Raw genomic sequence first — 72,089 nt, forward strand, 5'->3', positions numbered from 1 at the left:
TTGAAAAATTAGAACAATATCTTTTAAAGATTTCTTTTAAAATGAGCTTGTATGGTAGTGAGTTTTTAAGTCCAGTTTTCTTAACAGTGGCCTGATCTAAATCACACTTTAAATTTATCCAAAAGTTTGCTGGAAGGGAGAAAAAGAAGAAAGCACATGAAGAAAGTGTATTGGTCAGCATAGGCAACACCTAAAAATCTGGGGAGAATGGCCATGACCAGCTAGCATTTAAATTTTGACTAAAACATTTTTGTTTTACAGTAAATTGGATGATTATGTGTCTCTTACGGTGTGCTCCTTTTTACCTAAAGCAAAAATACCTACAAGCTGTGGCCAAGCCTCTTTATGAGGTACTGATAACTTCACTAAAAAAAAGTACCTGAAATCTCCTGACTGTCTATTCTAGTGGATATTCACTGCAATTTTGTAATTTTTGGCAATTTAGGGAAGGTAAAATTGCCACTCTGTTGAGGTAAATGTGAGCCCTGACTTTTATTTCAGTAGGGCCAGTGTTTCTGAGAGAGTGCATTACCTGTGGAGCTCCCTCCTTATGGATGGAGGGTAGCCCACATGCTTACCTGAACCTGTTACATGCTTATCAGAATGTGTTGAGGTTTTTCTGTCACTAAATATGAAGCATATCCATCCTGCTTTTCAGTGGAGACTTAAAAAAAAATACTGAAAAAGGCTGAAAAGCCAAAGGGAGAGAATTGCCATGATTAGACGTGCACCTTGGAGAAGCTCGAGTGCCAACCCACCTAAGTATTTATTCTGGCTCAAGCTGAGGGGGTGCCAGGCACCCTCTTTAGGGCAATTTGTATGCTGTAAGCAAACCCTGTGCTTACAGAGCTTGGTTAGACAGGAGCTCTTTAAAGCTATTACTAGGCAGAAAAATTTACTTTGTCTTCAATGACAAGAAATAAGTTTTTAACACAGGACAACGCGTACTTATACAATGAAAGGGCAATGGATGCACCAAGGCATTTTGGTTTTACGGGGAGGTGAATTAGCTGAGGTCAAATCATCAGGGTCTAGAATAGTGCTGAACTTGCCTAGCTGCTAGCAAAACCTGCAAACACCTGTGATCGCTTGCATTTTACAGCAAGATAACCATCCCAAGTTTATCTCCATTCAAATAAAGAAAGCAAACACCCTCTCCCCACCCAACACTTTTGCAGTAGAGAAGACAGTGCCCTCAGTCCCGAGAGACCTGTTAGTCGTCTGGCCTCAATAAAGAAATTCCCTTTATATTCCCTGTAATTGAATCTTGCCTCTGGGACAGGAAAAGTGAGGGAAGAAAGACTACATGTGATTGGAAAAAGAGAGGGGAAGTGCAAAGGGAGGGAAGAGAGGAGAGATACAGTAAACCTGATTAATACAAAATCACCCTGGAAAGCCCTGAAGTATTCTGATTTCTACTTTGTCTTATTTATATATCTTAACACTGATTTCTGTTTGTTCTTTAGCTCTAGAAAATGATAATTGCTCCATACTTTGCAAATACTAATGGCTTTAATAGATTAAATCTGTAGTAATGTCTACGCAACCTAATAAAGCTAGGTAGTTTGTAATGCAGTGCATTAGGATTTCTATTCTTGCTGTGTTGGCAAGAGGGAATACGACAACAAGGGAAACAGTTCTAAAAGCATGCAAACAAAACCCAGGAAAGACTGGTGAGTCTTCTGACTCAGAATAAAATGAGTTTATAATGAAACAGTCTTCACAAAAGGGAGCCTTTGATTCTTCACTGAACGTTATTTTCTAGAGGTATTTGACAGTATTGCTCCTATCTTGGAATCTAGACAACAAAGAGAAATGATTTTCATTTCTTTTCCCCTAAAACATTCCCTTGATGTTTGAGTTCAGTTTTGGTAATACTCTAATAGGTTGCACTTATATACAGCTTTCCATTTGAAAATCTGGAGTATCATATGTACACTGAACTAAACCTCACACACCCTCTTGGTGTTGGGCAATAGCAATATCTTTGAATCACAGGAGTGGAAACTGAGGCAGAGAATGTGATTTCCTTAGTATCCCCCAATACACCTGAAGCAGAGTTGAGAGGACAGTCCAACAGATTTTATCTTGGCTTCTTTTCCTCCATGTGTAAGGTGAAGATGGATAACAGATTGACTTACTGGGATATCCTCTGTCTGAGCAGGTTTTCTTTTTTCCCAGAGGAAGAGCCTAGGATTGCAGAAACATGTCAGTGAAAAGTAGCAAAAAAAAAAAAAACCAAAACCAGATTAAAGTTGTCCATGGGTTGGCACTGTGTGCCAATAAGGACAGAAAACGGCACAGAGATTAGGATTTTCAGAGAGGTATGGGTGGATATTTCTATAGGAGTTTAGGGAGGTACCTGAGCTGGACATTTAGTCTGAACCAGCATGATGGCTTTTGTTGTCTATGGACACTACTGTACCTTGCTGTTCTTCCTATGCCTGCAAAGGGGGAGGACTTACCCTTGCCTCAGCTGCTCCTGTGCAAACCATGCGGAACAAAACAGAAAAAAAATGCCAGTTTGGGAGCAGATGTGGCTAAACAAGGGCACTTGGTCCTGTCAACAGGTTCCCACAGAGGAGATGACTTCTGGCAGAGAGTGTGGTTAGCTGGAAATAATAATGTTTTAACATGCTTTGTGTTTGTATATGTAGAGCTTGCAGATGAAGAATAATGTGGATTATTTCTCCAGAAGTCTTGTGTGTTATGTCTGAATGAATTGTTTCATTTTATGTCTGTCTACTGGGCTTTTTTAGTTTTATAAAATTAGGATTTTGACTTTTCCTTTGCAGAATTCTGAGGAAGAGGTACTAATCAGCTTGTAGGTATACTTGCTGCCTACCACAAGTTTGCATGCTTGAAGCTGCTTTCGCTTCTAATGAAAGTCATTGTGATTGGTCTATGAAGCTGGTTTCCAAAAACTCTGGCACTGAACTGGGGACAGAAACAAAAACTTCTGAAATCTTCAATTATGTATGTTATACAGTGCATTTGAAGAAGCTTTCTAAATTGTTGCTTCCTTGCCTGTAAATCTCCCAATCAAATCCCCTTTATATGCCCACTGCTAGGCACCAAATAAATATTGTGTGTAACTATTATGCTCCTTGCTTTCTCTGCTGTATACCTATAAATGCCTACCAACTGTCTTTCTGAAAGGACAAGAGATCATTTTGTATAAAGTTCAATACAGGCAGGAAAGGAGGGGTGGTCTCTCTCATGTGGTCTCTCTCACAGTTTCCTTTTGTATCATCTAACATAGTTATCTTAGCAGGAGGAATAATTCTGGTCTTTTGTGTGTGGATAAACATGATAGGATTGAAATATGAGTCTGTATCCACAATACCCTGAATATATTGTCCTAGAATATTGCATCAGTTTTAATAACATATAGGACTGGATGGACAAATGCCTATCTGATCTTCTTCCGTAGGCTTTACTCATAATGAAACCTAAAGCAGGGGTTCCCTTTCCTCGATCTTTGAGGGGCTGCTTCCCTGTTTTTACTCACTGAGGCTCTGCTGCAGCAAAAGTGGATGCCAGCACTTCATCTTACTCCTGAGTTGAAAGACCAGTGAGAAGATTTAGCAATAAGCTGTTTAAGTTGTGTTAGATCTCACTAGGAGTTTTTTCCCCTATTGTGGAAGCCATAAACTTGTATAGGAACAGATCAGTTCCAGCAAGGAACAGTTATATGTGGGAAGCCAGAGCAAGGGCTTGTCTGTTGGTAGGTGTGGCTGCCAGAGATTAATCTACTGATTACTGTTTCCATTTTAATCTTTCAAAATAATGTTGGTGAAAAAAAGGAAGCTTTAGCGCGTTATAGGAAACACAGAAGTGCTAGTTTTAATGGTTGCTCTTTGGCTGTCTACTAGGTGGTCTCTGTTCATCTGTTTTCATGGCGCCTGCTGAGGAACAATGGTGTGGTTGCTTCCTAGGACCACCAGGGGGTTATTGAGCTGGAGCTAACTAGTGATGTCAGTGGAGGTGTAAAATACTGACATTCATTCAGTGAAAAATGTCTCTTCAAATACACAGTTCCTGTGTGTATACCTGTGCTTCAGCTGACATCTGGAAGTACTCTAATGCTCTTCCACTTGCTATGCTTAGATTCTTAAAAGCTTTGAACTCAATAAAATTTCCTTCAGCAGATTCCACTGTCTCTCTCCTACATCTTGTACAGTTTGATTCTCCTATTAATGAGAAAGAAGTCATTTAGCATTGTTAATTTCTTCGTCTTGTGACTCCTCAATTGATTGACTAATGAGAACCCATTGTGCTCTCTACAGTTATTCTGGGTAATAATAGTCCTAATGGTTATTTGTAAAATATTTTTTTTTAATAAATCTTCACCTCCACCCACAGTTTTTAATGCTTGGATGACATGGGAAGAAATGAGTCACCATTGTCATGCTAATGCAATTTCTAATAACTTAACAAGGGCTTATGAACTTGTTAAGCTTTAATTACATTGTGGCAGGACATACATACATATCCTATAACTGTATTTAAAAGTTCTCTACTTACTCTCCTGCTTTTACCCTTGATGAAGTCGTTCTGGCAGCTCAGCTGTTATGGGCCCAATATAAAAGAGGAAAGTGCACGTGGCTAGATATACTTTGTTTTTAAGTCATGGATACAATATAGGTGGATATTCATGCGATGATTTTAGCCTGGTTGCATAATTTCAGATGGTGAGTATGGCAGACCCAAAGCCTGAGAGAGGACTGCATGACTATGGGCCTGGAATAGGGTCATGTAAGTACCACAAGAGTGCCCCAAGGAGCAGGACTAAGTAGAAGAAGGTGGGTGGGTGTGGGACTACAGCCTGTTTCCTCCTCTCATTCAGAACACTTCAGTGTTCAGAAGTATTCATAAATTTTTTAAGGAAATTCTAGGTAATGTACTAACCTTTGTCTGGTTGTAGATGGGAAACTATGACTAAGAGTGAGGTCAATACTACATGGGTCTGACCAAAAATCCTATCTTAGCCTTCAGATTCATCAGAAACACTGATCTGAGATTACATACCATCTGGCCTGGGTTCTTGGAAAGCTTTGCAAGTGTGGTCCATTCAATAATAAAACTTGAAATAGCTGTGTTTCTCCTGCTTTAGGATTTTGCTTTGGTGGTTTCATGGTGTGGTCATGTCATTTGTTCTCATTTTTATCCTGCCAGACAAGTCTAAAGTGTAAAGAAGATGAATGGCATTTGGGCCCCTCTGTTTAACTTTGTTTGGTCTTTCCCTTGCAGTAAGCAAGCCAGAAAAGTCCTGGCATAGTTTCTCTCCCTCCTTCCTTCTTTTGGCAGCAGTACCCGGTGGGAAGCAGTACATCAGGTTTGCTTTCCCTTTCCAATCATGCCTTACAGCTCAATGTCTGAATGTTGTGATTCAATTTGTTCTACCTCTGCCTTTCTCCTTTTTTACACCATCCCTCAGCAAAAACTACCAACAGCTGCCTTTATTATGCCAGACCTCTGAAGAGTAGGATGCTAGTACTCAGCCAAGACAGAAGTCACTCATAAACAAGCAGATATTGCCTTTACGTTATATCCCTTTGCCGTTAGATTTCTATTGTCCAACACTATCATTAAGATCCTAAGTGTACTACTAATACGATGCAGGATTCTGCTCTGGCAACAGTCCTCTAGAGTAAGCTGCTTGAGGATGACTTATGAAGTAGTGCAAAATTAGTAAAACAAAAGACTGCATTATGTTTAGAGCTGAAATGAAACCTGCACTTTCCCATCCTTTGGGATATTTGGGAGAGGAAAAAAACTGTTCTGGATTGAAGCAGAATTTCTGAAATATTTGTGGAAAGAAAAACCTGCAAAAACAGGTCTGAAAACTTGGAAAAAGAATTTTAGCATAGCATCAAAATCTAAGGCTGGGGTTTGGTTCAGCCAAGGTCTTTGGGCTGCCAGCTTTATCATGGGAAGGACAGGAGTCCAAAGCTCCTGGGACCCCCATCTCCCCACTAAGGATGACTCGTTTAGCCTGGGATCTCAGGGCTCTGCCTCAGGGAGCCTGGAAGATATCTTGCCTTGCTTGCATTTGGCCAAATGGTCCACAGGGATCCTGTGTTGGTAATTCGGCACTAAATGTGCCAAGTTCCTAGTCTTCCATCAGTAGGTGTCTGAAATTGCTGCATTCCTACAGTTGCTTTGATTTACAGGGAATTGCTGGTTTTCAGCAACAACAAAATATTTCATTGAAATAGTCTTCCACTCATAATTGTGATGTCCCAAACCACAGAAATGGAAGCCACGTATCTAAACTGTTATATTTCAGTAACAAGGGGAACTTCTGCTGATTGCTTCATTGTTTCTATCTTTTTTCTTTTTACCACTGTAACAAACAAAGTCTATTCAAAGATATCTTTTGCAGTTCCTTCTGAAAGAAGTGGTAATTACTGAAAGCTAATTCTCTGCTATTTACAAATCTTTAACACCATACAGATCTATAATACCTCAACCTCTCTCTTGGCTCAGGGAAAAAATGAATCCTATTCAATGATTGGCCTTCCTAGGAACACAAGGTTCTCCAGAAAGACGTCAGATCTATTGGTTCCCAGCTGTTGCTAGGTAAAAACCATTATCAGAGCACACAAGGGAAAAGTAGTTGCACTAGTTCCTTAGCTCATTGAACATATTTCTTAGAAAAATCCCTAAATAATATGAACCAACCTGGACATAGTGTGTGATTCAGTCTCTGGGCTTTTGAGGGGAGAGGGTGGTAGCTCAAAATTTATAGGACTTGAGGAGGTGAGCAGTAGAAGTCAAGTAGTTTAAAAAAAACCCACACACTTCAGAGTTTAGACTTAATTTGCTGTCTGCCTGTTCTTGGAAGGGGAGTAGATGGTACAGGGTCAGAAGGTCTCTCCCTTGGTAGGCAAGTTGCTTGTTTTCTCACTTGGTGTACAAATGGAGACAGCATGTGCTCAGTCTGCATAACGGATTAATTCCATTAATCATTTTAATTGTCCATTAATAGAGTAGCTGATAGTTGGCTAGCAAGACCTCATGCTGCAGTAAGTTTTTTTTCGGGGTTGGGGCAGAAGTGGCATGTGATGGTAACAATATCCTTGAATGTATCTGGATGAAATAGCGGGACCTTAGTCTAGTCATTTAAACATTTCATTTAAATGACATGTGTTGCTTGGCATCACTGAACTGGGCTGTGACTTTACAACTTCTCCTAACAGTAGACTAAGGTGAGACTTCTCAGCCTTGACATCATGTCCCTTGCTCTGATAGTACCATGCTGCAAAGGAGCGCAGTGAGAAGATCTTGTTTTACTATTCTGGCCCAGTTGAGCTGGGTGCTGGTAAAACGCAGAAAGAGACAACAATAAGCCAAGGCTCGCTCCACCTGTAAAAGGAGAGAATGGTTTATCCTTCACATAGAAACGCAGATTTCGTGTGTGGGCAGCCTTTGGAATAAAGAGACTTCTTGTCCCACCTTTCTCACCAAAAGAGGTCCTAATGGGTATGCCCAAGTCTGTCTCAGCAGCTTCAAAGAAATCTTGAAATCCTCTGAAGATAGTAGATAATTATATTCTATTATCATGGTCTATACCTATTTCCTGCTTGCTGCAAAACAGCTGAAAGGAAAAACATTTCTCTACCCTTTTTAAAGAAAACTAATACAGTTAATGATGTTTCTGAGACTAAAATAAGAAATAGTCATTTGAGAAATGTTTGTAATTAACTCTCACTTATTCTCCTCTTACTAACATTCCCCCACAACACACACACCTACACATGTAGCCTTCCCTCCCCAGCTTATACTAAATTCTGTCTTCTGGTGAAATGCAATATAAAGTAGGATACAGAGCAAAAATCTAGTAAGACTGTACTTGGTAATCCAATTCTAGGTTGTTTGTTTCTTATCCTTTATTGCTCCATTTTGTCCTTATTGAAACTCCAATATGTGTTGCCTGTATTACTTTATATTCCCCAAGTTTGCTCTCTAATGGCTGGGTATGCCCAGCAGTTACTGTCTCTCAGTTCTGTTCCTTTCCTTCAGAACAGAAAGTTCAGGTTTCTGGTAGACTGTGAAAGTTGCACCATTTATAGCCCTCCAACTTCTTGATTGCTGTAATCACCTATTGGATGACTTTGCAATACCAGGCCTTAGATGAAAGTATCCCATGAGGACCAGGCAGAGCTGATTTTTTTTAGATTCAAGGTAGATAAAATCCTCTTGTTATTGCCCCTTATAGGAGAATTAATGTGGAGGGTTGTTTCCTATTGGATAGTGACTCCTTAGAATGAATTCTCTGTCATTTTGTGTAACTTTACATTTTGTGCTTTTTTTTTGTCTAAAAGACCATTCAGGTGGTGATCTAAGATATACAGTATTATTCAGCTTCAAAGGTACAGCATATGATGTTGGGAATTCAGATATGAGATTGCTGGCACACTGACAATAAGGCTTTGTAGATAAGTTTAGGGAGAAAATCTATTTTTAATTAAAAGCAATTATGATGAAATCGGAGTTTTTGATCACTAATTGTCCACAAAATGACTGGATATTTTGAAAATCTGGGTTTTGAACAAAAGCTCTGTCCAGTGGCATTCAATAGGCATGTCTCCATGAATTACTTTGAGTTAAGATTATGTTCCAGTCTCTGAATTTACACTCTGTGAAATCAGTAAATGTTGTGAAAAAGAAGCAGAGGATAAATGTTGAGGGTGTGCCTTTATTGCAAAGTTGAGGTAATATATCTTTACATTAAGTCAATACAGCTCAAGAGATTGAAGATGCACTGAAATTACACTCAGGTGGCTGCATCTGTGTCAGTGCTGTGCTCGCTCATGTACGTATGAGGCAGACTTCTGGGGCTCTTACTATCACTGCTGTTAATGAGGTGAGCTCTTCTGTGATTGTGTCTCTGGTCCTGCTGGAGGTTTAGGGGAGGAATCGGAGCTGGTGGCTTTGCAGCGGTGCTTGTTTCCTTCCACTCTGAAGTGTCATTATGCAAGTGGGTCATTTGTACTGTTTGAGCTGGTCTGTGTAAGTTAAAAGTGCTACAACACACAAGCTGAGGAACGTTTTTTATTTAATAGCAGCTGAGTCCTCATGGGCAAGTTGCTCAGCAGAGTTTGCTTAGAAAGACACTGACAGAGGCTGCCTTCATGCTGGGCAGGAGCATCAGCAGAGATACCTCAAACTCCTCTTCAAAAACAAGGTTCAGCTTGACTCAGACTTGTGTTTGGATGAGCAAGCACACTCCCTCATTGTGGCTTTATGATGTCTTTTTTTTTAGAAAAAAACCCACTTTATTCAGACCTGTGAGTTTTGATGTTGCTGTCTCAGGAGAAATTTTGTTGTCATTGCCTGTAACTAATTACCGTTCCCCTGCAGTCACTGGCATTCACGAATTTTTCTTAAATTTTGGGCATGTATCTCACATCACAGTAACCAAAGCCTCTCGGGTTGCCAACCTCAGCTGTGCCCTCAGAATACATGCTGAGCTGAGAAGACATTACTTTTTTTCAGGTTTTTTTTTTCCTCTGTGCTTCCTGGTTTGATGTGTATTCATTTCATGTTTTCACCTCTTCTCCCTGAGAGCTAGAAACCTACTAGAAAAGAAACAATCGCAGGGAAGATGCTTGTGTGAGTCCTCAGCTGCAGCTATGATTAGAGCACTAGATTAATGGTATAACACTAAGAACTGGCCATGCCAGGGAAGTACAGCCGCATCCATTCAAAAGGCCTAGTTGGGGGATTAGAAGGAAGTGCTGCAGTGAGAAGGAGCAGAGCTGGGATGTGGGCATTAAGCAGAGACCTCGGTTGTGCTGTTGCTGGCAGGGCAGCCCCCAGACATGTGACAACCTTCTCTTGCAGTGGGAGCTCTGCAGGCTATTGAGGTGGCTATTCAGGCTGGAATGAGTATTTCTTATCTCCTCAGATACAAAATAGGCAGATTGCTGCACACTGCAGGGTGCTGACCTATACAGCTAACTGCTATGCCCGTGCCTTGCTCCAGGTTCATTTATTTATGTTGTTGTTACCAATATATTAATGTTATTTATTAAAGAAAATAAAAGCAGCAAAAATCACCTGGGTCGCCAAGTCTAGTCTCTCCCAACTGCAGGTAGCCAGAGAAGAGGAGTTGGTCTGGAGGGCATCTGCTTCTCTGTCTTCACACCCTGTCACAAGCAGGGTGGCTTTCGGTAATAAGGGTCAAAATTAATTTCTGTCCAGTGTACAACTGTTCGTAAGGATTTCTCAACCAAGATAGTCTATTCATTTACATGTTAATAGGTTTCCTGTTTTGTTTTGAAATGTAGAGAGGATCTTGCTTCTTTATCCTTTATTTCCCTTTCTCCTCTTATTTTCAATCTTGCTTTAGCAGTTCAATCCAGTTTTGCAGATAAGAAACACTCTCACTTTGGCCAGGGTGAAAGTCGCTTCTAGATGTTCTTTTCAGAGGAGCATGTGCTGGATGTGAGTGGTTCAAGCAGGGGCAACACAGCTCTCTCCACCTCTTTGGACTTGCTCCATCCGGGACACCAGTTTTTGTTTTGCTTTGAGTTCTAGCCCTGAGAAAAAAAGACCTGTTTTACTGAGGAGGGCTCTTACAAAGACAGAAAATGCACCTTTAAGGCCTCCAGAAGTGGCCACTGGGGACTGGCTGCTGGAGAGGGCATATCCAAGATAACAGCATAGTTTCTGTGGGAGCCTGACTCCACTTAGGAAAGGACAGCGCTTTCCCCACGACGTCGAGCCGGTACCAGAAATAGAAGCAGGCTGCGCGTGGTTTTAATAACTTCATAACAATGGCATGAGTAACCCTGTGAGTATGCTGTAATGGTGACAAGAAGCTGGAGATAGCGGTGTACATGGTTTTCTCATTACGTATTCTGGATACAGAAGGTAACAGAGCATGAGTCCAAAACTATATGATTTAAATAAGACCCACATCACTCTGACATCTCTCTTGGGAATATGCATTAGAATTAATAGAGAGGAAATTGGAAAGGTCCTGCTAATGTTATTAGTTACAGTTTTATTTATTGCAGTGATCCAGAGGTCTCAATTTATCTTGGCCTAAACTATGACCACACTTGCACGCACTAAAAAAAGTTCCTGTCACCACAGCCTCAGATTATGGCATGACCCAATGATAGCTCTATTTTGAATTTCGGGACAACTGCAGTCCTCCTCTTCAAACAGTTAAATGCTTTGGGGCATTGTAATGCTCTTCAGGTGATGGTCTATATGCCTGTTAGTGTCCAGGTCAGAGGAACCTCTTGGACCCTTCAGGTATTCACGGCACAGAAGAAACACTGAGCCTTGGAAATAACGGGAGAAAAGCACAGAGGAAAACTTCGGGCACAGCTACCTTCTGTAACCCTGAAAAGGCCACAAGAGAGAGCATTTTTCAGATTGTGTGGTGATAGGAAGATGCAAATGAAGAAGTGATCTCCTGTTGTATGACACCTGGCAAACAGGACTTGGTGTTCCTTGTCAGAGAGCAGGGTTTCTATAGCAGAAACGAGGCTCCTCTGCCAAATGCTTCTTCTTGATAGAACAATTTGCAAGATCCCAAATTTTTGGGAACTATTGAGTTCAGAGAGAGTAGCAGCACAGCTGAAAGTGTTATGTAAACAGCATATGTTAGATGTCTGATGTGCGGAGCTGGTTTGCTCCACTCTGAGCACCAAAAGCTGTGTAGAACATAGGAGCCCAATCTCCCATTCTAACAGTGTGAAAGAGCACTAAAAAGAAGAAAGGTGAACCTCTATTTAATTTTAGAGTAAGATTATAGTTTTTTCTTATATTCTGTTGGATATTTGCATAAGAGAAACCAGTACATGAGCTGGATATCAATTAAAAGGCCCAGTCAGAACATAGGCTCAATATTAGGCTTGTATTCCTCTAAAATGGCTTTTGCCATTTAAAGTGTAGTCATCAGTTCTAAGCCAGCTGTCTAGGCATCCTCTATAGCTAAAAGAGTGGTATCATCTGAGGGCAACTCAGCCCTTTTTAGAAGGACTTCTGAAATAGGCAGGATGATTTGTCATCCAAAGGTGACTTGCTCTTTCTTTGTCACAGAGAAAGCTTGCGATGACTTGTTTATTCTTACATGCTTACCCTTTACATAGCCGGAGTTAGCTAAAAGGAATCTTGTCTTAAAGTGTCCAAGAAGTCTGTATTTAGGAGGGTGTCTGGGCCGGAATGATCAGAGATCACTGCTGGCCATGTTGCTGCTTGTTGAGCTGCTATTTGAAAGCCCAACCTTGCCAGGCCTGCTGCAGCTTGGGCAGAGTCCTTCATTTTCATGGCATCCAACAACAGATTCCTGCAACAGCACTAAAAAGCCCTCCTCACTGTTATTTTTCTCAGTCTTGACTTGCATGTTCCCAATCGATTGCAGTTTCTGCTTTGTCTCCGGATTCATATTCAAGTGCTATTTTATTTGCTGGTTTTCCTATGAACTGTGCTGCTGGTGCTCTGAGAACTGAGTGCTGCCTTGGTGGTGGCATTACTGCAGGGCATTTGTGCTGTGCCTACAATGACAGGGCCTGACATTCAAAGCTTGGCATCATCCAGTTGCTTGAGGGGGTTCAAGAGTGAATTCTTGCCTGCAAGCTGCAGCCTTGATGCCACATATTTTAAGGAAGCCTATATCTCGGAGCTGAGATCTCCCCTTCTTCCAGCTCATTAGGTGGTAGGATCTGCTACAGTGGTTCGACTTTTACAATGCCACAGGCAAGAGTTGCTGCTGCTTTTTGCATTTTTACCTAGATCATTGGCATTCTGCCTCTCTGCTTTTGAGACTTGGATTAGGTATCAGATTCAAGAGGAGGCTGTAAGGCACAGAACATGCTGACACATTCTAAATCAACCCTGATTAGAGATGAAAAATTAATTTCTCTTATATATAATATATATTTATGAAAGCATTGTCCCTCTGCAAACACTAGCATTTTTACCAACTCATAATAATTCAGTCAAAACGAATCATTCTTCGTGTTTCTGTGTGTATTGCTAAATCTGCCTGCATTTTCTGGATTTCTGAATGTTTATTTTCTGTGGTTAGTATTTTTGGGTTTTTGGTTTTGTTTTTCTTTTCTGACTTAATATGATTGATCTTAGAGCCTTGTTTCCGATACCTAGCACTTGCATTGCAGAGAGAGACAGAAATAGAACGTCAGATCCCAGCTTGGTCGGGAAGGAATTTGTTCCCTTGCAGTGATGAAGAGGGTGACAGCTACTCAAGTGGTGGTGAGGGAGCGAGCAGACGTGTGAAGGAAAACCCAAGCTGGCTGTCATTGCAAAGACATTGTGATGGTAGAAACCCTATGCACCAGAGCAGTATAAAGGACTAGAAAATGGGGCAAAAAATCACTCATTCTCTCCACCCAAGTAAAAATCCTGTATAAGCATGTAAATCAGAACAAAACACAGTCTGATCTCAGCCTCCTTGCAACTGGGGGTCTCCACAGTAAGATAGCTTGCTGCCTTGCTTCTTCCCTTTGCTGCTTCCCCCTCCTTCTTTGCTCTCCTAGGAGAGGAAAAAAGATTTGCTTCCTTTCAAGTTTCCCACACTCCCACTGACCAGTTAAATCTTCAATAATTCCCTATCTCTGCTTGCCTAATTGCCGCCTCTAATAACCTGTAGAGTTATAGATTTCCTCTAGTTTTTTACTTCTTAAACCCAATATAATTTTAGACTGTAAAGAATAGTTTTATACAATTTTTCAGAAATTTCTATTAAGCAATTGTACTCTTGATTGCTTCACTACCTACTTTCTCATGGTCATTCTCTATCACCCTATTTGGTATGTGCTCAAAGACAAAACGAGCTATTTCTGAATATCTCCCTGTCCTTTTGTATTAGTGTTTTGAATACGTTGTTACATTTTGAGTCTGCAAATGGCCTCACAGCTTATGGATGTCTCTCAATATCCACAACTAAAATGAAATTTTTTCTCATGTCTTTGAGCTGCAGAAGTGCTGAATGAGTTCAGGATTTTTGTTTGTGTAAGGTGATCTGAGATGGGATCTGTCTTAAGACTGCTTCTGTAGGGCTTCAATTAAACCATGCACAGCTCCACTCACCACTCAGTGTCCCCTGTGTTATTCCTGCCCAGCCCTAGATGGCACAAGGCAAAAAGGTGAAACTCAGCCCTAGGGGAAGAAATGCCCAGAATGCTTCATGTTGCTCTTGCTCCAGTAGCACGAGAAGTGGCTGGGGACTTCCTCATGTTGGGGGCCTCAGATAGGAGCATCCTACAGTGGGAGTGAGTGGCAAATGGATTTGTTGGAAAGTAACTCACTACCACCCCTGGAGCTCTGCTGCTGGCACTGGCCACAGCAGTACTTCAGGACTGTACCGTCCCTGTCATTGGTGCTGTTTGGCAGGATTAGGCAGTAGGGCTCCACAGGGACTCAAGAAAAAGTCGTGAGCTCCTCTAGCTGTTGCTGCATATTATCAATGGGGCCTTTGGGGCTGGTGTCTTCCACAACCTCCCATCCTCCTGCTAGTAGCTCAGTAATCTAGAGCCCTGTTCATACCATGCTGTCAGGACCATGCTTTTCAGCAGGCCTTCCTCCATGTTGTGTGACAATGTATGGAAACAGTTAAAAAGGGCACAGGTTAAAACGCAACTAAATAGTAAATACAAAGGGAATTTGGAGATACCTGCAAAAGGTGTCAGAGATGAATGAGATCAAGTTCTCAAATCATACCAGCACCTTCAGGTGCCCAACCACAGGCTGCTGACACTGGAACAGAGTTTACTTGGGCTACTTGTATTACAGTAATACCCGGAGGTCCCAGTCAGGAACTAGTGCACCACCGTGCAAGCCAGCATCAGCACTCCCAGATCACCCACCCACCCCACCCCCACACATGAAAGAATAGGTCCTGCCCTGGTTTAATCCATGTAAAAGAACTTTTTCTAAGAATTTTCCCTACTGTAACTACCTAGGGCTAACTAAAGTATTCGTACAGCTCGCTCTGAAATAGTTTGAGCTCCTTGCAGGCCAGGTCCCAGCGGAGGCACCGTTGTTTGTGCCTATCAAATGTCAACAGACAGATTTCCTGAAGGGACAAAATGACTGCTCTCAAAGGGCTGCCCTTCCTAAATTTGCTCAGGCTTGTGTCATGAAAGAAACTTGGGCACAGTGTCCTGTTTCAGCATTTGTCAGTTGGGGAAGCTGAACTGTTGGTAAAGCATGCAAGCAAGCAATTGCACAAAATCAAGATAATCCAATATTTGCTGAGTGGTGCTTGCGCAGCTTTTGTTGGGTGGTGTGTGTGTAAAAGGCTTGCAGCCCCAGCGAGGTTTCAGAGTAGTCCGGTGCTATCAGGGAGGCCACTGGTATCTTGCCTGAGAAGCAAAATTTCTGTGTTGTGTTTATCTTCTCCTTGTTGATAAGCAAATGTAGATATTCAAAACTCTCCTGTATCCTTGTGGTTTTCTCATGGCTGTAGTCTCATGTACAGAGCAAAAGGTCCAACAGACTATTTGTCCCACTCTCAGATAACCAGCAAGGGCTGGGTGTACACAAGGAGGTGGGGTTAGGGTCAGCTTGAACTGAAATTTGCACTTGTTAAGTCCCTGAATTAGGACAAGCCAAAACCACTTCAAGTTTTCAAGTTTTCTCAGCTATAAAACAGGGAGAAGATGGATCTGTCCTTATAAAACTTGGTGCTAAGTACTGTTAGAAAGTATCTTGTCATGACAGTATTTTTTCACTCTTGGCACTAAATGATTTTTTTTCTTATTTCCATTTCTTAAAGCAATTTCATGCCTTGATAAAATATAGTCATTTTTCTATGTTGTATGTAGTAGAGTAGCCACTCCTGAGCAGACCAAATATATTTTGCTCCTTCCCTGTCTTCACTGCAATAGAAAATAGCAAAAGTAATTAGTCCACAGTATGGATGAATTGATTAGATTTTCAGCTTGGGGAACATATACTTTTTAAAATTAAAGCCTCTGAGGCAATATCTCCCTCCCTAGTACAGAAGTTGACTGGAACTCACAACAGCACTATATTTCTGATTTGGTTTTTTTTTTTTTGTCTTTAATTTACCATGCAATTTAACTGAGGCATTTAAAATTCCAGGCCTTGATTTATCATGTGCTGTGTTCCACCTGGGCAAAATAGAGCTGTGCAGAGCAGGGTTCAGCATACAGTATGTAGCAACTCTTCTTGACGGGGTGGGTTCTGGGTTGGGCTGGGGGGCAGGAGAGAAGCTAGTCATTAGGATCCCCATAGTGCTGACTCCACAGTTCCTGCTGTCTGTCTGCAGTGGTTGCTGAAACAGCTGGATGTTGCAGAGCCATGCGAAGAGCCACGGGCAGCCTTTCTGAGGGAGACCGAGGCCAGTGCCTCCCTGTTCCTGCTCTGGGGTGAGCATAAGAGGGAACAAACCTCCCAAATTATGGGCTCTGCAGCTTACGCGATGCCTCAGTACTTAAAGATCTTTGGATAAAAGGTGCAATTAAGTCCTGGCATTATTCTGTAACTTAAAAATGGTTGAAACTCTGCTTAAACCCAAATTTAATTAACTTTGTTTTAAACAAAGATTATTATAAAACCTTTATCTGGCTAAAGCTTTATCTGCCAAGTTTCACTGTGGGCTATGCATTTGCATGGCAGAGTTTTACACACTCCTGAAATTTGTGGTTTGCAATGAAAAAACTGGCAGACTTGGTTATACAAGCATTAACAGACACTCAGGATAATTGAAAATACAGCCCCTTGCCAAAAATTGAGTCGTAAGAGTTTAATAGATTTTTTTTTGCTTCAGGTCCTTTCACTTCAGCAACATAGATTGCTCCTGAATTTATACCTGGGCCACACATGACTATGACTTCCCTCTCCTGTATTTTCTACCCATGAGCTTGGGGTGAGAAGGCAGCCCTCCAGTTTAAGAATTGCTGTACTTCTGCCCAACTTCCCTGCACACCCACGTGTATGCGATCAATGGCCAGGGACATTTTAGAACATCCCATTTCTCAGGTCAGGCAGTATGATGCCCTTTAAAAATCTCTGTGTCAGGGAAGAAAGGTGAAGGGGAGGCAGGAGGGATACTCATGTTTCACAAAGTCCACAAACTGCAGCCAGACTCAAAAGCGCTTAAGCACAGGCTGACTGCAAAAGGAATTCAATATTCCATTCTCCAGAGTGAATGACGCTGATCAAAGAAGCTGCATCTGAAAAGACAAACTCTCTCTCCTGTCCCCTTCACTTCCAGACTTGAAGGAAAATGTATGAAAGATCAGCATGCTATAGGAGCTGCCAACCCCCATTTCCGTGGGGAAAATCCTTTTTATTTCTGCCAACCTTCCTTTCTTATATCAAAATAGTAGTATTTATTTTGAAAAAGGAGAACGCTTAACTTCACTTGTACTGCAAAACTGGCTTCAAAAAGGGTAGGACAAATTCAGGGTAGAAAAATCCGTCAGGAACTGCTAAGCAGCTCTAAACAGAGCTGCAAGTGCAATCTCCAGATAGACACCGGGAGGATATAGCACAGAAGTGCAACTATGTGCCTGCCCCTGTGCTTCCAACTATGAAGTGATACCTACACTTGTCCCCAGGCAGCTGCCGCTGCTGTTGTCAGAGACCAGCGAGGCAGACCTTTGGTTTGACAGAGGACAGACATCATGTTGCCTTACCCTGGTAAACAGGGAACAAGTTGTTCCCTGTTGCAAGGAAGGGACAGGTCCACCATGTCACGGCCCTGCCCATGTCATCTGTCCCCCTGAGGACTCATCCTGCCCACTTAGCTTTTAGGAGCTGATAAAGCTGTTAGTGCTGAGCACCTTACCTAGGAGCATCCTGCTCTCCCTGCAGAGCAGCTGCTGCCCAGGGATGCCGCTCATGGCCATGGCCACCTCTGTGGCTGCTCGAGGTGGATGTTTTCAAACTCCTTGCTCCTGCACAGGAGCACAGAATATTGGAAACAATTCCGTGCAGGGAACCAGATGTAATCCTCCAGGCCTCAGAAGGACCCTTAGAAAGGTTTAAATTCAGAACACCAATGCTGAAAATATTAAAGCGTAAAACTGCATCAGATCAAATAGCCATAATTATAGCAAGCATATGAGACAAAACCTATTGTCATTTATCTCTCTGGGGACACCACACTTTTTGTTTGAGCCCTATTATTGGTGAAGTATGAGTCCTAAAATTATAATAATTAAAATGATGATTATAAAGTGTCAGGGATTGTATTTTTTTTATAGCTGGGAACAGTCTGTTCATTACTGAAGCAAAGATTTGGCTTTAAATTCACATCAGTTTAAAAGACAGTGAGAGGGAAACGTGCTGATGTGAATGCAGAAAGCATGCCCGAGTGCTGAAGCTCCTTCTTGTGCTGCAGACTGGATCCCCTTTCTCTGTCACACATGGAGAAGAAAGGAGCTGTGGTGAAGGACAGTCCTGGACAATGGGCTGGAAATGTGTCACTGCTTGACCTCTGGGAGCCTTCTGGTGTCTTGTGCTGCTTTGTAAACACCAACAGGATAGCTGCTGCAACCCACTGCTGGAGTGTGGGAGCTGGCAATACATTATTCTCATTTTCTGGAAAGAGAAGCTGAGGATGAAAAATCAAAGAAAACCACTAGAGGCATCAGCAGCTGGAGCACAGGAGCCCTTTAATGTCGAATACACCTTCAGTTCACCCCTTTATGTTTTGTGTCTTACGCTGGAGCAGCTTCTTGTAGTGAAGTCCCAGCTCCATCTCAGGGCAGAAGGTGGGTTGACCCTGGCCAGGGCAGAAGCTTCTACCAAGCATGGTTGCATACCTCAAGGAGTTGCCTTTGAGCTTTGTAGGTTGCTAGAACTAGCCTGGGTAGCTCAAATGAGAGAATGTCTTGAATGCCTGAGATTCAAAATACTTTCCATTTTCAGATTGGCTTAACTTTGGGGATAAAATGGCCCCAAAATGTCAGCTATGCCTGTTCCGTGTCAGAAATAAATGAAAGCTGAGATGAGTGTTAGCTTCAGGCACCCATCCAAAGCTGTGGGAGAGAGGAGGAAATCTATACCATAGATTTCAAAGAGCCCATATGTCTGATCTAGGACTTGTTGTCTGTCCTTTTTGCTGGATCAGGCCCACCTCTGTGAAGAAGAGGCTGGGTAGCAGCTGGAGGATGGAGGGGAAGAGGAGGAGAAAGGAAAGGGAATCAGAGAAACATTGATAAATTCTATTTAATGAACAACACAATGCATGTAGCAGCACAATGGCCTTTTCTGCAGGCAGATTATCCCAGCCAGAGTCTTTGCTATATTAAAAAGAGGGGAAAAAATAAAGCACCAAAGAAAAGGAAAGGCGGGCTGTACAGCAGCAATCAATGCTGCCCTTTGTGCTGCCTGACATTTGAGGGACTTGTTATCAACAATTGCTGGCTGCTTTATCTAAATGTATCTCCCCAGCTGCCAGGCACAGCGCCGATAGGCAGTGGGACGTGCCGATGGCCCCAGCTGATACCGCGACCGCCCAACTCTCGGGTCTGCCTTGCTGTCAGGGTCCCAACGGCTTCTGTCACTCCACTGCTGGCACACCTCTGCCCACCCTCTAAAGCAGGGAGAGAGGACATTTCCCCCCCCCACTCCTCCCCTTCCCTGTCAGCCACTTCTCTCTCTTTTTAAAGGAGAAGGAAGGAAATAAAGATCAAAAAGGGCCAAATTAAAAAGAGACAAAAAAGTGAAGAAACTTGGGATGAGGGAGGGATGAGTTGAGCGAAAGGAAAATTTACTTACTTTATTTTTTCTTTGTCCTGCAACAGCCCTGTCATCTGTTGCTCTGGCAGAAATTGCCTTATGTGCGCTTCTCTTTCCTGCTTTACTGCAAAACAATGATAAGAATAATCTACTGCTTGGCTGCTTGGTTGTCTCTTAGTGTGGAAGATGTCTCCCTCTAATATTTCCTCTTTGTTTATGCAACATATATACTTGTGTCTATGTAATGCAGGGAGCTGTATGCACAAGCTTGCATGCAATTACTATTAATTTTCATGAGTAGAAGATGATGAATGGGCATAAAATAAAGGTTAGTTTGTAGCATCTTCTAAATCCTGGAGGGGGGTGTGTGTGCATTTAAAAAAAATAAAAATAGTCTGTTGCAGTCCAGTTCCAGCCAGAAAGTAGCTGCTCTTAGATGTGCAAGCTGCCTAAAGGCAGTTTAATTCTTGCTAAAAAGTAGCCAGTTATTGACAGATTTTAAAATAAAAAAGCTCTGGATTGGTGTGGCCTCTTATTTCAAGAGACAGCTTAAATTATTACCTTTGCTGCTAAAAAGGTTTTGAGGTCTGCTTGGAAATGTCAGCTCATAGGCTTGCATGTATATTTACTCTTGCTTGGTGCTCATGAAGTCATTAAAAATGCAATATGGCACAGCTAAAATATACCCCTAAAAATGAACATTTTCTGCTGTCTGTGACTTCTTCTGAAGAAGCATTTGGAAAAAAACCAGTAGTACATAAGCACAGTAAGACAGAGGCCACTGTATTAACTGATCTGCTTTTAATGATTCTTTGCTAAAATCTGAAAGTAATGAGAGCTTTCAAAAAATAGATATTTTCAGGAGCATAGAATAAGTCCTTATCTGACTGATGTTCAGCTGTCTTATGTTAATTTGTATATTTGGCATACATCTATCAGTTACAGATCCGATTTTGAAGTGTGTGCAAATTGCTACCTTGACCACGGCTGAAAACCTTACATGGATGTGGTGAAAATTAATCTCAGTTGTGTATTTTGAGGAAATTCAAGCCTATCTGAAGCACCACTTTTTTTTTTTTTTGATCATCACTGTCTCAGGGAAAGACTTCTGGCACCATTGTCCTTGCATTTCTTATGCAGTGAATTACACCTACTTACATCAAAAGACCCAACAAGAAGAAAAGCAAACTTGCATGAGGAGTGTTGCAGGCTGTAAAATCCATCTGGAGAGCCAGAACCAAAGCCCAGGTACCAATATATACCTGTTTAACAAAAGAACAGCAAGATATTAATAAAAAACAAGATTTGCCTTTCAAAAACGAGACAACATGTTAGTGCATCAAGTGTCGAAAGCGAGAACAGATGCTGGCGAAGGGTCTTTGATAAAGCTCTGTCTGAGAAAGCAGCACGTTAAGGGTCCAGCCCTGACCTGTGAACTGGATACTCTCACTCCCCTTTGCAGCTCCTGGTTTTGGCTGGGTCGCGGCATTCTTTGTGGAGCCAGTGCTGCTCTTCTGCGTGAGAAATGGGAATAATTTCACTATGCAGTGTGCAGTGATGTTAAACAGAAGCTGTTCTGCCTAGCTTTGTAAGTCATCCAAGGTATTTCAGAATCGCCTTGAATTAATAAATGCTGGCCAGTGGGGATTCCCTTTGCCTTGCTGCCTGGCCACTCTGAACAAGGGGAGCATCCTGCAACCCCAGCTACTCCTCAGCTCTTTGCAGGCGCAGGCAGCACAGCTCACGGAGCACGAGCTCAGACGTCCACATAGTATAACCTTCCCGAGTATTTCTCTTTCTGTGGCTTTAGGAAGGCAATTCCTCCCAAGAGCATGTTTATATCAATCTAAAATTCATTTCGTCTGAAATATTTATGATTTTTTTAGGGGGAGGCAGGAGGTCTGGGTGTTGAGTGTGGTCAGATCAAATTAGCTTCAACTGGCAAGGTTGACAAAAGTAGTAATCTCTCTGTCCCTCCTCCTGTACCTAAATGAGCATTTATTCCAAGCCCTTTCTTAATGCTGTAACATAATTCATTAGGACAGCCTTAATGAGCTGGTAATTAGTCTGGTGGGAGGGGGTGAGGAAGGGAAATGGAAACGCTAGACAGAGAGAAAGTTGAGCAGGCTGGGGCACCTTAAAAAGCCCTGAGAGAGCCTTTTGTCAACAAAATAGATCGGGTTTGCAGGCAGTAAAACTTTCAAATGACCTTCGTGTCAAAATATTAGGCTGCTATTTTTCGCTAGATGGTGGTTTCATAAACATAAAAAGCGTACATATCATTCAGAGTGCTGTAAAATTTGTCTCAAAGATGCAGTGTTTTCTTCCCTCCCCCCTTTTTTTTCTTTTTTGTTGCAAGACAAATATCACCTCTACACGGTATGAGTGGGGGATGGGGTAAGGGGAATGGCATCTAACACTGCAAACCTCTGCTTAGTCTGAAAGTAATGTTAATAGCAGCTCGTCTTTGTTCCGATGGTTTTGAGTGCTTGCTCTTTCCTTTTTTATTTTTCTGGAGGAAAGAAAAAAAAAGTAAAATACATACACCAGTATACAGATATTGGAGAGATGGTGACATTTTCACTTGTAAAATTCAGGAAAATGACTTAGATGTTCATAAATTATGGCAAAAGCTAGATGCTAATATTGCTCTGTGATTTAGAAGACAGATGTGGTATAATAACTATATCAAAAACAACAGCTCATTTCTGGAGAAGTGAAGCATCAAAACAGTTGGCTATTTAAGTGCTTTTCCTTCTGTGAAATCTTTATTTCCAAGGTTAAATTTTGACATGGGGTTGGAGGGTAAAGGGACGACTGTTTTCCACAAGGCAAGGAAGCAATTACTCAAAGCATCCACTCGTTTTGCATTGCGCTTGTCATTAGGCTCCTTCCCTTTCTGTCTTTATCTGACAAGCCCCAGAGTGGTGGGACTTGTTTAATTTGAGTAAGTAGCAGAAGGATGATGAGGCATCGTTTGAGTTGAACCATAGGAACCGGCAAGCAGCAATAATGGGGCTAAGTAGCCAACCTAGTAAAAGCAAAAACTAAGGAGATAGCAGAAAGACAGAAAACTTGACTTATGGCTCTGTTGTGCAGTTAACTATTTATTTCTTTGCCATCACATCACATCATGCAGAAGTGCAAACCTGTGCCCTCTCTGCCTCCTGTCTCTCACCTGTATTTCCCCTTTGAACACTTGAACCATTTATCGCTTGTGAACAGCCATCGCAGGTGAGGCACTGGCAGCCAGGTCACTGCCAGGAGGCCAAGTCTTCTCCCGGCCATGGAAATGACTGGTGATCACAAAACTTGGGAAGGGAAAAGCCAGGGCTGGGCTTAACAGACATCTGGCCCAGGTGTCTGGCAACTTTCTGACTTGGTGTAATTGCTCTGTATAGAAAAAATAGGCATCGTATGAAATATTTCTGATGTGGCTGGAAGTATCAGGACCTGACCCCATCTGAAGAATTTCCTACCCCTTTGGTGTGCCAAACAGGTTTGCCTATGACCAGTTTGTGGCTGAGGCTGGAGACTGGCTGGGTCTGAGCCTGTGTGCGAAGGCCACATGGGGCTGGCTGCCTCGGGATCTGTGGTTTGATGGGCTTTCCCTTTGAGATCTGAAGGCCATCTTTCCCACATAAAACATTAAATTAAAGGAGAAATTTAGACAAGGATGAGATGATGTCTGACTTCTCCTCATGGACCCAAGCAGAACAAGAAATTTTACTTGCACTTGTGAAAAGTTTAAGCCTGGGCTTTAACATTGCTCTTATTACCCATCATACGGAAAAGAAAACAACTTAGACTTTTTTATTTTCTACTACTAGAATTAATCTCAAGTACTTTGCCAGTGTTGTAGTTGTGATGTGTCAGAAGAGCTGAATATGGATCACAATGGCCTCTGGAGAACAAGTTGTTGAGTTAATAAATGTGTGTGTGTGTGTGTGTGTGTGTGTGTGTTTGTTTATTTTTTAAACTAACAGGAAAGATATACTGTATCTTGCAGCACCTGTAGCATACAGATCCATTCAGAAAGGCTCCAGGTATGATCAGTTTTGCATGGGGCAAAACATTGGTGTTGCCCACCAGTGACATTGAATGTTGCTGGCTGACTACATCAAAGCTACTGATGAAACTGTATTTCTTCCCACCCTCTTGTTTTTTCTTCCTTCCTTTTTTCTTCCTTTTTTTTTTTTCCAGCCACTTGCTGGAAGAAGCAACAATTTCTTTCACCCTAACATATTATTTCAGAATGCTTCAGGCACACAGTGAAGTAGTAAAGTGCCAAAGCTCAGTAAAGAAACTGAATCTGTTCATAAGGTGCAATGCAATGTTTCTGATACATAACACACCTATGATATGGCCCCCCCCTCAAAGCGTCTTCCAAAATCTGCTTTTCAGAGCACAGTTGAGACTTGGAAGGTTGTATTGCATAAATAGCTGGTGAGGCTGCAAACTCTGTCTATCTCTCCTTATTAAAAGTTTTTTTCTTTCTTTCTTTTTTCAATTTTCTTTCTTTAAATATTTATTCTTATCTACCAAACCTTGATTTAGGCTGAAGTTTTCTCTGTTGTGTGTCTGCTGTAAAGTGAAGTTCATCATTCTCAGGAAAAGCAAATTTTAACAGGGTTAAGGGAAAAGTACATGCTAAATTCTGGTGACGTGACTTTTCAAAATTCTACCATCACCAGTTGGGACTGAAAGATGGTATTTTGAGTGGGGGCTCACATTTTTTTAAAGGGATATCTTCTCCATCTCTCTCTCTCTGATGATTTGAGAAATTTAGCCCAATTCTTAAGTGTTTTTAAATCTGCAGCATATATAAGCTCAGTAAATATTTCTTAGATGACAGAAAAATGTCCTAAGTAGAGGAGGAATAAAGCTGGAGGGGGTAGGGAGGCTGAGAGGGGAGCTCAGATAAAGGAGCTGAAATGCTTCTGGGAAGGAGGCTGGGGCAGCATGTGCAGGACTGAGCAGGTTTTGAGGAATACACAGGGGGGTGGAGCTTGGGACCTGACTTGCCAGGCAGGAATTAATGGCTTGTGCTTAAGTGACTGAGGAACGGAGGAAGGAAGCACTTTGGTGAAGTGAGGGGGACTGTGAGGGAGAGGCTGGACAGATTAGAGCAGAGATGAGCAAGAAGGTCACGTGTTGCGTCAGTAAATACAGTTATGTGTGTCCATCACAGCAAATGTCTCCCTCCCTGCTCCAGAGTACCTGGAATAGCATCTCAGGTCCTTGAGTTTCAGGATTTGTCTGCTACCAGCAAATAGTTACTGCATCGATTGGCAAAGCCTTCTACCCCCTCTGAAAAATCAAATCGAGTCCCAAATTAGTGGTTCCTTTTGGCTTAATATCTCCGTGACTTGCCTGTATGTACCGTGGAAGTAAATTAACTGTGAATTAGTGCCAGAGCCATAAGGAACTCACTCAGAAGTTAATAGTTCTGTCTTCATAGCATGGACTGAATAATGTGCAGCAGAGTAAGAGCTAGGCGAGTACATAGAAGAATACAAACAAAATATTGAAGAAATGTGGTCTGTGCTGAGCAAGTGTTCCCAAGGCAAAATATACAATTATGTAATTAAGAGTGGTATCCTAATGCGGAGGCAGTGAGTAAAAGCTCTGCAGGCATCCTTCCTTCCAGCGTGTCCTAGCTCTGCTTTGCCACCTGAATAATGGTCTTTAACTTACACATTTCGTGAGATATATTTATCATTGCACTTTTCACCTACCTCCTGCGCAGTATTGAGTGTCAGCAATTCACTGTTCACCATCCTTCAGTAGCAATGTTATTTTTCTTGCTCTGTAAATGCCAAAGCTGAAGTTGCCCACATAACCGCAACTCTGGTCCCCTGTGTAAACACATTACAAGACAGTCTTTAATTACATGAGCTTATATTTTCTTTTTTTTCCCCTACTGCATGTTGCTCAGAGACATCTGGCCATATCATTCAAAGTGTGGCCCAGGCCTTATTTACCTCACACCATCCAAACAGTGTACTGAATACAAAATTATTGATTTGCTCTTGGGTGTTTCAGCCGTGTTCTCAGCAGAGCATTTGAGTACTTTATAGACATCCGTGGATTTGAATTCACAGCACCCCTGTGAGACAAGAGGGTGGCAGTATTCCCATTTTACAGATGGGGAGCTGAGTCACAGGGACATTAAGGTCAAAGGACCCACTGATTTTGGGGCCCCAGTTTGATGTTTCTGAGTACTTAGTGTTTTTATAGCTCAATATATGTTCAAAGCACAGCTCCCAGAGACTTCAATTACAGCTTCCAGCACTCAGCACTTTGCAAATCAGCCCCCAGGGTTTCAAGTCAGGCATCCAGAAAATGAGGAACACACAGTTAGTGACCACCTGTGGTTTATAACTTGGCCAAATGTGTGTGGATTTTCATGATAATAGCAAAAGGCACCTCTTTTATTCCTGGGTGATGCTTTTCTCTCTCCATCAAGCCAACGGATCTCTGCAGTAAAACACAGTGCTGCTAAGGTCTCTCAGTGGAGCAGTCCCACACCTAGTGGAGGAGGGGTGCTTAGAGGAGGGGACCATCGTCATTACTAGCAAAACAATACTGTTTTCTTTTATGTCATTTGTGACAACAGCTGAAATTACCTTTGTAAAAATTTTAACATGGCTTTTCAGTTTCTAAGATGCAGCAACTCACCTCCAAAGTCTTAAGCCTTAACAGCAAAATTGGGTGAAGTTATGTGAGACTAAAAGCATGATCTTAGACTGGGACATAGTGGGGACCCCACTGCAGGGGCTGCTGCCTGCTCTACTTCTAATGTTCTCTAGCAGTATACTGAAGCTGAAGGGGTGATAAACTGATGCCAATACTCTGCTTCTGCATGGTATTGGTGTGGGAAAAGGAGTACCTTTTAGCTGTGTTCAGCCTGGGATGAATTTTTATGGCAGTAATGAATCCCCTGGAGGTGGTATTTTTAACGGACACCTCCCTGGCAGACGACAATTATAGCTATGCAAGTGGCTTTCATAAAAAGCATTTAAAATTTGAGCAACATGGAGCTGGAATGCCCAGACATAGGTCACTACCTTTGATAGTATTAACAATAGAAAGATAGTGGTGAGCATGGTAGGGAGGATGCATTATATAAATGAAGTAATAAATATGATTTGTTTTCTTGAAATACAGACAAGTATAACTGAATTGATCTCATGATTTTATCTACATTCCACACCTTGTTCTCTGTGCTGACAGGTGCTTGTTGCTGAATAAAGTGAAACATAGCTCATGAAATGAGCTGGAGTTCGCTTCAATTTCACAAGGAGAGAAATACTTGAAATACCAGCCCGTACAATTGTGTAAACCAGGGTGAGCTCCAGTGTGGGGAGAACAGGAGGTGTGATGCACTGAAAGATGCAGGTGGTTTAGACTGAGAGAGGAAAACTACATTGAGAATTGATCCCTGGGAGCTGATGACATCTGGTGAGGTCCTGGGAAAATTCAGACATTATTTCAAAAGAAGTTAGTAGAGCCAAAAGACACAAGGCACTGGGAACGGACCACTAAGAAGTGAAAAGAATCCAACCTCCTTAGACGAGCAGCATGCGAAGAAATGGCTGCTCCTAATTTGCTGCTTTTCTTGTTTACTGTGAGTTCACGGTGCTGATGATGAGTCTGTTCCTTAGCAGCAGCAGATTTTGCTTATTAGTTTTTCCACTGTTCCACAAGAAAACTGAGAGGGATTGCCGGTGGACAGAGCCAGATCGCAAGGCAGCAGCAGCTCCTCCTGCATTGACAATAATTAAAGTCCTGCTTGTGTGTTCACACTTGCTGTTAACCGTTGCAGGCTTTTCAAAGTGCAATGGACTGTCCAGCATCATATCTTATTATCACAAAAACTTGGTTATGAGAAGGAAACCTTAGACCTCAGAGAAAGCAGTGGATAGTTTTCTTCCTACTCTTTCTAAATAATTGCCCTTGTTGTCTCTAGATTGGAAGATATGTTCTGAAGAACATTTGGGACTGTTCCTTGAAATTATGGGAAAAAAGAGATAAAAAGATACCCACAAGGAATGGAAACAGGAAGAAAGCATCTTCCTTATCTAAAAGTCCAGCTGGATCCCCCTCACCTTTTGTGAGCAGCTACCTTATGTCAATGAAATTATTTGCACCAGGTAGGTGTGCAGGATTTGTTCCCTGGCAACATTCAGAGGGCTCGGAGGAAAAGCAGCCAATACCCAAAGGAAATGAAAATAAACACAAAAGAAACTTCCCAGCTTCTTTTATCAGCAGTCCTTTACAGGTCACCTTTAAAAGGCTTACATTTATGGCATCAGTATTTGAACCTTCTCTCTGTACGATCTGTGTGTGTAAGCTGAAGCAAGATTATGAGTGCCTGAAAAATGTAGAGGCTAATTATGGCAGCGTGAAAGTAAAATAATGAGAGCTTGAGAATGTGACTGATAAGCAGTTAGATAATAGACTAACAAGCAGGATGTCTATAGTCCATCAAAGGGCTAATGAAGGTCTCTATGTCCTCTGCTATTGCCTGAGGAGGATGTACAGATGGAAAATATCCCAGAAATGGCATTTAAGGATATACACCATGTACTGACTGCATGGTGATACAATGATTGGATTCAGTGAGTGTTTAACCTATGGATAAAGTAATTACTCAATTAAAAAGTGCGCACTAGATGCTGATAACCAAGTGGGACATGCTTGAAACAAATGTTTACAAAGGAGGTGGTGCTTGGTTTCTTTGCACTGAAGCTACTGTGTGCAGTCCAGCCACCTGCCTGCCAAGCTGGGCTTGCAGCCCATGGTGGTACATCGGTTTCAGTGCCCCAGCAGGGTGGCATGGCAAGATTGAGGGGGGCTGGTGACTTGGGGGTGGCCGGCTTGGGAACAGGTGATGGAGATGCTGGTCTTAAAGGGGGCATCTGTCTCAGGTGTGTCCCCTCGTGTCACAGTAATGCAAGAGGACCTTTACTGATAACAGCTCTGTGAACTTTGATGTCTGCTGTATTTTCAACATCTGTTGGCTGAATGACTTTTCCTAGTAAACATGCAAATTCTGACTCTTTGGGGTGAGCTGTTCCAGAGAGAGAAACTAGGGAGTTGAGCACTTTGGCAGGCTCAGAAAATGGCAAGAAAACAAAAGAACAAAAAAGCAAACCAATGACCAGAAAAGATTAATAAAAAAAGACATTTTGGCCATGTGGTCATAAATAGTACTGTTCAATAGCACAAGAAATCATGCAGACTGTGCAGGGAGACATAAAACCGCTGAATTATGTATTAATATGTCATATAAAAGGAAAAAGTACTAAAGAAATACTGTAGGAAAAATAAATAAAACCACCATTAAAAGTGAACATGTCCCGTTTGCTCAGTTATGCCAAACATAAAACAACAAAAAACACCATTTGGAAGTTAACAACACTTTTAATTTTACTACTGACTTTTCCATTATAAGCCATAGAAAGGTGTGGTTAGACCATAGGCTCAGGAATTGATTTTATGTCTGCAGTCATCTAAATCAGTGGGCTTTTAAAATATAGGAAAATATCTAGATCTGTATCTCTCTATATAGATGTATAAAGGAAGAGAGGAAGAAAGAAGTTGGAAAGCTAGGGATGTGTGAGGGGACTGATGTTAAATTGGAACTGATACCCTTTCCAAAGGGCTGTTTGGGTGAAAGGAGCTGGAGCTGACATCTGCTGGTGGTAGACATAAGGCCGGTGCCTTCCAGCTGTCGGGTCTGTGGAGGTGGGGTGCATGCACTCGTGGAAAAGTAATGTCCTGCTTGCAGCAGCCCAGGCTGTCCTGTACAGAGGAGGCACCATTCAACAGCACCCATGGGGGATGGCTCAGCCCCGCTCAGGTTGCAGTTTTGATTTCGTTCCGTCCCTCAGATGTCCCCGGCTTTAATGTGAGATGACAGGTGCCACGGCTGGCCGGCTTTGCAGAGCTAGCTCTAGAAGACTGGCAGGATGCGGGAAAGGGGCTGCCCACGTTTGCATAGCTGGAGCCAGGACCATCAGTTCGCCCACTGAGCTGCCCGGTACATCACTGAGTGGGTTCTGGCTGCCCCCTTTCATGCAGGGGGGCGGAGGGAGGGTGTGAAAGGTATCCATCAAGATCCAGGTGCTGCTTTGGGACTGCCAGCCATTGTGAGTCTTCCCCTTGCTGTGAAAGGCAGGGCAGCAGACCATAGCGCAGTGTTGCCTGGTCACAGCCAGCTGACAAGCCCCTGCTCAGCTGTGAGTACCAGGGTCTCCTCTCACAAACGAACATCTGGAGGTATTAAAATGGGGGGGGGGAAAGAAGGCGGGAAAGAGTTTGCTAGCAGAAAGTGCAAATGACACGGAAACCACTGTGCTGCTGCTTCATTAAATACATTGGCTTGCTAGAGCTGCATTGCAGATATCTTTTCAGTGTATTTTGAGCAGCAAAATTCCCTTCGGTCAACTCTGCTGTGATTTGCCTGCTTTTCTTAGTCTCCCAGGGTGAAGCCGGTAACATCTTTGTTGGGACGGGAGAGGCTGGGAGCTGTGGTGGTGACAGCTGGGGCTGGGCCAGGTGCTCCAGCACCTGCGCTGGGGCTGCTCCCATCTGCCACCGCTTGTTGCTGTTTCCCAGCTGCGCCCTGGTGGGCCTGTGCTGTCTACACTGGTTAGAAGCTATAGACCAACACCAAACAGGCTGTGAGACCTACCAAAGCCTGTCTTCCCTCGTGGCGATAAATGGGGATGCCTGTAAAATGCACAGCAGTGGATGTATCACCTCTGCAGAGGGAAAAAGGGCCTGGCTTGGCTTTGGCATATGAATTCACAGAGCCGGCTCTTCAGGGTCCTTTTTGGCAGAGCCCATCTCAAGCACTGAGAAAACACTGCCTTTTGATACAGTTTTGCTTTAATTTTAGAAGCCTGGGACAGTGTTACAGAACATGAGAGTGGAACATGAGAAAGAATAGGAGGGAAGTATGTAAATAGTCACAATTAATCTGAAGGTCTAATGGCCTGTCTTGCTTCCCACTGTAATTTACCATATGCTCTAGTATTTGTGTGAGACTCCCCAGCTCACGTGTTGTTAGTTTATTTAAGTGTGTACAGACCTTTGGCAAATGTGTATTTTTATTATGTAGAAGCTAACATTTAGCTTTCTTGTTGTGGGTATGTTGTAGCATATGTTAGTGTTTATGTTGCAGAGAAAATTAATCTCTCGACTAGAAAATATCTTCTTCTAATATTCTAGCGATTTGTTATTTTGACCTTTTTTGTAATGAAGTTTTGTCAACAGCAAAGGCAAAGCTGAATGGGATGGGCCAGGTAAAGGCTAGTCATTCATGTGTGAAACCCATGGTATATTATTTCTTCTGGGTCCTTGAGGGGATAATCACATCCAGGTATGATTCAGAGGTCAACGTGAATTGGAGGGAAATGATTTCTCAGAAGTGGCTATGAAATGGGAACTGTTTTTTTATTCTTTTCTTTTTTCCCCCCACTTTAGTTGGAAATACCTATGTATAGCATGGATGTTACACGTTACACCTTTTTTCTTAGTTTTCTGTGTGCATGTGTTACCCTTTGTAACTTTTTTAGAAGACAATTTTATTTTTAACTTTGTCATAGCAAAATCATCAATGTTTTCAGTGGGAAATATGTTTACATCATTGATATCTGTTTTCTCTAGGGCCAGCATAAAGGAGCCCACAATATGTTGTTACTGAACCAAGGCCAAGAGATAACATGCTGCGATTTTCCACAATTAATGAAAAAAACCCAACCTTAGTTCTAGCAGCAGTTTCAAGTGTTTCAATATGTGGGGTCTAGTTTTATTCCAAAAGCCTGTGTGGGAAATGTCAAAACTTCTCTAAGTTCCAGGGTACCTGGGCTGAGCATAAAGCCCAAGGCAGCCCTAATGTTTGGCACCACAACCAAACCAAGAAGGAAGTCCCTGCAGTGGGCTCCTTTTGCACCCTCAGACTGAAGTCCGTCATCTGTGGTCCCCAGGCTGGAGTAGCAGGCATAGCTCTGAGGCTGCTCCCGGTCTGGAAAAGCTATCTGCATGTTAAAGGAAGAATGGGAGTGGTCTGGCTTTTTCTTTGCTTCCCATTAATTTAATTTTACATCATTCCCATGTGCTCTGGGCCTGACCCTTGGTTTGTTTTTGGAAATATCTGCCTTCTGTATTCACAGAAAAGTCTAATTTGATTATTTGCAGTCCTATGACTTTGTATGCTGTGTTCAGGTCAGATTCAGTAATTATTGTCTATAAGTTAATAGCTGTGGGATTTTATGACCTCATGTTATGTCTCAGGCAATGCATTTGAATTTGGAATGAACAGTGACAAAGGGTGCTTTTGCCTGTGTGAATATTGGGTCCTGCACTTGCAGCACATGAGCTTTGCTGCTTGTGAGTTCCATGCAAACCAGACCGGGAAAATGCAGTGAAATCTCTTCAGCTGAGAAATAAAGTCTCCTTGCACTCCATGTGACAGGCTGCATGGGGGATTTTCCCTTTATTTTATGCAACCTTGCTTTGACTACAACACACACACATCTAAAACTATGCTCTCTGTGTTGACAATAATGGGACATATTATGACTGAAGTCCAAAATAATTACTACTACGAGGATTAGAAAAGAAATTATCGTTAAAATATGCTTTTAACCTTGATGTGACAGTATTTACAGAACTGATGTTTCCTGAATCTCTTCAAGCAGTATGTTCCAGGGCTGCTGGACATAATACAAAAAGAGTCTGACACTTAATGATTTATACAACTATGGTGTTTCTGTATAAGCTGCAGACCAATATCTACTGAGCACAGAACGTGACCTGGGCAACAGGGAACCAAAACCTCATTTAGTCATATGGAAGCTTAAATTGAGCAGTGCTTTAAAAATCAACAGGGTCTTAAAATGAGTCTTGTAACCAACTCAGCAGCAAGTGAGAGATTTTGGATGTAAGGAGGGTATTTTTGACCAGCTTTAGGCTGCACTGAAGCTAGGACAGCTGGATTCTGTGCAGCTCCCACTCTAGGGAAGCTCTAGAAAAGACATGAGAAAAGACATATCCATAATCTGGTAACTGTCTGTTTCCATTTTTAGCTGTTTTGCCTCTTTGGATGATACATCAGAGAGAGTTTTTTGTTTCTTTCCAGCTAGTTGCATTGTAACCACCCGTTCACTGCCCTCTAATGTGATACTAGCAAGCAGAAATCTTGCTTCCAAATGATTTGCCAAAAATGGCAAGAAAACAGAAAACTTGAGGTTCTCTGGAATAAAGCCATCCATATGCATTCTCATTAGATAAGGTTTGCTTGGTTTTGGTTTTGTTTTACTTTAAATTAGAAGTATGTTGACCCACTAAAAATAAGATTTCACAAACCTCCCTGGTATATAATGGAAATGTTGACATGAGCTCTCTGTGTTAGATGGGCAAAAAATACATGTGGGGGAAAATATCTGCACAACTATGACAATTTTCTGTATGGTGCATGGCTAGCATTCAGTCACGTTATGAAAGCGTGAGAAAGTAAACAAGAGGCTTGAATATCTTGTTATGAGTTTTCCAACAGCATTGCTTTTTCATACTTGAGTGCTTTCTGACATGTACCACAAAGACAGAGGGATATTTACCTAGGAAAGGCTAGATGATTTTGTGCGTAAAATGCCAAGGAAAAGGACCAGATCTTCACTCTGGAAACTCTCTGCACTCTTCAGCCTCCAGTGTCTTCAAAGCACTTATGAGGTGCTGCAAGGCAACAGCTATTTATAATGCACTGTCACAGCCTGCTCAGGCTCTCCCTCTTGGATACGGACCAGCCCACTCTGGGTGTATTCCCCAAATTGGAGCCACGTGTCTTCAAGCTGTCTTAATCTGGGTAGAGTCCAGGGATTGTCTCTGATCTGGATTTCTAGGAACATTTTTGTGGCATGGAGTCTTTCTAGGACTGCTTTCCAAGCTGAGATCCCAGAAGCATGGAGTTGTTCTTTTCCTAACATCTACAGCCCAGTGTTCCCCATGATCAGCTCTGTTAGCTTTCTTGCAGGAAACAGGGTGCCCTGCAGTACAAACAAATGCCTCCTGATCTCCCTCTCCTGCCTGAGATTTATCTCATCTCGTGCTTTCCCTCACCCTTCTCCGTTCTTCAAAACCCTTGGAGAAAAATGTTTCTTTATAATTTGGTTCCTCCAAGTCAAGATTGATGCTGGTGCTGATAGTCCTGACTGAGCAATTTATTCTGAGACAGACATGTAGCCACCACTCAAAAAAAATGCAGGGCAAGGACTTATAACAGATATTCATGAGGGTTTCAGTGTACAAAAAGTCGATGTCAAAGAGAATTCACAAGCTGCACCTTGATTCCATGATCTGTGGCGCAGAGATACTTAGCCCGTGTCTGCACCATGGTAGCTGTGGTTTTTAGAAAGCTGTATTTGCAGACAGACTTTTCTATGCTTTCTAAGCACACCTTGAAGAGGCTTTAGTTTGTTCTGAATAACCAGCCACATCAACAAACCAAACTGTTACACATGTGTCTACTTCTGTGGAAATACCATACATGCTGGTAAGTCTGACCTACCAGGCACTCTTTAATGCTGTTAAAAAATTCCCATGTAGGATTTCTTCTGGGCAAAATCCAGCTTTCTATGGAACACAATGCATTTGAATTGGAACGGATTGTTCCCGCTCAGTCTATCAGTAAAACCATTGCACTGGCCTGACGTAGCTGGAAACAGCTCTAACATCTTTAAGCCAGAAATATCTGAAGTTGACAAAGTGTTTGTGGCATCTCTTGTTCGTGCTATTTTTCTTGATAACTAGGCTCTGGGGAAAAGCGTTCAAATCCTTAAACAAGCTGAAGAAAATCACTCCCTCTGATCTGCACTTCTCAGTGGAAACTCCCCACTGCTTGCTCTGCACTTGTCAGTGGAGGAGCCACACATGGGATGTCAACGGCTGCTCCACACACAGAAAGGGCACTCGCTGTGGAAAAGGGCCCAGTGGCTGCACTGGCCAGGAGGAGGGATTTCCATCTCCCTGATGAAGCTTAATTGGCTTGAGCAAAAGAAAATGTATATTTCCAGAAAAGTCTGAAAAGATGCCTGGTCTTAAAAAAATGAATGAGTCTTCCAGATTCTTGTTTCTTCCCTTTCCGAGGGAAAAACTGAGGTATCCATATAGTTGATGCTTGACCCTTCGTACAGCAGTGCCAGGTGCCAGCCACCGTTTGCTCTCCAAGAATGAGAATAACTGCTATGATTTTGCACAATATAGGTAAACGTTCCTATTTTTGCTTTTTATGATCTATCTAAAATTTTATACCAAATTTGCTACCATGAACTCTGAATGTAAATTTGGTTATGGGCCAGTTAAATACATCATATACAGCCACTTGGAAACTTTTATTACAAAACACTTGCTTAAATTCTTACTGCACATGTGCCATTAGAACAAATGAATCACAGTACTATTTTACATCATGGTTGCACCTGGCAACTGAGGATCTTGAAGCATTTGTGAAGTAACTAGATTTACTCTGACTGTATTTTGCCAGGTATGTCTTTTTTCCAATTTGTATAAGATCTCATAGATAATTCCTTTCACAATTTTGAGTTTTTTTCTCTTTGTGAAAAGTCCAGTCCAGCACTTGCTCCACTTCCTTGGAGGATCTTGTGCAACATTATTGCTGAGAAATTCTTGATCTTTATACTGATCATGCTGATCAGATACGTAAGTAACTCAAGTACGGGCCTGATTTAAAAAATCACTGCTCAATAATATTTACCATACATTTTCATTTTTCAATTAGTGTTAGTTATAAACTAATATTCATTATAAACTCTTAATAAAGAATACTTGCCTAAAATTTGCTCTTATGGGAATCCCTAAAATTTAGGAGGTATCATGAAAAAGGAACACGAAAGTGTGTGCATTTTTAAAATTTTGGAGGTATTTGCATAACAATAGTTATGAAACCTGTGCTGACAAACCTGAGGCCCAAGCATGGCACTCTCTTGTTTTTCCTTTTATCATTTAATGTCACACAGCAGTTTTGTGACAGAGTAAATCTGGAACAGCCTTCAGACTTGAACTCTTATCGCTGGATGATAATGCCTCATCTGCAAGGGCTGGAAGGAGAACAGATGCATACAGAAAATGTGCAAGGAAAGGTTTCCAAATCTTTCTGTGCACATCCAGGGCTAGCGACATGTTAGGGGCTCTGCAGGTGTTCTTCAGGCAACGCTCCTGCTCCACCACTGAGCTGATCCTCCAGCTCTCACTGCTGAAGGAGTTCTTTCACATTACTTCTCCTCTTTTTCATCTATGGAGAAGCATAGTGAAAGCACATCATTAAAAACTCTGGAGCACTTGAACATTTCTGTAAAGGAAAAGATGCCGGTTAGTTACAATACCTTACCACAAAGAGTCATATACGTACGTGTGACCTTGATGTGTATCAGAAACCACAGAAAGCTGTTCTTAGTAATGCTTCTCATTTTTCCTGGAGGCAAAGAACACACTGGCAGTTCAGCTTTTAGGAATTGCTTTCAGTTGGGAAGAGTCAACGGACCAAGCTACACCGGGTGGCAGGTGGGTAAAGCTCCTCTGAAAGAAGCATTTGCACTCTTCAGTGATTTTGTTCCTGCAGCAGTGAATTTGTTCAACTGTCCCAGGCTCATGAGACCACCTTCTCTTTTTCTAGCCTCTATCTCTTTCTTTCTTTCCCCTTTATGTCTTAATTCACTGCTGTCATGATTTATACCAGCAATACAATGTGCAAGACATGAAAATCTATACATCTATCATAACCCTGTCTGAACACTGGGACATGACATTTCAAAATTGTTTTTTCCCCATACATTTATCATACTTTTTTTTTTCTTCCCGAAAGAAGACACTTTCTTCTGTGGATTGAAGCAGGCTGAAGATGGTCCAGCACCTCTACTGTCCTATTTCATATACTCCATGTGGCTTATGGGGTAGAGAAAGGGCAGAAGCACTGCTCCGCCGTGGCTCGCTGTCTGTCCTTTGGCCAATATTGTGAAGCTAAATATTTTAGGATTCTTGTAGAGACTAAGGTATGTACATTTAGCATGCTATTTATCAGTGGCAATTTGAGGTTTAGTGTAAATGTAAATTGTTCTTTAGGGGAGAGTAAGGACCTGTGATGGCTTGCTCCTGCAACTGGCTGATCTTTATCAGCCTTGTGACAGTCCCACAGGGACAAGTGGTTGTAATTAGCTCATTTATTATTGATTCAGTCTTTGGACAATTAATCAGAATTAATCAGGGTTCAGTGGTGTTTTAGGGGTCTGAAAATATGTACATAAGACCTGGGGATGCCTGAGTGTGCTGAAGGAATCATGAGGTGAACACTGCCCCAGGAACTGAATGCAATTCTGCCTCTTTCATGGTTTGGAAACAGGTAGCAAATTTTTGACGATAACTTTTGCTTCCTCTCCCTCATCATAACTCTGAGAGAGGCTGAGCATAAATGATAAAACACACTGAGAGAAACGGTTCTTAAAAAATATCCAGCCCAATCTTAGATCTTTCTTCCCTGGTTACTCCCTCTGCAGGCAAAATCCTGCCTCCCAGAATCTGTAAGGCACTGGAGCCTGAAATTAGCTATGTGATCTTATTACTGCAGCCCTTGTGCTTTTTTCCCCACACATCCACATATTGGTAGTTACTCTTGTTCTTTATAAATTAATTTTAGACATAGCATAATCTTGTTGGAGTAAATGCTTCTGTCTCTTTGTGGGCTGTGGGGTTTGTTTCTTTGTTTTGTTTTGAATTGTTTTGTCTTTGGTTGGTTTTTTGTTTGTTTGTTTGTTTGGTTGGTTTGGTCTTTTTTTAATGAAACATGAACTATAGTGTCCAGATGTTAGGCAGGAAAGTTGGTGTGGTGTAAGGACCAGATATAAACATATTGTTAAATCCTTTAATGCTTTTAACATCTGTTAAAAAAGGTAAAAATTGAAAAAATGGGTGTCTTTGGCATAACTGGGATCTGGTTAGAAATAGTTTCTCACATAAAATTATTTTGGTTTTTTTTCTATGTGGAGCTTCTGAACACAATGGAGATTAATATTTTGTTTCCTCTGATATCTGCATATTTTAGAATGAAACCTTCTTTTTAAAGTGTAAATAAGTTTTTGAGTTAGGAAAATGAGCCATCATCTGTCTTCTTTTTGGAGTGTTTCTTGCAAAAATTTTTCATCAAAAATTGCCGCCTCTTCTCACTCCCAACTGTTTTTTACTAACTTACACTCAGATTGGAAATATCCTGAACAAATAATTTGTGATTTTGCAGGCAGTGTAGTAGATAATTTGGAAGGGAAAAAGACAGGCAACTGACTAATGATATAAAAATAAGGTATCGCTAAATGTTGAATATTTCTTGGATGTGCATTAATTCTACTCAAATTTAAGCTGAGTAATAATTTTATTAGTAGCACTAAGTCTAAAATTCAAATATATAGTAACACAGAGCAAGTCAATGTCTGTTATTGGAACAAGAGTAATTAGTTCAGTAATTAATTGAATTAAGCTTGTGTTTTTTTCAGTCAAGGTATTTAAACTGAATACATTGTTCTTTATCTCATCATAATGAATTCTTCACAGAATATGTATGTTACATTCTGCCACTGACATATGGACTCTACCTCATGTCATTAATGCAGTGGTTAACATCCACAATTAGTTAAATAGTTTTGGCATACTATTCCATCCAAGTTGATGAGCAGAACCAGATATAATTTAAAGATTCAGTGCATTCTCCTATGTGTTTGAACTTTCCTCTGAAGGAGGTAGAGATGGCTGGGTGAAGAGACTGAAGTTTTGTTGAACTTGTCCCATTTTTGAGTTAAAGTACCCTGGCATGTAATTAAGACTGAGGCATTGGTGCATTATAAAATTATTGTCAATGACACGTAGTATTTGAGATTAATTTAGCCATAAGTCTTGTTGTCTGAAAGATTTAAGAGTAACATTTTAAATTAGAGTCCCAACTATGCATTTAATTTAGGTTTAATATGACAGTTATTTGTTCTGCTAATAAAAGCCCCATTGCATATTAAAAACATATTAATTGAGGATTAACACAGATGTAGTAGATTTAGAAATCTTTGATGAAAGCCTTTTAAAGTATCAGTTGGCATTTACGATTACTGTAAATATATTTACAGCATTAATGTGACCCTCTACTTATAAATCTAGCAGCTTTTATCCAATTCAAAATAGAATGCTTCTGGTGCCTATGGCCAGCCATCTCAAATGAGCTTTCTTTATACAGTGTTTAAATTATGGTCTTTTCACTACTGTTTGTATTTGCGACCACTGCAGACATGCAGTTGCTTTGCTGGTCGGTGAATGGAAACTGGTAACTGTGCACTGACCATGAAGATCACGTGCATCAAGTAATGCCTCCTTGCAAAACAAAGATATTTCAAAACAGACATTTCAATCTCTTCTGAAGTCTGGAAGCCTCCAGTTATGCAGTGTTTGTGTATTTGCATGTGCATAGTGATTGTATCACTCAACTGGAATGGTCGCATGCCAAAAGTTGCTACAGCTTCATTGCAGCATGGTACAGGTCAGCCTGGGGTGTCCCACTGCCCTGCCTCTGTGGCATCCTCTGTGCTCTGGAGGGAACACAATTAATCATGGGGATAGCTGTCAATGTTGTGTAGTTCATAATTTTCTGTGAAGTATGTGCTGGGGAAAGCCTCTGCCTGTGCTAATTGACAACGTAAGACCAACTGGAACTGTTTTTGTGGACTTTGTCTTTTTGTGGACTATGCTAAACTGATGTCTGGTGCTCCTGTTCTCTTCTTTTTGGACAATGTGGTTTATGACCCAACTTGCAGAGGAGTGGCTGACAAGTTTGGCCTCGCAGGCCCCTTGCTGAGGGATACCTTAGCTTGAAGCCTGCTGGAAGAAAGGAAAGGAAAGACTACATCTTCTCTAGATCTGTTCATGGAAGATCAGGGAATGCTACAGGCATTGGAAGGTGTGGGGTAATGTTTTCCTTCTGTGTGTATATGAGCAATTTTTTGTTGGTTGGTTTTCTGTGAGATGGCAGTCAGCGTAAAGGAGGATGTGCTTTCCCAACACGATAGTCTTCTGCTTTTCTTCTAACTTTTAGAAAGATAGGAAGAGAGTGGACTGTATGGTTGTGCTGCTCTATGGCTCCAGCAAAACTTGTCCTCTGCTTTCTGCCTTCCTCAAAAAGTAGCCCTCTCTGGCTCTGGCAATTAATGCCTCAGCAACACCCTGTCCTATTATTCTCCTACTACTTCTGCTCAACAAGCTGTGAGCCAGTTTCAGGAAGGCACCAAATTTGATCTGACGACAGCAGCATTCCCTAACGCACTGCAAGACACTGGGCAGAGAGTACACATGGTCTTGCCTTGAGGGCTGTAATGCAGCCTTGTAGTAGGATCTAGGAAGGATGTATTATTATAAATCCTTATCATGTTTATTTCACTTTTCATTCACATTCCTTCCAATCTTTTGATATTTAGCCTCAGGGTAGATTCAGCTATATATCCAAAGATGCAACTTTACATTGAATTAATGTGTATCTCTTTGCCAGTTAAGAAGTTAACAAAAAAAGGAGTAGGTGTCACTATTTTGCTTATGGTGGGAATTTGACGACGCACTGAACCAAGTACAACACACTTCCAGAATCTTAACTAGTTTGATTGCACCATCGACACTGTTATTTCGACAGCCCCGTTCTCCGGCATCTGGCATAATTGGAAGCAGCAGCCAGCAGGTATCAGATGTCAGTATGAATTGTCTCCTGCTGCGTGAGCACTGACTATGAAATTGATTTGCTGTCTTTTTTATGCAGTTTTGTAATGAAAGTAACGTAAAGTCCCAAACAGACAAATTCCGTATTTGTGTACATATAGTTAATGTAGGCATATGTATAAAAATTAGAGAGAGGAAACTATATCAACAGGAAACCAGTATAACACCATCAGGCCCTGCTTTCTCACATACAGTTGTGGTGGCAGTCTCCCCTGTGTTTCTGAAGAAGCTGAGCTAAACCAATAGCTAGAAACCAATTTCTTTGGATACTTGTATGGATCAAAAGCATAAAACATGAGAAAGAAGAACCCTTAAGTGAGTGAATTTATACCTCTATTTTACTCACTGGTGATAATAAGGCAAGAGAGAGACACTGTGGAAAGCAATTCTCCAACCTGGAGCAAATTTTCTCCTGATTTGTCATCAGGATGATCGAGACCCCCTAAGATGAAGAAACTGGCCTGTGCAAAGTCAATGGCAAATTTCTGTTCATTTATGAAAGCCAGGATGTTGCCTTAGGGCACATCAGAAATAAATGTCGCTCAGTGACTTCAGGATGCTGTCATACAGAACAATTTCACATATATAAAGGTAACGTCTGTGGGACTGGGATCTTGACCACTGATTAGAGGAAATATAAGGGAGGATTAGACCACATATAAAAGCAGTACCATCATCCCAAGCCTTGAGAAAAGCCTTTGAGCACTCTTTAAGGTTTGCTGACATCTACGTGATGGCAGTAGGAGCACGGGAGGACAGCCTTCACTGGCATGAACTGGCACTTCTTCTCAGGCAGGGCTACAGCTGGCTATTAAACAACTGTGTTTATGGGCCTTTTCCTCAGCTTGAGGCAATACTTGGGTTGGATACAAGTAGGCTTAATCAGATTCTACTGTAATCAAATTATTTAAGATTTTTCAAAGAGATAATTGCAACAAGTGCCCTGTCAAAGAAGTTGGAGTCAAAAACCTTTTCAGCAAAATCAGCTTGAGCATTGATCACTGAGCTTGGCCACCTTTTAGACAAGCACAATGGAGAAAAAAATTCCCAACATCTGGTTCAGTGGGGCCCAAGTCCAGTGTTTAATTGTGGTTTTGTTCTGACACCCAGTTGCATAGCAATAAAAGGGAGCATATGATACAATAATCTATATATAGGATAGGTGGGGCCGAACCTTTGACTGGAGGCCAGCTAGTCTGGTATTCTAATCTTTGTGCTGACATGAAGGCAGCTGGTAACCTTCAGCGGGTCACTTGAAGTTCTTCCTAAATTTTAGAACCTCTGTTGATGAGGGACTTGTCTTTAACTGTCTTGGGATTGACAGTTGTCATAACATGATCCAACAGGACATTTCATACACAGCCAGATCACAGGTGCCCAGAAAAACTTTCCCCCCATCCTGGATAAGCACAAGATACTTTACAGGGAGCTGGCTGCTCTGCTCAGAGGGCAGCTTCCCTGTAGAAGTAGCAATACACTGCAGTTTTCTTCCCTGCAGAAGAAACCAACCTGGTTTGAATCAGACCTCAGAGGGAGATGGAGGACAGTCTTCTGAGCAGCTGGTCCCCTTCTTTTTCTCCACACAAGGCACAAGCAATGGTGCTTTGGCTCCTCATGATGTTGGACTGCTTCCTTTCCTCTGACACCTCGTGCCCTAGGTAACACCCCACTTCCCCTGTTTCCGAGGCTAGGTCTGATTGCAACAGCAAGACTACAACCAGATGCTTACCCTATCTGACAGACCTAGGCTCTTTTCCATGGAACCAGAGTTTCTGTCAGCTTTTAACCCTATACTTTGACCCCCAAGCACAAGTTGTAAATCCACCTGTAAGAAGGTGCTGTTATAGGGGTGCTGTCTGCAGCTCACTCCCCAGAGGGATGTGGTAGAAAGAAATCCTCCCAACTCCGTGCTGAAGCACTGTGTGGGCTTGCTCAAACGCAGGATGCTGCTGACTCGGCCAGCCCAATTTGCCATTATGTTCTTCCCCTCATTTTCTTGGCAAACTTCCCTAAGGTGTCCAGGCCTCCAATGGTGACAAGGAGGAGGAAGAGGACTCTGCTCTTCTTCCTGCAACTGGGTAAAATTATGTGTTGTGCTAGATAAGTTGTTGCCTACTGCTCTGGCTGTCATTGAAATCAGGAGAGGAACAGGGCTGTGACCCAACACCATTTCCTCTCCTGTGTTAAGGAAGAAAAGTCCCATCATTTACTTAAAGGGTGTTGTTGCCAGAGTCAACAACATTTTTCATATTGATGCGTTCATTGGTGGAGGAAAGAGAACTCCTGCAAGAATGAAACACGAATCTGGATAAATTAAACAGAACTCTTACAGCAGTGCATTTTATAATGCATTTAACACAGTCTTCCAAGCTGTGTCCTTCCAGTCTGTTTTTTCCCTTCATTGTTGTGCTGTGGAGGCAAGTGAACAGTAGTGCTGGACATCACGGTTTCTGAGAGCCTGCTCCCACTCCTCCCCACAACACATTGTTGTCATTTTACAGTGACTTTTCTTGCTTTCCATCTTCATCATACCCCTTATGGGAATTCAATAACCTGCATTTCTCAATAGAAGTCGGATAGCTAAATCCAGTATGGTAGGTGAAGTCTCTCCCAGAAGTGGCCCAGGAGGATCCTAATGTGCTTTCCCTCACTTATTTCAGGTGACTGTTCAACTTTTGCTGCTCTTTTCCTGCAGTTTATTTCTTTTAAAAGGAATAGGCCAGTTCAGCCCTCTACTGCTGGATTCTCTTAAAGAGAAATTTCAGGGGGATTAGTTTAAGAAGCATGGTTAAATTCCTGTCTGCTGCTTGCTGAAAACTTACCCTTCAGCTGTTGTTTTAGTAGCAATAAAACTTTTGCAACTGCATTACTTTTTTTTAATGTTTTACTGTTCTCCCTTTAGAGCAAATGTTGCAGCATGCACATATGATGTCAAGTTCCTCCTGTGAGCATTTGATTTTTAGTGACATAAATATGACATGATGGACATGAGAACTCGGCTGTTGACTCAGTCTCTCAGTGCCCTTTTGTTTATGTCTATGACCTGGTCACGTAGTACAAAGAGTTTCCTGCTGAACTACATGGAGCTGCCTGGCTGAAAAGCATGTGAGACCTTTATTTGTCCTGCCTGCAGCACCAGATCTTCTTGGAACCGGCTCCCGGATCCCTCCTGACATGGAGGTGGGTGATATCACCGTGCAGCCTTCTCAAGGATCCTGGCCTGTCTGGAATCCGCCATCAGGGATCTGCAGGGCATTACTGCCTGTGTTTCAGCATACTACTCCAAATAAACTGCCCGAGTAAAGCTCTGGGCTTCCTGGGACTTCAGAGCAGTGCCACCCATTTTTGTCAAGAGAACAAATATGTGTGATACATATGGAACATAAACTGAGGCTTGACTGGTTCATGTGCTCTTCTAAATTTATTTTGACAGATTTACACACACCCCACACCCCCCTCACCCCTTTGGAATCCCTCATACTGCCAGGAAAACTGCTCTGGCCTGTTTTCCCATTTTTTGCTGATATGAAAGACCTAAGGATCTGTCTTTATCCAGATACTTCTTGAGACGGCTATACCACATTGCACCTCACCCAGAGCACAGTAGGTACACAGCCTGTGGTTAGAAGGAGTCAGAAATTTTTGGGTCATGCAACAGTCTGCAGATCTAGGGCACTGGCAGGTGGGTGGAGGGTTTTGCCTCCAAGGGAAAATGCAGCTTACTCTGCAACTGCCTGGCACTACCTCAGGTGCCCAAATGACAAAATGGTGTGTTCCTCAGATGGCACGGGTGCTTATTAACCAGTCAAGAGTAGCATATCCTGAAGTTACATCTTTACCACTGGGTGTCTGACAGCACACCCTGGGACCCAGGCCTCACCGTGTTAGGTGAGCAGAGTCACACTACTTGGTACAGTGTATGTAGTCCCAGAATAAGATAAGGTTACAGATACAGACAGAAGAAAATATTAAAAAAACCCCACCAAACCATAAAAACAATCTACACACTTATCAACAGCCTTAACTGAAATGCTGTAATTTCCCAGTACATCCAATTGCTTTGTATATCTATTTTCTTTCTTAAGTAAGAGTGTGGTTTGGCAGGTCACATTCCCCTGAAGTGATCCATGCCTCCCTTTACCATCTCCTGACATGTGGAGCACCACTCTTTCACCTCTCACATCTTCAGTTTTCTTACAACCCATTTCAACACCAGCTAGTGATCACATGAGACCGCAATATTAAGAAACCATTTGGTATATTTTTAGCAGTGCTTGGGCTGAAGTAGCCATGAGAAGGGAGGAGTGCCAGCTGCATGTGACCAACCAGCTGTCTGTGGCCCACATTTTGGAAATCACTGATTCAAGTAACTGGCAATAGGTTATGGAAAGTTTCCCTTTTAGATTGCTATTTCAAATTGACCCCAAACTAAACAAAGTAGGAAGGTCGTCTTGGTTGTAAACAACTTTACGATGTGTGAACAGTCTTCATTCCATTTCTTTGCCTTTGCATGAAAGAGAAACACTTTAATTAGAAGTGAGTTTCTTTTGTGTGTCTTTAGCTACAGGAGCAGCTGAAATATTGCTATGGCTGGGATGGAGAGGCCGTGTGGCTGCTGTGTGCTTCCTTCCCGCTCTTGGTCACACTGTGATAAATGCTGAGTGAGGCCTTGTCCTCTGTCGTGTGGAAAGAGCGGAAACCATCAAGCAGGTCTAGCTCCATAAATCTTAATATGACAGACATGTAACAACACCACCCACATTAAACATGTAAATCTTCTTCCTTCTCCAACCTGCTGTCATATATATCTGTTGGCGATGACTTCCAGCTCACCTCCTTTCCTGTCTTCTTACTCTGTGAATATTTTAGGAGCCCATAACTCCTTGTCAGCTGGCACGTATTGCTATATATGCATCAAAGGCAGCCGCCTGCTAGAGTTCTGAATGCTTCTGGGGTTATTTAACTGCACATATAAGTAGATCTTGCATTCCTTGTATGTCACCCATCTGTAAAATCCCCTGCCCCAGTTTCAGCCAAGCTTGCTTTATCACATTCCTTCCTTGTAAGCCCAGCAACCCACTCTAGTCTATTCCCTGTCCCTCTGGAGAAGAGGGGACTGTGTCTTTAATGTGTGTTGCCTGGCTTCTTATGGTTTTCAGTTTGATTTCTGTTGCTGTCCCTCAGACCATCTCTGAGCACAGCAGAAAGTGGACTCAGGACCCTTTGAGTCCCCAACACATGCACAGGGGAAGGTGAAGAACAATTCCTATGTGCTAGCCCCTCCCACCCGCAAATTCTGAGACCAATAATTAGCTAGGTCTGCTTATGGGAACAAGACCCCAGCCTCCAGATGACATGGGAAGCAGCCAGAGCAGCCCAGTGGGCACCCTGCTAGGGCTGCTCCACCCCAGTGTGAGATTTGATCCTCCTTGTAGAGCTGAAGCCTTTGCCAAGCTCCGCATTGACTGCCTGTGAGGTGACAGGCACCATGCACCAGTCGTGATGGATGTTGTGGGACTGAGTTCCTGTGTGTTTTGACTGGAGCCACAGTTTGATTCCAAAAAAATGCCCCCAGCAACGATCTTTCAAACTCCAGGGAGACTATTTATTTTATTTGTTTAGGATGCATTTTGTAAATCACTCAGGTGATAGCAAGTTTATGTATTTGGATGGCAAATTTATGTTGTGCTATTAGTTTCCAAGAAAATCCAATTGAGTGTGTGGATTTTGGACTCTTGACCTTTAAGCAGAATGAGTCTTTTGAAGAAGTGTGAAGTAGCCTGTTCATCTTCATGAGGTGTACTCTGCTGAATGAAAATGCCCTCTGCAGAGACACAGAAGTGAGGAGTGTGGACTCCTGCATTCCTCTCCGTCAATGGTGCCTCCCTTCCCAGCTTGTTGCCAGTGGCTGGGACACCGTGATAAGCACCCATCTGGTGCATTTTCAGTCTCGCATTCTGTATTTTGCAGAGTGTCCCAGGAAGCTGAAAAGGGCTTTCTAGTGCTGGATCCTGTGAGGAGTGACAGAGTCACCACCTTCACTAGATGGGATGCAGGGCAAGGGTTGCCCAGGTCTGCTGAGAATGGAGAAGGGGCAGGGAGAAGAGGGAGGCATTGGCTCCCTTGCCTTGGACTTCAGTAGGGCTGGGAACACAGCTGCACTTCTCCACGTTCTGTCCTTCTTCTCCTCCCCTGCCACCCCACTGCCCCACCCCCAGACCTCCCCTGCTTCCCCACATAGCTCTGAACTTCTCCCCCCTCCCTGGCACACGTGCTAATTATTTAGCTTCTGTGCTATCTGAGCTTTCTGCTCTGCTGGTTTGATTTCTCTCAAACTATAAACTCCTTTGACAGAGGCAGACCATGCAACATGCCTCACTCCTCTTTCCTTTCACCCCCTGTTTTCTGCCAACAGTTGGGTTTGAACTGACATTGGCTGGTTGTAGGTCAGGTTCAAAGGCATCAAGCACTGTCTGATCATTCCCTTGAGCTATCAGCTCATGTGAAAATGAGTAGTCGAGAAAACCTCTGTGACTGCACAGAGTAATCTGCTTTATGGGTGAGCTCTTAGGGTTGGCAGACTTATTTAATATGGGGTTTCCCATATTTTAGCCTGAAATCCTGCCTCCTGTGGTAAAGGACAGGGTTACTAACTTCCTTAGTATGTTTTCAATAAATCATGTAGATTTCTAGCCTAAAATATGGAAAACAGTTCCACCGTACCCTTTTATTCACAGCTTCCTTGATTGCCTTAGAGCTGCTACCTTGTCCTGCAAGCAGAGGTGGTTATAAGGTGGCAACGGGGAAGAGTGAGTACATGAACGATAAATCGGGAGCTCACAGAGGGAAGTGCTGCAGCAGTGGGGTAGGAACGGCCCATATTTTAAAAATGCCTATTCTAAGGATACTGCTTCCAATTTATTTCTCGAAAGTCAACGGATGCCATAGAGCAGCTTGTGGGTGTGTTAAGTGATTAAAACCCAAATGTGGAGAGAGAGACAAGAACCATAGCCACAATTTGTGGCCATTGAAACTGCCCCCCATTTGTTGTACACTCTTCTTAGGAGCCACTTACATAAACGTCCCCAAATCTGGTGTACACAGCCTACACTGACACCCACAAAATTCCCAGTCTTTGTGAGCGTGTAGATTTTAAAGCTTTTGTAAAACTGAATGTTTAAACAAAGATGAGCTGCTCTGCTGTAATTGTGGGGGAGAGATTGTTCTGCTTGAGTCAGGGTGCACATCTTTAGCCTGTTTAACTCAACATCAACTTGAATGAGACTCTGCTAATTGACAGCAGCTGAAGATCTGGCCTTTTTTAAGGAACTTGGGGTAAAGGGGAATACTGGGCAGTGGCTTAGAATTCACAATACCCAGCCTCTCTGTGTTTTCAGTATGCAGCACTCATAAGCCATCACTTGACGAATATGGTCTGAAGTGATGCAGGCAACTTATTGTAATTTTTTGCTGTGCTCTGTTCGGATTTATTTCCTAGTCAGTCAGGTGGGACACCCTGTAGATTAAGATTTAGCATACATATTTTGAATCTGTAGACTAGTACTTGAGGTAAAATAGGAATTGCTTTATGTTTCAGAGCAGTAATGGCCTGAATTGCCAGAAATAACCATAATAACAAAGTGCATGTTTCCTGAGTCAGGCACACAGTGCAAACAGTCATAGTCTTGGTGCACCAACGCTCTCCCTGTTTTTAGATGAAAATAACAGGGATGGGAGATGGTCCAAGAAGAGTTTGTTCCCTTGGCTTGTCTGATATTCTTTTTAAAACTTTCTGCTGCTGTGAAGAAATATAATTATAGAACCATTTAAAATGTGTAGGTCTTCTGAGGAGAAGAGTGGATGGGTTATATGTAAACATGGAGCTGTACACAGCATGTAGGCAAACCACAAAGCATGCAGATCCTGAAATTTCTGTTTTCTGGGAGCTCTTTGGGTGACTTTCCTAATTTTATTAGAGCCATTATATAGAATTGGACATTCCAGCTGACAGTCTCTTGCATGTCTCTCTCAGACATCCTGCCCTCTTGTATCCACCTTATTGTAAGCTGGCTTATCCTATGAATTGCTTCACATGGACTTTTTAAGGTGCTCTGTTCAGATCAGCAGCCTGGGTGAGTTTGGAGAAGCCTGCCAGCCTTCTGAAGAAGAGTTCACATCAGAGGATTTTGTTGCATTCCTGCTCAAAGTCCTCTCTGACTCTGTGGCTTTCCTTTCTTCCCAGGACCTTCTGCATTCCTGTCTCATATCATGCACTGGCTGCGAGACTTCCCTCTCTGAACCATGAAAATGTCTACAGTGGTCTCCTTAGAAAGTCTCATGAAGGCAGTAATAAAGTACAGGCATGACCATCCAGGCCTGCATCTCTGCTGACAAGTGTAGGATCTAAATTTGTGGCAGCAGTGATGGAGATAGTGATGCCGATGTATGATGTCAGATGCATTTATGTGGGGTAATGACCATGTGTCAAAGCACCACTTGATCCCAACAGAAGTGGGGCAGACCTATCTGCATTCCCTAAGCAGCTAAAGACTTGCTCAAGGCGTGTTTTAGGATCCAGATATTTTTACTTCACTGGTTTCTGCTACCTTGAAACAGGAATCTCTTCTTGCCTCATGGCTGACTGTACCAAAAAATAGGTCTGATTCCCCATAAGTGTGATTTGTGCCACACAAACATGTACCACAGGCTGTCGTGACAGAAATGGTGGCTCACATCGACTGAGACTGAGGGAGGGAGGAACCCAAGGAATGAGCCCTCCTGTCAGCCATCCTGTCAATTGTGATCGGTCAGCTGCTGCTTATGATGAAACTGGTCTTTGAGGGATTTCATTCTGCATGGCTGGCCAGCTGGTATGTGTTTCTGTCTGGGCTCTGCAGCCCTGGCACTTATTTGAGGAGGCAGGCCTTTTGTTCTGTATCAGGCTTCAAATAGTTTGGCATCTGTTGGTTTGTGTTGTCTGCTCAACCATTTGTTGCGTTAGCAAGCTTTCTTCTGATCACAGGTCCTATGCAGTCTGTTCCCCTGTGACGGTTTCTGATTTAAAAAGTAGAGGTAGATGTGTGCTGACTGTGAACTCCTGAGCCTGCTCTCATTGGAGACGTGAGGATACCTGTACACAGGAGAAAGAAACTAGCTACCAGGGTTTGCTTCTGATTAACTTGTTGGTCACACTACAGTTTCTTACCATCAGGGCATGTTAGTGGCGAAAGTGCAAGTCATGTGTAATCCATACTTCCACTGTTTTGCAAACGGCAGAGCTGATGGACAGAAAAGAGTAGTAGTGATTAGATCCACAGCAGTGATTCACAGCCGGGGATTATAGTTTCTGCAATTTGCTTGAGTTTGTACAACCCAAATATCAGATAACATTATGATTTACATTTTCCATGGAACGCTGTCTCAAGAACATATTGATTTGTGCTGCATCAGATTACTCAGGGGTTGGAGAAAGCCAAAAGGAGAATTTTACTTCTTTCCTGCTGACATTTGAAAAACAGGATTATACAACTTCACATCTAGCCCTGTGTAACCTTCAGTGACCAGCCTTAGAAAGTTGCATAAGAATTACAATTTTTTAAGCTTTCTTTAAACAGTTAAGAACTCTCTTCAAATCCCTTGAAGGCAAGCATTAGTCCATTCCTGCCACCTTAGCCACAAGCAACATGCGGAGCGAGGCAGGAGGAAAGGAAGGTAGATGACTGCAATATAGCTTTTGGGTTCAGCATCACCCTCTTCCTGCCTTGGATCCAGAGCCTACTGGAGATTTGCTCATTTGCATCCCTGGGCTTCTGTATGTTCAGCCCTGACTTGAAAAGCTGCCATCTTTAGTACCAGTGAGCTACCTGGAGAAGGGAGGGTACTGCTCAGAAAAATTTTCTGAAAGTGGGGTGGGATCAGGCATCCCTTGCCCTCCATACTAGTACTGCCCATTGTAGCACATGGCCTGTGTCACATAGATGGGAAAGCGGTCCTGCCACTGCACAGCCTACTGCTCCCTCCTCCATACTGCAGTGTGCAATACCCGCCCCCCCCCCCAGTGATATTTAGTATGGATAATGTTACAGAAACTGGACATTCAATGTTTCATGATTGGTTGTTTTTTTTTACTATTTTTTATTCAGTATTCATTTGTCTATATTCTCAAATTAAACTGCTTCCAGAAGAACAAATTAAGAGATTGGACCATTAAAAACCCTAATGCCAAGTCACCTGCTCAAATATACCCGATTTCCAGAAGAATTGAGCCTCTGTGTTCCCCAAGAAACACAGTTTTGAAGCAGTCCCTGGGTAATGCAAGTGCTTAGTACCTCCCAAAAATCAGGTCACTCTCAGTTATATGCCTACTTTAGTCATTGGATTTTGGCCTCAGATCTAACATGTGTGTGTGGAACTGAGTGGGGAGAGGGAAGCTGAGATTTTTTTTTTTTTTAACTTCTCAGCTGCTTTGCTTAGAAGCCACAGACTGCTCTTTGTAAGTGTGCAGCTGTGGCTAGTCCGTCACACAGTATTTTATTTTAGGATGAGACAAGCACCAAGTCAACGTAGCTCCTATTGTTACTTGTCTGTCATCCTGTGTTAGCAGAATTCAATGCACACAGTGTTTGCCAAAGAGATGTGGCATTGGAGCCGCATATGTAGATGAAGGCTCTCCAGATGTGTTGTGCTGAAAAGTTCAGAGCCCAGAGCACACAGCGGTTACTTTTTCTCCCCTTGGAATCTGTATAATTCGATGAGGCACCACAGACTTGATAGTCTCAAAGGAAGTAATAGCCTTTGCCACAGCAGGTCACTCTCTGATGCAATGGGAGGCGACATCTTTGCAGTGCTGCGCCAGGAGTTATGCAATCTAAAATGTCAACTTGAAACATGTCCAAGCACTACTCAAGAAAAAGCTGTAGCATTGAACACTCAGGTGCTGGAGATGCTTGGGTTCTTGGAGAGTATGGCAGCTCAGGAAAATGACTTTCGACGTGCCTGAGAAAACAATGGCTGTTGCAGAAATTGAGCTATTGAAAGATTCAATTTATAGGGAAGGAGAAGGAAATTACCTAATTGTTTCAATGCACTAGAAGAGGGATGTATTTCTTGGAAGGGAAAATTCTTTCCTTGATGTAATATTGTTGGTAAATCCTGAGTCTCTCTTCAAGAAGGAGGGTTTCTCTGGGCCTGTCTTGGTCAGCAAACTTTCCACTCACTTTCCTATGTTATTGTGGGGTACATTTGCCTTCCTTCACAAAGGACGGTGACATGTGGGCTCTTGTAACAGTTCATCTCATCTCTTCTCTTTCTTCTCAATTCACTTCCTCAGCATACTCCATTGCAAGGACAATGTGTGGGGACCCTGAGTGAAGAATCATTCTGGGGTAAGGTGGAGACTATAACCTTCCCAGAATTGACGCTCTCATAATATAGGCGTCTCTTAGTTTTGTTGCATAGGTGTTTTCCTGGCTTCAAAGGATTTGCCAGGGTAATAGAATCTCTCCATGGGGGAAAATGTTTCTGTGATATTTGCTTCTTTACAGCAGATATTACAGCAACATCTCTAACTAGAGTAACTATATCCAAGTGTTTCACCTCAGGCATTTGAGTTACCCTTCAACAGTTCTTTTGCAGGTTTACAAAAGTATAGGCAATATCGAATTGCTAAAAAAGAGGGTATGGAGACAAGTCACTGTAAGGTCAGCAAAAGCCAAGGGTTAAAGAAAAAGGCCCAAGCTAAGCTGGGTAGGGCTGGCTCAGGAAACCAGAGGAAAAGCCTCAGAAAGCCTGGACTACAGCTCCAGAAGCCATTGAAGAAGTGCAAAAGTAGATCCTAAAAAAGGTGCAATGGATCCTAAAAATAGAGACATCAGCTGTGACTGCTACTCCACACACTGCCACCTCCTTCTCGGTAGTAGCCATAACAGAAAGGCTAATTTTTCTTGCCTTATACACAGAAAAAACAGAGGAGGGGGCCATGGCCCGCTCCTGGCAGTCTTGTGGCCCAGAGACTTACCTGTCTTTGGAGGAGCTCTGTATAGCCTTGTCTCTTATATTGTCTCTTACATTCAGCAGCTCCTTTTCCGAGCTCATTAAAGAGTTAAAGTGAACTCAGGCATCACAAAAACAATTACTAGAGGGGATTTCTGGAGATAGTAGATGATGGAGGAGGGAGACCATTAAGGTCAGTTCATGCTGTTCACAAAGAAAAGCGTGGTGCTGCATGGTGCAGAACACGCAGAGGGAGGTGTCCAAATATCCTTCCAAAGGTCCGGCACAGAAACTTGGGTAATTAAACACACCAGAGCAGATTTAGGTTGCGTCCTTGGCAGATAGGTGCTCACCAGTGCAAATGGCTTGGGAAGAATGTGAGGGGAAAAGAGAGGTAAAACCCACTAGCCCATAAATGTGACGTGCCTCTTCTCCCTGGATGAGTTACGAAGGAATTCACCACTTGGGGATCAGACTGCACGTAACTGTCCAAGTGACAAGGGGCTGTGGTGATTATGTGGAAGGAGGACCTAAAACGACATAAAGTGACATTTAATTCCTTCACTTTTCTTATGCCTTATCTTTATCCAAAATAATCTTGAGAGATTCAAAACTCTGGTAGATACTTTTTTGACTTGGCAAATCAGGGAGTGAATTACGAAGTAGAAATAATATGTGTGATTTTTAATGCCAAATGATTCATAACTCACAGTAGCTAAGCATTTTGAATGATCAGTTTGTAAATTAATTGTCTAAAGTTTGTTTTCACAAACAATCCTTGAGGCAATTAAGAACAGACAAATAAATTCATAGTAAGAATGACCTGTTTGCAGATAATTTCTTTAAATAAAAAAACAGAGTTGGTTTAAAGAGAAAATAACTATCCTGTAGTAAATTACTTTGCTCATATCTGTTTCTGACATGTGTCTCATTCTCCTATAGATTTCTAAGCCTTTATGCATGAGTCACTAGCAATATGATGAAACAAGGGATTTGCATGAAAAAGAATTCCTCCGTATTTTTAAAACACATTTCATCATTTCTTTTACGCTTCCTGCTTTTCTTTCTACACTAAATCTGGATAGGAGAAATATATATAGAATATATACCTAATTATATCCTGTGCAGTTGTTTGTTTCCACTAAACATTCATATTATTTGTGCTGTTGTTTTTGAAGCTGTTACAGATCGAGAGATTTTTAAACAATTTTTCATCAGCAATGTGTACAATGTTTTAGAGACATATTTTGAAAAGCTTGCTTTCTACAACAAGGTGTCTCATTAGTGAATCTTTTTAAAAATTATAATGTGTGATTTTTATTCTTTGCCAAAGTATCTTTTTTTCCACGGAAGACTGAGAGTAACTCAGTCTGCGGTTGTCTGTTTATATAGCGTCTAACTGCATTTCTTTTGTAATGATGTGCTGTGCATGCCATGCATGGATCCGAAAATACAACAATACAATAAATTAAAGAATGATGATGGTTGATTTAAGAGACCTATTATTTTTACCACACTCTGCTACTGGCGTGCCAGGACTGCAGTTTTAACCAGGCGTTCCACTGCTATCAGTATCTTTTAGATAAGCTTTAAATAACCACTGGAAAAAACACTCTGGACAGCTTTATGAAGATAATAACAGCAATTAAATCATGATTCTTTGTGAAGAAACCCTTAGCAAACCACGGGCAAAAATTTCTCAGGGATATCTCCTCAGCTGGGTGTATGGAAACAGAGAAACCCACCACACGGGCAGGATTAATAGGGCCCTTGTGGGGCTGCACCTGGCATCATGCCCCAGCAGGTGGGCAGGATTTGGGCCACGTGCCTCCATCAGACCCCATGCTCCTGCCTGCCTCTCGCCCCATCCTTCTGGCAGCTGGAGGGGGCTGCTCTGTGGCTCCCCCCACCAACATGCAGCTCCCCTCCCCGAGCTGTGCCCAGCAGCTGTGTGAGGGCTGTGAGGAGCCCTGCTCCCCCTGTGCACAGTGATCACCGCTTATGGGAAAGGTAGAGAGCGGTGGCCTGGGGATGGACAATAACTGTGTGCCGGGGTGCTTCTGGGATGGGGAGGGGGAGTGCCCCGGCTCTCTGCAGGACAAACAGCCCTCCCCAGGCGCAGCACACCCTGCATTGATGATTGCAAGGATGTGGACAGATTTACTTGTTTGCACAGTTTCTTTCAAGGATGGATTGCATATCAAACAGCTACTAATGCCTCACTGCAGTGGTCCGCCACCTGTCTTCTGGTGGGTTATGGTGGATTTAAGGCATGACAGGCTCTGTGTTGCAGGCTTGGGGACTCTGCAATGGGACCCAGAGCTTTTCAGGAGGCTGCTTCTGCATAAAGAGTGAGGATGGGCACTGACATTTAGCTGTGGTGGAGTTAGAGATTTTACTTTCTTTTTTGCCTCAGTGCTCTTTGGAGGGTTGCCCCTACTCAGGGCTAACAGCAGCAAATATGTGGTGGTTCCTCACTGGTGGCTGGGCACGGCCTGACATGGCACTGCAGGAGGCTGGGCTGGCACTGACTGGTATCCTGGTGCACCGGCTGTGAAGGAGGAAGCATCTCCTTACCATGCCCATGCCATCCCAGCAAAGGAATGTTGCTGTGGACAGCAGAGGCTGCATGTATCCTAAAACACCCACTGGACTGACAGCAGTGAGGCATGGTGGAGTCCTGTCTCTGCCTGGGACTGACAACCTGAGAGCTTTACCTATGATAACATACTTAGCACTGTCTTTCCAGGGATGAGGGAGCCGTGTCATTTGCTCTTTACACTTTCTAGGACAGCAGTGGAATTGGGGCTCACCATCTGAGTAATCCCCTAGGTTTCCTTGCCCCTGGGTCCCCTGCTGCCTGTTGCAGCCACAGAGTGAGACCTAAGTCCAAGCCACAGTTCTGGATGGAGACATCCAAATGCATATCCTACAGGCAAAAGCTGATGGCCCATTGGTTTGGTAGGCACTGGGCAGGAGCAGGTTCCCCCACAGCAATGATGTCCTGCTGTTATTTAGCAATTTATTGAGAGATGCTACCTAGCCCAGCCTGCAGCCCACCTGCCAGGGGTGCAGTCAACTTCCTCACAGCTGCCAGTCAGTAGGTGATGGATGGCTGGAGCTTGCACAGAGAGCAGGTAACAGCGGTGTGAGCAGATCCCTGGCTTTTCCTGCTCTGGACACTACAGCCCCACAGGAACAGGAAAAGCAGTGACTAGCTGCAATCTTGTTTCAGGCCTCAAGTGAACACTGAGATGCAGAGCTGTGGAAAGCAGGTTTGTGAACCAGAAAAGCTTTGGCAGAGAAGGAGGAGAGGACAACAGGGGTGGAGTGGGAATATCCAAAAAGCATGAATAGGTGTTCCTTGTGGGTACAATTACCTAAGTAATTGCTTCATTTATATTCCTCCCATACCTAGCTGAGTGCTCACTGACTTCGTGGTGGCCTCCCAAATGTCCTGAGAGTTGTCCTTTTGCTAGCTTCCTCTGGGAATAAATAAAATGGAGCAGTTTCATGGAGTTGTGGCTATCTGAGGACCACTACTTTTGTGGGAAAAAGCTTAGCATTATGTGTGTGGATAGCGAGCCAGCAGTGAAGCCAAAGTGAGAAATAATGGTGCCTTTAGAGTTTCTTTTCCAAATGCCTGCCATTAGGGTTTTAAGTTCTGAAAGGAGCTTATTGCTTTCAGACAGGATTGTTTTACTACAAGAAAATTGGAAAGAGGAGGAAGAAAGAAGAGGGGAGAGAAAAAAAAGGAGTCCTGTATTGTATAAAAACAATTGGGACTTAGTGGAAAGTGGAATTGGTTACTAATGATCTGTGGCTAAGAAAGCATTAAACACATTCAAACTCCAACCTCTGTGATGATAATACTCAGTGGGTGAGAGGAAGGCAACATGAATGCCAGTGAAGTAGGAAAGAGCTATAGTCCTGCCGCAGCGCAGTGTGACTGCTGCCCTGGTTTCACCGCTCAGCCGGGGCCTGACTGCCTGATGCCCACTGAGTACCAGGGATGCAGTCCTACAATAGAGATTAGCAACTGCTTTCCTGGCTGCTCCTTTTGGAAAAGCAAACAAACAAATTTTTGTCTGATATCTGTTTGTTCCCCTCAGAGTCCTGCTGAGAGTTCATTTGAAAGGGAGTTGTTAGGAGCTTTCCCTGCAGCAGGGAAGAGTAGGCGTTACCACTGCAGGAACTGCTGGATAAAATCCTATGCCTTGTGTTACACAGGAGGTCAGGCTACATGATTAGTGCAGCAGTTCTTGCTGGCCTTAAAATCTATGTCATTGTCTGCTTCAGCAGGGGTGGCTTACAGCCTAGAAGCTGTAACGCAGATTGGTTTTTTGGTGAAATGCTGATGTTCGGCTCTTCCTGCTGCCCACTACATGTGACTTTTATTTATGTTACTTGGAAGAGTTAATCTTATGTACGGGGTTCATACAAACTGCTTTAGTTTTCATTTTGTTTTAAACATTTGTAATGCCAGGTACTTTTGTTCTGGCCACAGCCTCTGCGGGCAGAGAACACCTGACATGGTTCTTTGCACCCCCCACCTGTGGGACGTCTTCTCCCTCACCCTCTAAGCAGACCACTTGTCCTGTACAGCCCTTCTGAGATGTGGGTCCTGAGAGTGTCCCTGCCCTATCCTGGTGTCCCTGCACCTCTTACCCCTGCAGCCAGTACCAGGACAGTGGGAAGAGCAATCTTTCTGGGGTCATTACATTCCCTGCCTGCAAATGTGGCAGACAGCAGTGAGGAAGGTGAAAGCAAAGGTGCCCCCTTTCACAGTTCTGTGGGTGGGCATGGCTGCCCTGGCACTGGACAGGACTACGTGCAAAATCTGGTTCACATTACCATGTCAGCCACTGCACCCTCAGGTAAGGCAAAAGCTTGTGAATAGGTCCTAATATCGCTTCACAGTTCACACAGTGATGTGCTGCCAGATAGACAGGTTTTGTGTCAAAACCTCAATCCAGTCCCAAAAACTGAAGCCCTCTGGAGTAACTCTGCTTTTTCTGTCTATGTCTATGCCCAGGGCTCAGCCCTGCGAGGTGGTGAGGTTGGCTGTATATTATGAGCCAAAAGGGAAAGAATACAGGGGTTAGGCAGCCAGGCTCTATTTGTAGCCTCTCATTTTATTACTTTGCTAGAATATTTTCTAGTTTGATTACTTCAGTCACAGGCTTCTTTGCTTATTTGCTCTGCTGCTAAACTGTGATTTCTGAAATCACTCCCTGTTGGCCCTTTTATAATTCTCAGCTTCCCTAATAACCTTAATTTTCTGTCCCAATTTTCTTCTTCAGTGTTAACACCTGCTATTTTATTTTTCTTTGCAAACTGGAAACTCTTATGGTGGAGCTCTCTTTAGTAGAGTGGCTAAGGTGAACTGACGTGTCCTAATAAAATCCTGTGCTCATATGGAGCTCAGATACTAAGGAAATTTGAAAGAGGTGTAAAACAGTTTTCTATTCAAACAATGAAAAAAGATTTGTCTTCACTAATATTGCACAGGAAATTCAACAGAAACAAATGGTATGGTCATTCCAGTCAGACTACAGTTTTTGATCTTGCTTGTATATCTGAATTATTAGGGAAGGAGGAATGCATTGCATACAATTTTTAATGTAATTAATGTAAAAATGATGTGATTTTTAATGTGTTGAAGAATGCAACTATATGAACCAGTAGACTCTGAACTGTTTTTCACTGATCAGGAAAGCACAGTCGCTGGGAAACCTCTTCTTTATGCTGTCTCAGATCTATTAGGCCTAGCTGTGTTAGTTCTGACCACCAGCAGAACTGGTAAAGAAAAATTTGTTTGTCTTTAACAGATCTGACATGGCTTGTGTTGCAGATAAAACCAGCCTCTGCTTATGTACCTCACTAGGTTTCTGCCTGGAATTGTCACCTAGACTTGGTCTCATTTGCTTCTGTGTAAATGTAGTGAAAACTGTCTGACAGTCCCAGGTACTGTCCAGTTTACAGTGATGGTCCATCAGTCAGAACTGGCTCCCAAGACTAAATCCTGCATTGGTGTAAACCTTGGCGTGACATCAGTGGCATGACTTTAGAGCTGCATCAGTGGGTGTGAGAGGACACTTTCCTCCTTCTTTTGAGAGTTCTCCCGGTCTTCAACAAACTAAATGTTGGACTAGGTGAAAAAGCTGGACTAGATGATCCCTGAGGTCCCTTCCAACATGGGATTCTGTGATTCTGTGAAATGTGCAGTCCCATGGGAACCCTGGTACCGTTTAACTTTTCTTGTTAGCTCTGAGGCAAGGAGAGTCAATTATCTCCTTTAGGCAGGGATTGTATCTGCAGTGGATTCCATCTTCTGGTTGTTTTGGACCATAACTGGTAGAGGAAGAGACTTTCTACATCACCTTCCATTACAGAAAGTAGACACAAGAAATTAGGAGTGAATTGGGTAATGCAAAACTGAGACATAATGAAAGAAGTCTCTCTAGACAGGATAAAAGCAGAGGGCTCTCTCCAAGCAGGCACTCTGGAAATGGCTACCTTAAGCAATGTACAAATACTCATACTACGCATGCCTGTTCTTCATGTTCACAGTTCAGTCATTGATGTGTGTGCATTGCTTGCAGTACAAGCATTTATAGCTCGTCTTCTTAGTATTTGTTTCTACCCTTGGCCATTCCTGGTCTAAACTGAGGCAACTTCCTGAACACCAATGGTATTATGATGACTTTGAACTTGTGCAAAGAGGGAACTGGGGGCTATGAATTGGTCTAGTGCTTTGCTCAAGTGAAGTTCCCTATTATGAACTGACCGCTAAGTCTGTAATAACACATTCACGATGTAGGCTGAATGTATATGATTAACTACTTGCACCAGTGGCTCCAAAAAGTCCAATTCAAGAACTCTGGACCTGAAGAGGTAGATACAGAACAACATGAAGCCCTTGCTTCAGGAAACAGACACTTCAGATGTTGAAAAAGATGAGCCAAGTGGTTCAGATATCTCTTCTGTAAGGGCCATCCCTTTTTGTTTGCTTTAAGTCTAGCTCTTATAAGCTTAATTTGACACTCTGCTTCTTGCAGTGGATAGGCAGTGAACAGTCATTTCCTATCCACTCAATCCACAACACTCAGGAGTTTTCAGAACTCCATAAACCATTCCATAGTTTATCATAGCTGATCTTTACTGAGCTTTTTCCACCTCAAATGTGTCCTTTTTTGAGATAAGGGAACCCTAACTGGAAAAATATTCAAGCTGCAGAGGAGGAGAGTCAAAATTAAGTTTTTGTTTTGCTTTTTATTCCTGGCGTTTGAGTTGTTTTTTTTGACTGCTGCTGAGCACTGAACTGGTGCTTCCATAAGCATCGTAACCTCAAGTTCGCAATCCCAAATGGTAATTGTCATCTCAGAGTCTGTAATTTTTTTTTTTCACTGTGAAGGGTATTTGTTCTGTTATACGGCCAGACCTTCTGTTTCATGTCTTTTGGACTATCTATTCCTACCAGGTCCTTCCTTCTTATCCCATGGCTGCTGAATTTCTTTAGCAATCATTCATGGGAGACTTTGTCAAAAGCATTTTGAAAATCCAGTTGTACTTTGCTTGACTGGTTCACCTGATCCATATGCCTGTTAACTTTAAAAAACTCTAATGGATTTTACAAGGCAGAATTTCCTGCTACAGAACTGACATTGGCTTTTCCACGTAAATTGCATTTAGACACATATCTTAGGTGAAACTTTTAAAAACTTGTGCACTAGGGTTACTAGCTTGCAGGCCTGTAGCTCTCTGGATCCTCCCTCCCATCACATTTGATGGCCTTCAGTGTTCATGGTGCCCAAAAAGTTAATGTGGGAGATTCCATACCCCTATTAGTGATTCAGCTATTACCTCCTTGGGTTTTCTTAGAACTTTTGGCTAAATTCTGCCCACTCCAGATGAGCTAACATTACAATACACTCTCCACAGTCACTTATGTTTCACATCATCTGCAGCATTGCCTTCCAAAAAGGCTTCTAGGGAGGAAATATCCTCAGTTTCTTCTATAGCAAGCAGTGATGCAAGTATTCATTCTGCTTTTCTGTAACAGCCTTGCCCTCTCTGGGTACTCCACCTGGTTGTCAGTGGGCTTCACAGACTGCCTGGCAGGCTTTTTGCTCTGATGTGCTGGAAGAGGAATTTAGTATTACTTTTGATTGCTCCAGCCAACTGTTCCTCAAACTCTTTTTTTTTTTTTTTTGGCCTGCCTAATTATATTTTTGCATTTAATCTGTCAGAGTTTATGATCCTTTTTATTTTCTTCATTTGGATACAGCTTCTGCTTTTTGAATGATGCCTTCTCAATTCTAATAAACTCTTTCACTTCCCAAATCTTTAGCTCACTGCTCCACCACGCCTGCTTCTTTTTATTGTTTCTGAAGTTCTTCCTAACAGCCAGTATGCACTGAAGCTCTGCTTTCAGTAGGACTTTTTTTTTTCGGTAGTCCCTGTGCTGTCTGTAAAGATTCCATTCTTTCAGCTACCTCTTTTAGCCTCTTTTTTAACAAGTTTCCTCATTTTCATGAACATTAATTGCTCAAATTTTAGCACAATTGTGGTGGATTTTTGACCTTTTCTGCTCCAGAGATGATACTGGATCTAAGTATGTTATGGTCTTGAATTGTGCTTCTCCTGTGAAATTTTGAACCAAAACCTACATAGTCTTTAGTACCATTACACAAAGTATTTTGAATATCTGAGATGAACATAATTTAGGGTACAAAGGAGACAGCTCAGGTACCAGTATATGTACCGGTATCAATGGGATTGATCTGAAGGCAAAATGGTAGAAGAGGTTTAAGCAATTATTTTGAAGTATTAAACTGTTACAGAATTTATTAGAGACCAGAAAAGAGGTAGTGTGGAGATGGATTGACTGAGGTTAATACCATTGGAGGAGCAGAGCTGGGGTCAGCTAGATACAATGTGACGGAGCGACCGCAGGCGGTATCAAGAACAAGCAGAGGAGAGGAAATGATGGATCAGGAAGGTAGTTTTGGTAGCAGTACTTACAATGGATCTGAAGGGTGATCAAGTAATATTATAGCTGCAGGGTGTGGCACAAGGAGATAATATGGCTTTTCTCCATACTGATTCCTTTATGCAAACTGGGTCAATATCCTGAACGCACTTGGACAACTGGGCCCCTGTCTGAACCAGGTCATATATTAAAAACTGATTCAAACCTTATAAAATATTAACCTAAATCATGCATGATAGAAATTGAGGATTAGAAGTTGTGAGTAGGGCTGATGGCCTTGAAAATATACCAAAGTGCTGCAATGCACAAGATTACTTGTGCCATGCTGCCTAGAAGATCCTCCAGTAAGGAAAATTAGCAGAAAACCTCAGGTCAAAAATGGTGGCAGAAGGCTAATCCTTCAATTAATTAAATCTTTGCAGATGCACCCTCTTTATGCAAAGGGAGCAGGTAATTTTGCATTACTGTTTTGTACATGTGGGCTTTATTCACTGAGGAAATGTAATCATCAGTCCAGGCAGTGCTTTTCTCCTTACCTCCCAGCCCCTAGCTCAGAAATGAATGTGTGCAAAATGGATGTGTGTGGTAGCAGCTATGTTCTTTTCCCCTGATTTATTTGGTCCCATACACACTGAATACATCAGGCATTTGTTTAAGTGTGCCTTTCTGGGTAACTGTGGACTGGAGGATTATTGAACTTGGTATAATACGGATCTCCCAATAAATAAAAAATCTTCTACTAAATCTCCCTTTATAAAGGCTGAGAAGAGAGATCTGTAGCATTCCACCTGTGTATGAATCGATTTCAATCAGCCTTTAGGAGGTTTCAGGCTGTGTTAGCTGTAGGATAGCATAGCGCAGCAACGAAACTGCCCTCACGTCCTTTATTGACAGGTCTGTTATGAAACATGGAATATTTAGATTGAGGAGATTCATCCCAGTACTGCAGACATCCCGCCCTGTTATCTTCATGTCGATTGTAATGCTATCCACAAGCACACCAGCTTCCCCATCACAGGCAACAGGACATCAACTTCTCTGGATAAGCCTTTTCTGGAAACTAATCAGCTCTTAAAGGTGTGCGTGTGTAGGGGGGAGATATTTTCTGGTTACTTTTTTTTAGAGCAATTTCTGTGTTTATGAAAATGGGCCAACTTTTGCATTTCATAACCCTCTGATTCAGATATGGGCAAGGTGAGAGGTTAGAGGCCTCGTTGTTAATGAGAGAGGCAGCCTCTGATTTTTACACTAATTGAAGCATTTACATTTTTCAGCAGAACTAAAATGCAAAACTAACACATTCCTTGGAGATTTATAACCCCACGATGGATTCTCCTATCCTCTCTCCCTTAATTATCCCAAATTATCTGAACTCTCATGAAGAAGAAAGAAATTAATATTAATATTCCATTTAGAATATACTCTAAAATGCAGTAGAAAATGGAGGCAATAATAATGATAAAGAGGGTAGCTGAGATGATTTGGAATATATAATCTTTCTTCTCTTCATTGCAGCTTCCTTATACTAGAGTAAGCCAGGAAAACTGTCTTGCATTCATTTAGCAGAGCAATTTTTGTGCTGCATTGACTTCCAATATATAAGTAAAAGTTTGGTAAAATATTGCTCTGTCTGTTAAATGTAGTATTTTGGCTTTGTACCTTGATCAGAAAAAAAATTAAAGGTAAAAGAAACTGTATAACTTTTTCTGAAGAGTGTTTGTACATGGGGGGCAAATAGAGAGGTAAGGCTTGTTGCTGGAGAGTAGACAGCAAAAATAGCAAGAAGAAAAGAGCAGCTATAAACTAGACATGAAATGAAGCAGAAATTATAGTTTATGTTGAAAGAAAAAGAGGGAATTACAGTTATCTGAAGAGCAAACAGTGGAGTCAAATTAATCAGAAGCTGCAAATGTTGAATCCGTATATATGGGCCATAGGTCAGAGGAGAGGATCTGCTTGCATGAAAGAGACAGAGCGGTGCCACAGGGAAGGGTGGCAGTGGAAAAGGAAGAATGTCTTTCAGTTGGATGGTGAGACCAAAGTACCTGGTAGATCTCCAGTTTGCCACTAACTACTGATGGTGAGTTACAGGTTTGTAATTGGCCTTCACTGCTCAGAGGTGGTTCCCAGCTGCTGGGCCAAATTCCTTGCTCCCTACTCAAGGGCATTGTCTTTGGGCTCCCAGTTCCCTGGAATTTGGTAGTTACAAGATATGAGTGAAGGAGAGGCTTAGTTTTGGCTTAGAAGTGCTCTAAGATTGAAAATAGCCTTGAGAATGGGATACTACTCACACTGAATGCAAATGTAAGCCCAAGTACACCTTTAAAACTGAAGGCAAATTATAAATCTGAGTCCCATAATCACTTGTTCATCTTGTTCTGCGTAAATTTGTTCAGTGTTTCCATTCACTGAGAGGAGCCAGAGACTTTCAAAGGACCCACCACCTGGGAACATCCTGACTTACAACTGCCTTAGTGTTACACTGTTGGCTGTATTTAGAACTATGTTATCCTATGAAAGTAATGTTTGATTTCTCAAACAACAATTTGAGTGAAAAATGTAACTTTTTAAGGGCAGAGGGATATAGAGTAACCCTGTACTTTCCTATTTTTATAAACCTGTTCTTTCTCACTGTCTTAGTAAAACATTGGCAGGCTGCTGTAAGGGTGGAAGACATCAACCAAAGTGAATCCCATCTGCAAAGTTGTTGCATACGGCATCACATATTGGGCTTGAGGATAGATTGTGAGAGAAAAGACTGTCATAAAAAAAAAAAAAAAAAAGGAAAAAAAACCCAAAACCCAACAACAGAGAATGATATTAAAAATAGTGAACAGACTTGAGATCAGCTGAGAACTAAAAAAGCCATTTTGCTGTTGCTTGTTAGCTTGAAAATAGCCTTTACTGTTTTTGTAACACTTTGCCTGCTCTGTTTTGTTTGCTCAGCTTTCAGAGGTTGAAGGCATGTTTGTAAGAAGTATTGAGACATGGAGCTAAGTCTAGAAATATATAGAAGCTGTTCACAGTCAACATCCAATACAGCTGGGGGTCTATGGTCCATGGGACCAGGCATACTTATCATTGCAGTGCTATCTCAAGGTAATAATACACAGAAAGTAGGTGGAGGATGCCGTGGCCTTGCTGGTGACAGGTGCTGCAGCACCGTGTGTTGCAATGCTGCAGGTCCCATGGCGCTAGCCCCTGGACTGTGTGTGGCAGACAGCCCACAGCACACAAGCAGAATTGCACCCGGGGAAGTGCTGCACAGGACTCACTGCTGGCACAACCACCTCACTGCACGTGGTGACTCTGGGTTATTGTATGCCAGTAGAATTGTAGTGTAGCTAGGGGATGCTGTGGGTTGGATGTTTTGGGTTCATTTTCAGTCTGGAGCATCTCTGAAGGGAGCTTGTGTTTCTCATCCTTGTCCAACAGGCCAAAATATTTGGGAAGGAATAGTAAGTTCTGATGCAGTGTTTTGTTATTCTGTTCAATATAGTGACATTCAGTCTCAGGTGAGACAATTTTGTCATCCTACATCCTTGGCTTTATTTAAAAGTGAGAATGAAAACCAAACCAAACCAAAACCCACTGCTAAGGACTGTAGTAGCTACGGGTTTTTGGTGTGAATGTCTGTTTTAAATAATTACTAGCAAATATGTGACCTTTAAACGTAATGGAATGGGGAAACTATATTTTATTTCTTTTAGACTGATGAAACAATTTCATTGTTATGCATTGCAAGAACATTTACAATCCACCGTTGAGAAACAGTAATGTGATGGATAAAGCACTGGACTGGGATTTTATTCTAGGCATAGCTGGTAGACTTTCTACATCAATTTGTCCAAGAAAATTAACCACCCCTGTTAGCCAGGGCTTTCTTGTCTGTGACATGAGAATGAAAATCCCACAATACCAGTCTGTGACAAACACATGAATATTACTCGTATTTACTAAACAGTTTCAGATTAAATTTTTCTCTTGTCCAGTTATTTCAGAAAACAGCTATCTAGAAAACCTGACTAAAGAAATTAAAGCTGTTATGTTACACATCTAATGTGAATTGGCTGACACATGCTCGACTGTTGAATGTCCCAGGATGAGAAATTAAAATAATTTGTTTAAATTGTGGAACAACTGATTGCTAAAAGTATCGTATGACCAAAGACACCTCTTATTGACTTCATAATCACTGACAATTTCTGCAGCAGTCACAAAAAAAGATTCATCTTAGTTTCATTCCTCATTAATTTTGTTCATTAAGTAAGAGATATGAGGCTAAAATGAGACAATTTTATTATTAAAACCACAATTTGATTTCCAAATACCTTTTTTTTTTTGTTCTGCAGCGAACATTTTATGGATTGCTTTCTTGTTCATCGTTTAATGAGCAGCAAACTATTCTGCAAACTGCCACAGAAGAAAATAATACATATGAGAGGATGAGGAAAGAAATAAGACAGCACATGCTATGAACTGAACAAAATAAATATAAGGTATCCATGCATGCCTTTTATTACATGTCTTTTTCTGTATTGCTCTGGATGAAAAGAAATATTCTACATTTCTTCACGTGAATTAGGATAAGAAACTGAATTCTAGAAGCTGCCTGGTACCTTTTCTTCGTCTGGAAAAACAAAAAGTGTCTTTCTTTTTCTGTTCTTGTTTTCATTTCCTTACAGCTCTCTCCTGTGCATCACATACCGAATATGCAGTGGTGCTCATTTGCAAGAAAAGTGACACATCTGTGTGCACAGTGGTCTGATTGTGAAAGGCTTGCCTTCCTTCCTCTTTCTGGAGATCCCGAAGGCCACATTTGTCATATAGTCACTTTGCTATGAGTGTGTAATTAAATGTAAAGCACTTTGGGATGTTCAACTGTATAAAGTACTGCTATTGAAATGCAAGTTGGTTTTCTGCAGACAAACACAAAAGGAAAAAACCAAATAAATAGCAACAAAAAACAAATGAAAAGGTTTCTGGGGATAAAAATGTGAACACTGTTAGATAAATAAAACATTAGAAAGAAAGGAAAATACTTCTGGAAAACAAATCAATAAGATAAAAAAAAAGATTTATTTGAGAAAGTTGACAGGCTTGCAGAAATTTCTAGCTTACAAGCTATTTACAGAGAGAAAATATGATGAATCAAGACACAATCATCAAAGTAAAAACCCTAGGTATTAAAATTTTAACTCTAACTTGTAGAGAGTGCAAATCTTTTCCTCTGTGACATTAATTTGCACAGGCAGTAGAAGCTTCCAATTACAGAGTTTCTTCTGTATTTTGCATCCTTGGAGATAATGTTTGTCCTTTTGTAAAATGAATGTGAGATTCTGTCCTCACCAATTTATGACTGCTACACAACATATTAGGAACTGGAATTACTTATAAAAACAGAAAAAAAAATAAGGCTTAACAAGCTTACTGTTAGATAGTTCTATTTATTCACTCCAAAATGACATTTTTGCCATGATGAAATGGTGGCAGGATTTGCCCTGAGTTGTGGTTTGGCCATGGACTAGACCCCAGGTATACAACCTTTCAGGTAGATACTCTGACCACAAAGTTGTAGAAGTATAGGCATAATCATGTATTTTTCCCCTCCATTGGTTCTGGTGGTTGTTCATGTCTGATGCAACAGAAGAGGGAGCTGCATGGTGATCTCCCCTCCCAGGGGAGTGCCCCAGCCCTCACAGTACTAGGTAGGCAGTTGAAGAACAAATATCAGCATACCCTACTCCACCTTGCTGTTTTTGGAAAGGGAGTCTGTGTCTAAAACCAGGGACACTCACCTGCTCCTTCTTCCATCCAGGTTGGTTTAGGAGGTTACTGCTCCACCTCCTCGTAACCCTCTTCAGTGGAGGCTACCATCCCTGCAAGATCTTCTGAGAGAGATTCTGTGTCAGGGAGCTGGGGGGCAGCTTTTGTAGCAGGGCAGAGGCACACGCCATTTTCTGACTCCAGATGTGCTGAGCATCTCTTTTTTTTTTTTTTTCATTGAAAGTGTCTGGAAAGTAATTGAAACTCTAACCAAAACAGTTTTGGTTACCTATTTTGGCACTAAATACAGTGAGACACGATGTATAGTAGACACATATTTCCCGGATAAATTCATAACCAAACTAGTTAATTATCAATAAATGCTCTATATTAGAGTCCTAACTTTGTTTCAGCCTTCAATTATGACTTTTTGTCAAAATTCATGTTCTGAAGGTCCTGTGTTGCTTTAGCTTTGGTAGCTTTCTCATACTGGATGGTATTAACTCCTCTTATTATCTCTGAGTGAGTCCATGCTGAATTGAAACTAATGGGTTGATGGTGGCTCTCTACAAGATGTTCATACTTCTCAGTTTTGGGTTGTTGTGTGTTGAAGGCAAGAGAATAACAAAACTGGGGATTGCCTCTGAATTTGCTAGTTATCCTCTGCACTTTTAGTTATTTCTGATAAAATGTCTCAAATGTGTCAATTCATCTAGTCTGAGAAGTATGATTTCATGAAAACTAAGTCTTCTCCCTGGTGTACAGAATATATAGCAGCAAATGCTTCCATGCCAGGAGGACTTCAGAGGAAGAAGTTGGACTACCCTTTCACGTTTTGTTTAAACTTGCTCAGTCTGGGCTAAAGTGACTCTGCTGGAATTTGTTAGTTAGCTCTAGTAATGCTGTACACTCTCACTTTACTACTAGGTATCTGAAATTGTTTCGGTTAGGCCTGGTAAATTCCAAGTGTTAGCTTTGTGTTTCCCCTTTGTTTGGAGAAATAATCCAGTGTATTCGATCTCCTGAAACACGTAACTATAACCTGTTAAGGAAACACATCTTACTGGTTGCTTTCCTTCTGCCCTAGACTGAAATGCAGTGGGAAGATGTGAAACGGCCTCAGCTGAGTTGAAATGTGAGAGAAAGAAAGAAACACACTTGCACCATTGAAACCTGGATCCATAGAAGGTAGTTTTTATGGTAGCTTTATTGTTCGTGTGTTTCTAATAACCTCCTCATTTCATCTTATTGTGAGTAAGGGGAGATGCTGTACTGCAGTGAATGCTAGTGCATGGTCTAAGCTCCAGCTTTCATTTTTACTTCCATTATCACAATGGTTCTTCATTGGCCTGAATTGCTAACATTCTTATAGGAACGATAAGACTAAAATGGCTCTACCTGTGATTCACTGATGTGTGAATTGACAATCAAATGATTGATCATTTTTTCTGCACTTCAATAGCTTCTTTCAAGCCACACATCCTGAGTTACTGTATAAAATGCTGCAGTTCCAGCTAAGTTTTCTGAGGGATAGATAAAGTAAATTAGGCAATTAGACCTAATCTTAGATTTAAAAATTGAAAAATCCATCAGTGTCTCTGTCTTGAGAAGAAAATACATTTCAAAATCTGAACAGAAAAAGTATCCTTACAGAAGAAAACTCCTGTAGTCCCGACAGCCTGCCTGTGAGTGGCTTTCATGAACTTCTAATATATTTTTCTTTTGTTCTTTTTTCAAAAAAAGAAAAAAAAAACACCCCAAAAAACCCCCAACCAACTTTAGACCCTATAAGCTTTTAAAAAGGAGGAGTTTGAAAGTGGAGCAATAGGAATGGCTAAATATTTTATTAGGGCTTTATGAAAACATGTTTTTGCTTTATTCCTTTAATAGAAAAAAATCATGACAGTTAGCAAAATGATGAGGATTAATGTATGAAAATGTATTGCATGGCAGCTTCTGAGTAATGCATTTATAAACAGTTTCTTTTTTTTAAATCTTATGTCAAAATGGATTACAAGAAGATTAGCAAATTATTGTAGTCAGATTAAATGGAATACACAGTCCATGAGTTTTTCTGTAACATCTGCTGCATCCTGACTGAGATCACCCAGTCTTCATCTAGTTCCCTCTCTAACAGGAATGCCATGTTAGTTTGTTCTCTTCCTTGGTTTAAAGCAAAGAATAAAGCAGGTGAACCTCTTAAGAGCTTAATGTGGGAAAAATGCTTCTTAATTTAAGTTAGCTTTCATCCAAAATTTATTTTTCAGTCTATTTAGTCCTTTTTGCATTTGTTGGTGAACCTGTGCCCTTCATGGTGTACAGGTAATGATTCACTTTTAAACACTAATACGACTGGAGTTGTATGTTCTACACAATCTGTCAAAACTAAGAAACAAGAAAGAGCTGCAGAAGGGAAAAAAAAATCAAACCCCAAAGATAAAGGACAAAAGTGAGACAGAAACCATCAAAATAGAAAAGTTGAGGCAGGCAAAGGGGGGGTAACCGTTTTGACAGGCTGACTGGAAGCCACTGTGCTTTATGGTGTGAGAACTTCATCCAAGTTTCACTGGTGGCGGTAGAAAGGCTTCAGTAGGTTTTGATGCAAACCTAATTCAGCCAATTTATTGAACGATTTCTTCATTTTTGTGACACCAGTCTTGTTGCTGAGCAGGGATGAGGAGGAAGGGGATGAGGGGAGGCCAAAGGAAAGTTGACCACACAAATGTGATGTTGAAGGCATTAGACTGCATGGGGCTGTTCAGCCTCCACAAAGAACCAAACTTATTCCCATGGAAACCAATGTTAGAAAATGAATAAGTAGCCTGGCTCTCAGCAGCTCCCTTTCCTTTTTCTCTTTTCTTCTCCCTTGGGATGTTTTGTTGTTGTTTTTGGTAAAGGGAAAGAAAGAGGCTCTTCACCTCCAAGCAGCCTGAGAAAAGACTGGCAACATTCATTCCACTAATAAGCTGGCAATTAATGCAAAGAGGAATGTCCTGGATCTCACAAAGAGAAGTATTTTTCAACAGGAGCTAGTCAAGATGTTGATGAGGTGTTTTTTTTCTTTTTTTTTTTTTCTTTTTATTTTCTGTCTTTATTTTTTTTTAATGGATGTACACTTTCTGGAAAAGGGGGCTGCTGAACTGGTGTTGTAAGTCTGCCCTCACGTGTTGGATTTTAACTCTTCAGGAGAGGAAGTATAAGTGACCTCAATGGAATCCACCAAATGTGTTGTGGCACCACCCAGATACAGATCCTCAGGTCTGCTCGGTTTTTTAATTTTGTACTTTAGGTGCTGATGTATGCGTAGCAGTGGGTTACACACAGAGGGAATACACAGAAGTATGCACTATCCATTTGATGTAGCAGATATGGGTCATTATCATTCCTGAGCTAAGTAGATAATGAATCCAAAGGGAATGTTACAAAGGTGTTGCTGATGGTATCAGTGTTATAATGTGTTGCAACTATTGACTGACATAAAAAGAGACAGCCAAAGGTAGGCTGAAAAATAGAATTATCACCTAACTTTCAATAAGTAAGGAAGATATGCTTTGTCTCCGTGGTCTGAAAGCAACCCTTTGCATTTCGCTTCTTATGAGGAGAGTTTCTGAGAATAGGAAATGTAATAGGGAATAACGTCATATGGGAAATTTCCAGTGTGAGTCAGCATGGAGCTGTGCTTAGATGGGGCACGAGTGGTTCTGCAGGTTTGGAAACTAATGAAGCTAGGTCTCCTGCAGGCTTGCATCTGGGGCCAACTGACTTTGGTGTCTCTGAAAGTGTCAGTGCCCACTGAACTTTTGGTGCAACAAGCAGCTACAGAAGGGCTTTTCCATCCAAAGGAAGACCTCTTCTGTGTGGATCCTCTAATACCTAAATGATGATTTCATGCTGCAGCCTTTCCTTTAGAAGGGAATTAATTTTGGTTGCACTCCCTTTTCCTTCTCCAGACATCTGTTTTTACAAAACTTGTAGGAACATATTTGTCTTTGAGAGCTCTGTCCCTCTATTCCACTTGGCTGACATAAGTCAGTATGCTCAAAATTATTAGGGAAACAAGCCAGACAACATGATTGCCTAAGCCTCATTTCCTTAGGGAACTAAGCTAAAAAGTTAATATTAGTGATAACTCCTGAGTTGGAGCTACCACTGGGGGAATGCAGCGTGGCACCAAAGCTGTGTATGCCAAAGCGCAGTCTGATGTGTCACTCCTATTGTGCTTTCACTGTAAAGTTTCTCCTGGGCCCTGTTAGCAAACAAACCTTCGTCCAGCTGCTGTATGGGTGAATGGTCATAGCAGTGTCGTTAGCAGGGGGGAGTCAGAGACTCTTCTCTCCTTGGCTTACCCACTGGTGTTTTTGGGATGTGGACCCCTGCTCACCAGAAAGTGATGGAGACAACACATCCATTTAATCCAGAAATTCCCTGGCCTTCTGAACATTTTGTACCTGCACTCAAATCACCAGTTTGCAATGGGGTTCATCTGTTACTGAGTAATTAATTTCTGTGGAAATTTTTTTTTTTAAATCTTTTAAGAGACTGACATTTTCTTCTCCACTGGAGTACACAAGTGTCAGTTTGGTTTAACCTATCTGCAGTCCTTAAATTGTTTTTTAATTTACTTTTTAAAGTTTTACATTTTCTTTCTGAATAAAGATTTATGGATGTGCAATGTGAGAAATGTATTTTCTGCTGCAGTGGGTGGAAACCTGGGTCTCCATTGCTGACTAGGGTCTGCATTTTTATCTGCACTGTGTCATTCATGGTATGTATCCTCCCCTTCCTCCTTCCCCTTTCTCAGAACAGTGCTTAAGAA

The 72,089-nt window shown here is 42.0% G+C and overlaps 1 long non-coding RNA gene across 1 annotated transcript; it reads right to left on the minus strand.

The window, feature by feature from the left end:
* Positions 1-16,028: 16,028 nt before the first annotated feature.
* LOC142054889 (uncharacterized) lies at positions 16,029-19,929 on the minus strand. The gene is made up of 2 exons (XR_012659705.1): positions 19,741-19,929; positions 16,029-19,123 (listed from the first exon to the last, which is right to left on the minus strand). It is a non-coding gene; the product is annotated as an uncharacterized LOC142054889 (long non-coding RNA).
* Positions 19,930-72,089: the final 52,160 nt, after the last annotated feature.

This window comes from Phalacrocorax aristotelis, chromosome 3 (genome assembly GCF_949628215.1).
Source record: "Phalacrocorax aristotelis chromosome 3, bGulAri2.1, whole genome shotgun sequence".
Taxonomy (NCBI): domain Eukaryota; kingdom Metazoa; phylum Chordata; class Aves; order Suliformes; family Phalacrocoracidae; genus Phalacrocorax; species Phalacrocorax aristotelis.